Genomic DNA, 72,089 nt, shown 5'->3' with positions numbered 1-72,089 from the left:
ATCCAAAAAGGAGGGGATAGCTGGGACGAAGTGAGAGAGTGGCATGGACTTATATATACTACCAAATGTAAAATAGATAGCTAGTGGGAAGCAGCCGCATAGCACAGGGAGATCAGCTCGGTGCTTTGTGTCCACCTAGAGGGCTGGGATAGGGAGGGCTGGGATAGGGAGGGTGGGAGGGAGGGAGACGCAAGAGGGAGGGGATATGGGGATATGTGTATACGTATAGCTGGTTCACTTTGTTATAAAGCAGAAACTAACACACCATTGTAAAGCAATTATACTCCAATAAAGATGTTAAAAAAATACGGGATATATGTGTACGTATGGCTGATTCACCTTGCTGTACAGTAGAAACTAACACAACATTGTAAAGCAGCTATACTCCAATAAAAATTAATTTTTAAAAAGATTAATCTTAATATCGGTTTGGTTGATATTCACAGTTGAAAGAAAGCAAATTTTAATTTACTTGCAGAGCAAATTGGTGGCATTTTTAAAAATAGAAACTCTTTTTTTTTTTTCCCCAAGAAATGGCAACAGTGGGGAGGAAAAGTGTTAATTTTATCACCACAATGACTTCTGTAGTCTAGACACAGTTTCCTGGTATTTGCTGAGATAATGTCATACAGCACACTACATTTTTATTAGGAAACCCATTTGTATGTTTTTCCATTTAAGTATACATTACCTTCTCAAAATGTCTGTGGAATCATCTCTGACGCATGCAATTAAGTTGGGTTAAGATTGTGTTCAAATTACTGAATTTTTCACTGCAGGCTTACAAATTTTTTTATGAATCTTTCACCTGCACTGAGTTTTCCAACACATTCCCCTGAGTTAATTATTATTAATAATTCAATTACAATTATTCTTTTCAAAATAATAGCAATTATTCTGCCCTGGTCATGTTATATATAATTTTTTAAAGTCAAGTAGTCATCTTGAATGATTAATGGCCTTTTTCTAGAGTATGCAATTTAAAATTTTATAATTTCAGTTTAGCTCTCATTTGCCTATCTAGCCTTCAGACTCATGTAATTTGCCCACAGGATCTAGGCTCAAGGTAAGAGAATAAGTAGAATTTAAGATCTGTAAGACAATATGGATATCTGTCTAGGAGAGTATCTTTTTATAAAAGATTGACGTTATTTGTATCTAGAGGGCATTCACAACATGTCCAAGGTTACCCAGATAATTAGTTACAGAGCTAGGATTAGACCTTTTCTGCCCATTAAATTTTGTGTCCTTCCTTTCTGGGTCATTAATAGTTGGTCTTCTTGCAAAGTTGCATGCAGCTGTGCTATTTGAGGAATGCAGTTACCTAGATACACAGAATGAACAAAATATTTTCTGAGTGTTTCTTAGCTTCTCCCCGGATAATATAATTACAATAATCAAGTGCAATAAAAATATGAAATTAAGAGCAGGAAGGAGTTTGTACAGATGACTCTAAGGACAGCTCACAGTGGCAAGTGTCTGCTATATTTAAGAGAATTTCATTTCTCTGGCCATGATCTCTAGACTTATAAATTAAGGAACTTTTTTCCCAGCATTACTGAGATATAATTGACATGCAACACTGAGTATGTTTAAGGTTTACAGTGTGGTGATGTGATAAATTTATATCTTGCAAAATAATTGTTATAGTAAGATTAGTTTACACATCTATCACCTCACATAGTTACAATGTGTGTGTGTGCGTTGAAAACTTTTAACATTTACTCTTAGCAACTTTCAAATATACAATACAGTATTTTTAAAAAATTTTTTATTGAACTATATTTGATTTACAGTATTATGTTAGTTTCAGGTGTACAGCTTCAGATTATTTTCTATTATAAGTTATTGCAAAATATTGAATGTAGTTGTCTGTGCTATACAGTAAATCTTTGTTGTTTATTTTATATATAGTGGTGTATACCTGTTAATCCCAAACTCCTAATTTATGCCTCCCTCTCCTCTTCCCCCTTTGGTAACCATAAGTTTGTTTTCTATGTCTGTGAGTCTGTTTCTGTTTTGTAAATAAATTAATTTGTATTAGTTTTTTAGATTCTGCATGTAAGTGATACCATATTTGTCTTCCTCTGTCTGACTTCACTTAGTATGATAATCTCTAAATCCATCTATGTTGCTGCAAATGGCATTATTTCATTCTTTCTATGGCTGAGTAATATTCCATGGTATACCACACCTTCTTTATCCATTCATCTGTTGATGGATACTTAGGTTGCTGCTATGTCTTGACTATTGTGAATAGTGCTGTTATGAACATTGGCTGCATGTATCTTTTCAAGTTAGAGTTTTTGTTTTTTCCAGATACATGCCCAGGAGTGGGATTGTTGGCTCATATGGTAGCTCTATTGTTAGTTTTTTAAGGAACCTCCATACTGTTCTCCATAGTAGCTGTACCAATTTACCTTCACACCAACAGTGTAGGAGAGTTTCCTTTTCTCCACACCCTCTCCAGCATTTATTATTTGTAGACTTTTTGATGATGGCCATTCTGACTGGTGTGAGATGATATCTTGTAGTTTTGATTTTCATTCTTCTAATAATTAGCAGTGTTGAGCATCTTTTCATGTGCCTGTTGACCATCTGTATGTCTTCTTTGGAGAAATGTCTGTTTTGGTCTTCTGCCCATTTTTTGATACAATACAGTATTTTAAACTATATCCACCATACTGTACATTACATCCCCAGAACTTTTTTTCTAATACATTAATTAATTTATTTTATTTTTGGCTGCATTGGGTCTTTGCTGCTGCTCACAGGCTTTCTCTAGTTGAGGCGAGCGGGGGCTACTCTTCATTGCAATGCACAGGCTTCTCATTGCAGTGGCTTCTCTTGTTGCAGAGCACGGGCTCTAGGTGCACGGGCTTCAGTAGTTGTGGCACACAGGCTCAGTAGTTGTGGCTCGCGGGCTTAGTTGCTCGGCGGCATGTGGGATCTTCCCAGACCAGGGCTTGAACCCGTGTCCCCTGCGTTGGCAGGTGGATTCTTAACCATTGCACCACCAGGGAAGTCCTACATCCCCAGAACTTATTAATCTCATAACTTCCAACTGTCCTTTATTACATTTGCATTCCCTTCTTAGTCTGATCTTATTTCAAGAATAGTAGAGAAAAATAATTACGTCAGACTACAGATTAAAGTTGCCTGAATAACTTCTCTAACATAAGCAAAACAAGAATTATTTTCATTTATTTTAAGTCTTGTTATACAATAAGGAGAACATATTCAAGATGAACAAGTTAGGTAAAATAATTTTTAGAGAAATGGTAATATACCATCTGTGTAAGAAATGAAATTGAATGGAGACTAATTTATTGATATCTTCATAAAAATTGGCTAATCAATGGCTGGGAAGGAGTCTATCATTTGTATTAGATTTTGGAAATAACAGTTTACTCCTTTTATATAGACAGTCATGGTTTGATACTCATTTGCATGAGGTAGACAAACTTCAGGTTTCATTCAGCCACACACAAAAACACTGAAAATTAGGATAATATTTTAATCACTGAGTCTAAATGCTTATGAATAGTATATTTTGGAGAAAAACAACTGAACTTTAAATTAGAATAGGGATGCCATGACAATTCAAATAAAAGTAAAAGAACTATTTCTTGTTTTCTCAAGCCTCTGCTTTGTTGAGCTGATACTTCTCTATTCTAATTACTATTGAAACTTTTCCATCATTAGCATTGATCAGTCAGCTATATTTGTACTTTAAAAAAATGGTTTTTGTACCCTGCAAAATACATGGCTGCTTAGGAAATATTCTATATTCAAATTATATAAAAATACTATGTATTTCCTGGAGTAGCTGAACTGAAGACAAATTGTGTATCTTAATTAATGAAATTCTAGGAAACTTGATCCTATGTAAGTAGACCACTAAATAAATTATAATATCAACAAGTATCAGTTTGGGAAGAAGGTAAGGAAGCTAGGAATATGACCTTACAAACAAATTATTTATTTTCTACATTGTCTTCCTATTTAATTTTCAATTTCCTGTGTTTTACTTCTTATCTAATATATTTATACTATTTTGGAATATTTAAAAATAGATTGCAGGGCTTCCCTGGTGGCGCAGTGGTTGAGAGTCCGCCTGCCGATGCAGGGGACACGGGTTCGTGCCCCGGTCTGGGAAGATCCCACATGCCGCGGAGCGGCTGGGTCCGTGAGCCATGGCCGCTGGGCCTGCGCGTCCGGAGCCTGTGCTCCGCAATGGGAGAGGCCACAACAGTGAGAAGCCCGCGTACCACAAAAAAAAAAAAAAAAATGGATTGCATATTTAAAGATATCCATGGAATACTCTCTCAGGCATGCAGTTAATAGTGTTTTAAGATTGCCTCAGGGCACTTCAGATGAGTTAAAAGCCCTCCTCAGAGTTGGATTTGATACTCTGTTGGTTCCCTCCTATAATAGTTATTTGTATGCCCGTTACAGGCCCATGTAGTTGCAAGATTCTACACTGTAGGCCCAAACGTAAATTTTCCAGCCTTTATTTTCATTGATCCTTTCTAATCTTGGTCCTTCTAGACCTTGTGTGTCAGAATCTGCGTTTCACAAGATCCCCAAGTGATGTGTGTGCTCATGAAAGTTTATGAAGCCCTGCTCTCAAAGAATGGTTCCAGTCTATTTAAATGGATCCCTAAATACCTCATACGTGCCTGGAAAAGGGTTAGGTTTCTAATATGTGTTACTTCATGTAGTCCTTACCACATCCTTTCTATAATTCTATTATAGCTCTGTGGAGAGCTTCTGGGTTGTAGTCCTTACCACATCCTTACTATAATTCTATTTCTTAAGATTTAAGGATTTTTTAAGTTAATTATTGAAAATATAAAATATATATAATTGTAGAGATAAAATAACAAGAAACCTCTCTTGTATCCTCTACCCAGATTCCATTGCATGGCCACACATTTTTCATGATAATTTGAAGCAAATCCTAACCATCACACCATTTTATCCTTAAATAGTGCTGTGTTTCTAAAACAGTCTCTCTGTTTTTGACACAGCCATGATGCCATTACTACTAAAAATATTTAAGTTATTCCTTAGTATCCTCAAACATCCAGGCATTGTTCATACCTCCCTAATTGTCTCATAATTGTGTTTGTCTTGTTGCTGATGCTTCTTTTTAAGTAACTGTTTCAATTAGCATCTAAATAAAGTTCATCTATTGTGATTGTATGTTTTGTCTTTGTCTCTGTCTCTCTCTACAATATGGTGATTTATAAGAAATATACATTTTGTCATTCATGTTTAGCAGAAGAGAGTCTGGGGACCCCTCCTGCCAGGGCCTCTGTTCCTGGTAAGGTCTCAAAGAAGAATCTGAGGTCTTACCGGTTGGAAGAGAGTTTATTGAAGATAAGGAGAGAACGGAGAGAACACCTCAAGAGAGAGGTGGGCCAGGCCAAGGAAGGCAATGGCCCTGGAGGCTGGGATGTAGAGTTTTTTTGGGTTTTTTTGCGGTACGCGGGCCTCTCACTGTTGTGGCCTCTCCCGTTGCGGAGCACAGGCTCCGGACCCGCAGGCTCAGCGGCCATGGCTCACGGGCCCAGCCGCTCCGCGGCATGTGGGATCTTCCCGGACCGGGGCACGAACCCGTGTCCCCTGCATCGGCAGGCAGACTCTCAACCGGTGCGCTACCAGGGAAGCCCTGGGATGTAGAGTTTTTAAGGCAAGGTCTTTGATTGACAGTGACAGCTGCAGGTTATATAACAAGAGGCTCTGCTGTGCATGTCCTTCCCATAATTGTCTGTTATAATCAGATGTATGTATTCATAGAATATTTATGAACATTTAATGAGCCTAAAGGCCACCAAAGGTTATCTATGAACATGATAGCGTGAGGTGTGTGCATGTGCCAGAGTGGGGAAGTCCCTCCAGTCGGCCATTGGGAGATTTTTCTGGTCCCCTGACCATGTTGGTTACTGATGGGGGTGTGTTTGGGGCGGGGTTGGCAAATAGCTTGGCAGGATTTAGGCGGCTACTGGATGTTCAGCCGACGGGGCCGCCTCTTGTCGCTCATGGCTAACTTCCTGCCTAACGTTCAGATGATCAAAATCTATTTCTCGTATATATTTGGTCTTCATCCACAGTTCCTGGCTCAGAGCTCCCAAAACCCTTGGAATTTCCTGAATGATAAGACGAATTGGGAACATCTTTTGTTAAAATATTTGGTCTCTTGTCCTCAGTTCCTCAAAATGCTTCAGAGTCATAAGGATGAAATGACTATCTTATTATTCATTATGTAGGGGAGGAAAACTTTTCCTTTTTTCCCTTCTAGGTTCTTTGGCTGGTCTAATAATTAAATTGACATAAGACAGGTTAACAGGAAAAGCCAAGTTTAATTTTGTATGTACAGGAGCTCATAGAAATAGGAGCTCAAAGGAGTGACTAAAGCAGGCAGCTTTTATACCTTTTAATGAAAGAAACAATTTTTTTGTGAAGAATTGACAAAGGCATTTGGACTAGGGGTAGTAAATAGCGAAGAATTAACAAGGTTCATTTATACAGTCTTCTTGGCTCTAAATTCCCTGCCTGTGTTGATATGGATGTCTTCTACCCTCCTGGTACAGGGAGGGTACCTTTCACATTGGAGATTTATTTCCTGCTTTCAGGGAGACAAAGGAGGGTCAGAGTGCCCTTCTTGCACTGGCTGTTTCTTGAGTAACTTCAATTCAAAATAATCAATATGCCAAAGTGGTGTATTTGGGGATGGCCTGTCCTGAACCCGATCAATAACAAGCCCATTTCACCACAGCCAGGTTTATGTTAATGAGGTTTGGAAAGCACATAAGGATGGGGGCTGGTTCCCAGGAGAACTAGTCATGAATAGAGGGGTGAAACTTTCAGTCTCACCCCCTGACCTCCTGGGTGGGGAGAGAGGCTGCAGGCTGGATCAGTTGCTAATGGCCATGACTTTATTAGTCATGCCTATGTAATGAAGCCTCCATAAAACCCCCAAAGGACAGAGTTTGGAGAGCTTCTGGGTTGGTGAACACATGGAGATGTGGGGACAGGGGAGCACCTAGAGAGAGCATGGAAGCTCCAAGCAATTTCCCTATACTTTGCCCTAGGCATCTCTTTCATCTGGCTGTTCCTGAGTTGTATCTTTTTATAATAAACTGGTAATCTAGTAAGTAAAATGTTTCTCTGGGTTCTGTGAGCCACTCTAAATTAATCAAACCCTAGGAGGCGGTTTTTGGAACCCCCCCATCTTATGCTTACCCAGGACAAGTGACAAACTGGGCTTTCCACTGGTGTCTGCAGTATGGTTGTGTTTGGGGGTGGGGACAGTCTTGTAGGATTGAGCCCTTAACCTGTGGAATCTGATGCTATCTCCCAGTAGATAGTGTCAGAATTGAGTTAAATTTTAGAATGCCCAGCTGGTGTCCCAAGTATTTGCTTGGTGTTATGGGGGAAAACACCCCCTCCATACATTAGAATTGGGCATGTAGAATCTAAATACTCTCCCTAAATCTCATTTAATTTCTGGGTTACTACAAAGGAAGGCATTTTTTATTCCAATTTACAGAGGACAAAACTGGAACTCAAATTAACTACATTGCCTGAGATTAAGTAGCTTGTAAATGGCAGTGCCAGAATTGAAACCAGGCCTGTCCGCTTCCATTAATTCTTCTCTACATCATGTTACTGCCCTTACATTGTCCCAGTTTTATTTCTTCACTTTCATGTAGCTCATTGACTTCTTGCCTTTTCATTCTTAAAAATTGTTTTGTATCCACACATGTCCATTTAGGAAGTCCACAGGTTAAAGTCTAGTTTCCTGGGAAATCAGACACACGCTGAAATGATGTCACTACCCTCCAACAATAAGTTACAGAATGAGGAAAAAGGGCTGTGTGTGTGCGTGTGTGTGTGTGTGTGTGTGTGTGTATGTGTATGTTTTGGTTGCTTTCTGGATCATTAATTTTTTTTTTTACATCTTTATTAGAGTATAACCGCCTCGCAATGGTGCGCTAGCCCCTGCCCCACAACAAAGCGAATCAGCTACACGTACACATATGTTCCCACATCCCCTCCCTCTTATGTCTCCCTCCCTCCCACCCTCCCCATCCCACCCCTCCAGGCAGTCACAAAGCACCGAGCTGATCTCCCCGAGCTACACGACTGCTTCCCATTAGCTATCTACCTTACATTTGGTAGCATATATATGTCCATGCCTCTCTCTTGCTTTGTCACAGCTTACCCTTCCCCCTCCCCATATCCTCAGGTCCATTCTCTAGTAGGTCTGTATCTTTATTCCTGTCATTCCCCTAGGTTTTTCATGACATTTTTTTCCTTAAATTCCATATATATGTGTTAGCATACGGTATTTGTCTTTCTCTTTCTGACTCACTTCACTCTGTATGACAGACTCTAGGTCTATCCACCTCATTACAAACAGCTCAATTTCGTTTCTTTTTATGGCTGAGTAATATTCCATTGTATATATGTGCCACATCTTCTTTATCCATTCATCCGATGATGGACACTTAGGTTGTTTCCATCTCCGGGCTATTGTAAATAGAGCTGCAATGAACATTTTGGTACATGACTCTTTTTGAATTATGGTTTTCTCAGGGTATATGCCCAGTAGTGGGATTGCTGGGTCATATGGTAGTTTTATTTGTAGTTTTTTAAGGACCTCCATACTGTTCTCCATAGTGGCTGTACCAATTCACATTCCCATCAGCAGTGCAGGAGTGTTCCCGTTTCTCCACACCCTCTCCAGCATTTATTGTTTCTAGATTTTTTGATGATGGCCATTCTGACTGGTGTGAGGTGTTATCTCATTGTAGTTTTGATTTGCATTTCTCTGATGATTAATGATGTTGAGCATTATTTCATCTGTTTGTTGGCAGGCTGTATATCTTCTTTGGAGAAATGTCTATTTAGGTCTTCTGCCCATTTTTGGATTGGGTTGTTTGTTTTTTTGTTATTGAGCTGCATGAGCTGCTCGTAAATTTTGGAGATTAATCCTTTGTCAGTTGCTTCATTTGCAAATATTTTCTCCCATTCTGAGGGTTGTCTTTTCGTGTTGTTTATGGTTTCCTTTGCTGTGCAAAAGCTTTGAAGTTTCATTAGGTCCCATTTGTTTATTTTTGTTTTTATTTCCATTTCTCTAGGAGGTGGGTCAAAAAAGATCTTGCGTGATTTATGTCATAGAGTGTTCTGCCTATATTTTCCTCTAAGAGTTTTATAGTGTCTGGCCTAACATTTAGGTCTTGAATCCATGTTGAGCTTATTTTTGTGTATGGTGTTAGGAAGTATAGTAATTTCATTTTTTTACAAGTAGCTGTCCAGTTTTCCCAGCACCACTTACTGAAGAGGCTCCCTTTTCTCCACTGTATATTCTTGTGTCCTTTATCAAAGATAAGGTGACCATGTGTGCGTGGGTTTTTTCTCTGGGCTTTCTATCCTGTTCCATTGATCTGTCTTTCTGTTTCTGTGCCACTACCATAGTGTCTTGATTACTGTAGCTTTGTAGTATAGTCTGAAGTCAGGGAGCCTGATTCCTCCAGCTCCGATTTTGTTCTCAAGATTGCTTTGGCTATTTGGTGTCTTTTGTGTTTCCATACACATTGTGAATTTTTTTGTTCTAGTTCTGTGAAAAATGCCAGTGGTAGTTTGATAGGGATTGCATTGAATCTGTAGATTGCTTTGGATAGTATAGTCATTTTCACAGTGTTGATTCTTCCAATCCAAGAACATGGTATATCTCTCCATCTATTCGTATCATCTTTAATTTCTTTCATGAGTGTCTTATAATTTTCTGCATACAGGTCTTTTGTCTCCCTAGGTAGGTTTATTCCTAGATATTTTATTCTTTTTGTTGCAGTGGTAAACGGGAGTGTTTTCTTGATTTCACTTTCAGATTTTTCATCATTAGTGTATAGGAATGCCAGAGATTTCTGTGCATTAATTTTGTATCCTGCTACTTTACCAGATTCATTGATTAGCTCTAGTAGTTTTCTGGTAGCATCTTTAGGATTTTCTATGTATAGTATCATGTCATCTGCAAACAGTGACAGCTTTACTTCTTCTTTTCCAATTTGGATTCCTTTTATTTCCTTTTCTTCTCTGATTGCTGTGGTTAAAACTTCCAAAACTACGTTGAATAAGAGTGGTGAGAGTGGGTAACCTTGTCTTGTTCCTGATCTTAGTGGAAATGCTTTCAGTTTTTCACCATTGAGGACGATGTTGGCTGTGGGTTTGTCATATATAGCCTTTATTTTGTTGACGAAAGTTCCCTCTGTGCCTACTTTCTGGAGGGTTTTTATCATAAATGGGTGTTGAATTTTGTCAAAAGCTTTCTCTGCATCTATTGAGATGACCATATGGTTTTTCTCCTTCAATTTGTTAATATGGTGTATCACGTTGATTGATTTGCGTATATTGCAGAATCCTTGCATTCCTGGAATAAACCCCACTTGATCATGGTGTATGATCCTTTTAATGTGCTGTTGGATTCTGTTTGCTAGTATTTTGTTGAGGATTTTTGCATCTATGTTCATCAGTGATACTGGCCTGTAGTTTTCTTTCTTTGTGACATCCTTGTCTGGTTTTGATATCAAGGTGATGGTGGCCTCGTAGAATGAGTTTGGGAGTGTTCCTGCCTCTGCTATATTTTGGAAGAGTTTGAGAAGAGTAGGTGTTAGCTCTTCTCTAAATGTTTGATAGAATTCACCTGTGAAGCCATCTGGTCCTGGAATTTGTTTGTTGGGAGTTTTTAAATCACGTTTCAATTTCAGTACCAACTTACATTTCTTCAAAAATCCCTACTTCCACCAGCCACTCCCCAAAGCCTAAATTTCTTTCAGTTTTCTCTATAGTTAGCATTTACCATCTGAGAGTAGTATATTTATGTGTTTACTGTTTATCTCCAGCAAGGGAATTTGTGAGAAGATATTTGTTTAGTTAATTCTCATATCACTAGTGCCTAGAAAAGTGTGCACTGTGCCAAAGGTAGTCACTAAATCTTTGTTCACTTACGAAATAAATAGTAATTTTAAAACTCCTACTAGTTTTACGTTAGCCTTAATCTACATAGGTTACAACAGAACCTTTGGCATCGTAGGCATAGTTTCTTTTGTATTTGTGAGAATGCCAGAATCAGTACAGGGGGAAAACAAGTTTACCAACTATTAATGATGGCTTTTTAAGAGTGTCCCAAAGCATCAAGGCCTCAGGTTCTGATGCCCTCTTGATTGATCCATCCATTCTGTGCTTCTAAGAAGCTGATGGCTCTCTTCAGCTTATATGTAAAAGCCTACTTCTACTATAGAATAGTGCATTTGGGAAGGTTTATGTTCAACTTTCAGTGCACTATTACAGTAAAAATGTTCAATGAGTGGCCATTTTAAACTTTAAGCCTATCTTAGAGTGCTTTCTCACCTTTTAAATTCATTTTCTTCATTCTTATCTCTTTTCAAGAAATTTTATTGAAATGGAAAAGGGTTGATGGAGATAATTTTGTACAAGGACCAACTTTCTATGATGAATGTACTTACACTCTGAATTTTCTCACTCTGTCTTTGGCTCTCTCCCTGGAACCCCGTACACTTATTGTGTTAATTACTGTGTCATTGTATTGATCAAATTATGTTTTCTGTTGATTTGCTTTTACATTTACCTGTGCTGCCCACCAGGTTGTGAATTCCTAGAAATCTAAAGAGCTTTTCTTACGTATTTTTTTGTCTCTCTCTCAATGTTTTGTGCATGATATGTGCTCTGTCATTGTTTAATTGAATTGAACATATGCCTGAACAGAAAATGGCTCTTTTAACCTACTTGACTCATACTCTTTGGGCTGGATTTATCTGCAGTGTCGGAACGTTTTTGAACCAGATTATGTCTAAAGAAGGATTATGCATGGGGGCATTATGTGGATGGAAGTAAAAATGGTGGATGGAATGGTGGACAGAAGTTAAAATGTCTAACCTAGATAAGAATTTTGAACAGCTATGGAGGGGTGGGAACTAGTTGCTTTTACATATTTATAAAATTGTCATTAGTAAAAGAGGGGGACTCACTGTGTACTGCTAATAAGAATATGTCTGTTGGGTAGATATTAAGGAGCACAAGTTTTACCTCAAGCAAGAAAGCACTTTCACAGTACCATTCATCAGTAGAATGGTTTCCTCCCAAGTCAATGAATTCCTCAACACTGAAAACATTAGAGCAGGAACATTAAGCACCTCTTGATAAAGCGTGACTCCATTAGTTCTGTGAAATGTGTTGGTGTTATCTTCCAATAATTAAATAAAATTTTGGCTAAAGAAATTAACCAGTTTAACCTCTTGATGGACCTTTTCTCCAAATATGAAGTCTAAATACATAATGCTCTTTGTTTTGTAAGTAAAAGTTAAGAGAATTCCATTCTGATTTTACTCTGTTTATTTGCAGTCCTTTATCCTCTTTAATATCTCAAAGTTGAGGAAGCCTAAGCTCATTTTATACATGATAGAACTGAGCCTTCTAGGATATTTCAGTATCCCCAAGAAAATCTACATCCCTCAGATTCTGGAAATTCAAGCTGCCTTGTCTCAATACCAAGGAGTTAAACTTCAAAGAAAACAGGTTATTAGTAACATGCATAATGCAGTACCTAGTACTGTCCCTGGTACTGCAAAGTACTAAGAAAGGAGAGATTATCTTCACTAACAGGAGTTCGTAATATAATTGAGGAGAGATTCAGCTACCTGAATGCCAGTTATTTATTATTATTATTTTTTGCGGTACGCGGGCCTCTCACTGTTGTGGCCTCTCCTGTTGCGGAGCACAGGCTCCGGACGCGCAGGCTCAGCGGCCATGGCTCACGGGCCCAGCCGCTCCGCGGCATGTGCGATCTTCCCAGACCGGGGCACGAACCCATGTCCCCTGCGTCAGCAGGCGGACTCTCAACCACTGCGCCACCAGGGAAGCCCTGAATGCCAATTACTGAATGATATTTTACATTATAAATAAGCAGCACATTACATCACAATAACCTAAATTATATACTAAATTTGAGTGCTAAATACTGGTATTAAAATTTAAAGATTTGTCTTGCTTAGAGAATAGTTATCTGATAAAGACCATGAGTACATTTTTGAGAAGTGAGTTCTTGATCTGACAGGGAACTTGGTTACAGAAGTTGCGCTGGAGTTCAGGCTTAGGCTGGCTCTAAAGGATAGGAGGGATTTTGATGGCAAGAGTATATCAGAGGAGAATGATGGGTTATTTTTGAGTAATTTATCTTTGATCTGGACTAGAGCTTTTATTTATTGATTACTTACTTATGGTCTCCTGGGGCCCCTTTATTCTGTTTTTTGTAATCTAGAAGGAATAAGCCAGATTTAATATAAATGTTGATACATTATTAAATACAAGTGATAATACATAAACAATGTGGCCAAATATTTTTAACAATTCAAAATTCCTTTCTTTTTTCTTACACTTCCTTCCAGACTGCTGCATAATAACAGAAACATAATTTATTCTCTTGGGCTACTCGTAGACTGTACAGTATATATAATGTTATGGATTCTAAGCTATGTTTTCGCTACATTTGGTCTTGTTAAATTTTCATTTGTTATTCTAGGATGAGTTATGTTAAATATAGTATAGTTTCTAAGTCTGAAAGAGTGAAGGCTACAGATTATAAGTTACAGGGTATTCTGTTCACTTGAACTTCCCAGAGAAGTGAGATCCTAGATTCAAATGCTAAGTGGCCAGGTAGATAACAAAGATGTTAATATTAGGTCTAGTATAAGCAATAAGGGTGATGTAGCCTAGGGCAAATGGCAGATTGGAAAGTAGATGCCCTGACTGAATGTTCAAATTAAAAGAAAAACTAAAAGCTTGGGCCAGCCAAACAATGATGGGGTCATATTTAGCTCACCAGCTGCCAGTTTGGTATTCCTCATCAGTTGGTTTTTGTTTGTTTGGTTTGGTTTTATTTTTGTTTTTAAACTTGAAAAATGTAAAACTGCAGTTGTCCTACCAGACTTTGTCTGAGTTCTGCTACAGGCCTCAAATAGACTAGACTCAAGAATTAGGGAATGCATCCAGAAATATCTACTTGACTAGGATAACAGGGATTCCTAGATATAGAGATAAGATTTGTGGAAAGTGTCCTAGTAAATAATTTACTCTAATTGTAGATAACATTGGTGTGAACATGTTGAATGTCTCCAGGTGGCCTTCAGTGCCTCCTTAAAAATGAAGTCATCAATATAAAATAACTAGGGAAAAGGTATAGTTTGGGAAATTACATTATGTCTGTAATGACAGGTGCTTTGGATAAGTGATGAACATTTAAACTGGAGCTGAATAATAAGAATGTCCAGGTGTTCAATTCAGCACAGCCTAAAGTCAAGAGCAACTTTAAACATTGAATGCAAGTTTCCAATTCAGTCACCCAAATCTCTTTACTGTAACACTATTCTCAGTTATTAATCTGAAATTGTGGATAAATATTTGAGTCATTTATTCATTCAACAAATATTTATCGTGTATTGTGTGCCAGACTGTGTTTTAAGCACTCAGATTACATCAGAGACCAAAACAAAAATCCCTGCCCTGTAGAGCTTAGAGTCTAGCAAAGGGGTTACAGACAATAAACAGTACACATAATAAAAGATAAATTTTCTTGTATGTGGGAAGTGATAAACACCAGAAGAAAAAAGAAAAGGAGCAGTGTAAGGTAATGGGGAGTGCCAGGGAGTGGGTGTATTTGGCAGTATGATGTAGAGTGGTAAGGCAGGATCCCTTAAGAGGATGGGAACTGAGGGATGTGAAGAAAAGGAGTAAGTTAGTTAGATATCTGGTGGAAGTGTCTTCCAGAAAGAGGGAACAGTTGTTACGAGATCATCAAGGGGGATGTTATAAGGAGGCCGGTGTGGCATAAGTGGAATGAGCAAAGAGAGAGGAAAGTAGGAGAAAAGGTTAGAAAGATAACTGAGCATTGGACCCTGTAGGGACTTTGAGGCTGGCTCTCTTAAGGATTTTTTTACCATGAATGAAATGAGGAGCTATTGCATGGTTCTGAGCTTGAGAAAGAATGAGGCGGCCACCAATTTATATCTATATCATCTATATCTATATCTATATAAGTGATTACTTAAAAAAATTAACTGCTTTAACTTAAACTGTTGTCTGCTGATTTATTGAGGGGTAAGTTGTTTAAAAATGATTGCATGATTCAATAATTACAAAAACACAATTTACATTTAAAAAGTAAAAACTAGAATCCTAAACACATGCCAGATGCACAGAAGGTCCAGTAGATACGGGTAGGGCAGGCAGGTGCCAGGTGTGGAACACTCTCAGGCACAGAATTGATGGCACCCGCACACTCAGTGCCTAGTCATGGTAAGTGCACATGCTATACAGTGTTGCCAAGAATATGTCAACCAGTTGGAGAGCAGAAAAAATCTTAAGAAAATACAAATTTAAGAAAATGACACCCCACTGTCCTCACACTTGCTCAGAGGTCCTGAGGCCACAGATAACAAGCTGTGTCTGCTGGCCACAGTAAATTACCAACTTTTAATGAGATATGGTAAAAAATCTGATTACTAAACATGTAATACATGGAGGGATGATATTAATACATGTGCAGAATATCACTGCTGACCAAGGGCTGTGGGGCAATATAGAGGAGTATGTTAGATGATTCCACATGGTCAGTGCTGGGTTACCAATCATGGCATCTTCATTCACGGCCAGGGAGCAGTGTGGGTAGTGAAATGTCCCATCATCTGCTTCATGGCTCCCTTGGGCTCTGGCCACCTTCTAGCCCCAGGAGTCCTCTAAGACCCCTGGGATATTCATTGGCTAAGAATGGGTATTTTTATGACAGAAATCAGAAGCTGTGGGAGTGACTGAGAAGCAGAGAATGCAGCCAGACTTCCCAATAGCAAGGAGTAGTGAAACTTCCTGATTGTGATGAAGGATGGACAAATACACGCAAGGGACCCGGAAGAGTGGGCTAGGAGGTAGGGATGACTATAAAGCCCACTGTTGGTGGGCCTCTACCCATGACTAAAGAATTGTTAGAAAGACTTCTGCAGCTTAATGTGCAATAGCTAAGTGAATAAAAATACCACAGACTAACCTCTATTTTGCTCTGTCTTCAAAATTCTGGTGTTCATGAGAATAGTAAACACTTTCTTATTGTCCTAAGACTTCAGGAAAATAGCTTCAGAAAATAGGAAAAATTATATTGTCTGAGGCATTATCCAGAGAGGTCACATTGTATATAAAAAAGTTTCCTTCAAATGAGACGTGGAATCATCCACAGGCATAGTTGAGCACAAGCCCTAATAGGTATCTCAGTTTGTTCTGAATAGGAGGTAGACTGAATGGTGGCCTTTTAAGGGCAAACGTAACAGTGTTGCCTCGTAGCTGTGCAGAAGAATGGATCTTGTCTACCACTATTGAGCAGTATGACCTAAAACTGATCATTACAATAATATAATAAATATTTTCTTCCTTTTCATATTTACAAATCAATTCCACATTTCCTTAAACAATAATAAAGGTTCAGCATCAGCCTTGGCACTGACCTGGCCATGAGGGGCCATAGATCAAGAAGCTTCAGGTGTCACAGGACAACTGCTGCAGGCCTTCTAGTGGGAGCTGGCTCTTCTAGGGAAGGGTGGACCTCAGTGGGCTGCTGAGGTTGGAGTTGAGTGTTTGTTGGAATATGAATGAAGCTCTTCGTCAAATTCCTGGTCAGGATTAGACTGCTTCTCAGAGGTGTGGACACTCCCATCTCTGAACCATTCAATGAGAACCTTGAAATGTACATCTTGTTTTTTTCTGGACTGAGCCTACTGAGAAAGATTGGCTGGAGCAGGACCTAGCCTTTCCTCCAGTGAGGGAAGCAAAACATTCAGAATGAGAGGCATGAGGACTTGCATTCCATCTCTAGGCCGCATGTGAGTCATTTAATTGAAATTGGCTAGGTTGATATAGTTTTGGAGCTCATTTTGGGTCTCTAGGCATTGCTCACCCACATTGTAATCTCTCTTGCTCTGGAACTTTTGCAAGTATCTGACACCCTTAACATCTCCAGAGGACTTGTTGTTAAAGTAGATTAAGCATGGAAGCTCACAGTTGAGGAGGTTTGATGGTATATAAAGAGTTTAGTGGTCTTATCTTTCTCAGACCAGTTATTTGGACCCATTCCATAGTCTTAACATCATCATTAAGGTGTATTGATATCACACTCACTGTATACTGTGACATGGAGAGAGCAGTAACTATAAGTAACTATAGTTTGAGGGCCATATTAGCTCCTGCATGCTTGACCTTTGATGTGAGTCTACGTGCAATCCCATATGGCTAAAGCAAAACAGGTATTCCTCATTATTGAGCTCCACAGAACAAATGTCATCAAAAGATTACAGTGAGAGGAACATAACTGAGGGGCTGCTGGAATTTACCAGGCTTAGACATTGCCCATCTTCATGGATACTCAACAGAGAGAACCCAGAAGAGTAGCCAACACAGAGCTTTTCCTTGAACATTGTCATGCACTGTACAGTTCCTGGAGCCACAGTTTCATTGAACTGTCTGTGAGAAGGTTTAGTTCTATGGATTTCGTAGCAAAAGATCAGGCATTTCACTGCTACAAGCAGACAGGTTGAAGAACTCTTCCTATGTGTTGAACTTAGGATGTCTAGGCAGCCCTTTATTTCTGGAAGCTTGATGTCAGACTCCCTTCCACTGCCTCAAAGGAAGAGTATGGATAAAATGGAGCATGGTCCTGATAAATGGAATATTTATAAATGGAATATTTCCTGCCATATCAATAAACAAAGGATGTCACAGTCACCAATGATTGCAACCCTCCAACGTGAGCTGGTGAGCCCTGAGGAAACTGAGGGCTGAAAAGAATACCTGCCATCTAGCAACCATCAGACTGCAGCCACTCCCTGCGGTGAGCCCTGAGGAAACTCAGGGGGTGAAAATACAGGCCCTAGATAGCTAAGGTGCATATCAGAGAAATGATTTCAGTGAGTCCAGGCCCTTGCATCTTCCCATACATAGAAAAGCGCTAAATTCCTTAACTTGAGATATCTGGTTTTCTTTATTTAACAGTAATCGTTTGACCTTCCCAATTACGTGCTCTTTATTGCAAAACTCCTATATATCCTGGCCCCTCCCTTCGCCTCCTGGGCTGCAGCCCTCATTTTGCCCCAAATAAAACTTAACTCACAGCTCTCACGTTGTGCATTTTTTAAAAGTCAACAGTCCTAGCAACAAAGCTATTCCAATAACAGAAAAGCGTTGTAGTTTTCTTTTTGGGGAGAGAAAGTTCAGTATGGTACACTTTCTTACAAACAGTAGCTTGAATGATCACATCACAGGTAATCTCTATTATGTACACACTTAGCTTTAAACCGACTGCAATCTTAGATGATTTTCCATAACAGGTGTCAGAATTGCTTTAATAAGAGACAGTATCCTATCATAGGCTTCTAGTGGAATATGCACAACATGATTTTTCAGTCTGTTTCTATGTAGGATAGATTGGAGTCCTTCTAGAAACCTAGCCAATTTCCTCTTTTCTTTCTCATTTTCTGTTAGAATTAGTAAAGAACTAGTCTTTAAGTTGTACTTAAGAGAGAAGCTGTCACCCTGAATATACAAGGAATATCAGCTCGGATCACGTATAACAGCTAAAGCGAGGATAAAGCTCATCAAAAACTCCTCACCTCTAAGATGCAAGATTGGCTCACAATAACTCCAGGCTGGGTGGGTTTTCCTTCAGGCAAATCATACAAAGAGTAGACAGTTATATACCAATACATAAATCTTTGTCATCCTTTCTCCACACTGGTATGTTTTGCACCTTAAGGTAAACTTTGTAGGGTGTTCCTAGGCCTTTCTGCACATCTACTTTAAGAGGCCCCTGGGACTGCCTAGAGGTTGTACAGACCTTGGGAGCACTGTCTTTGTGGGATACACACCTCCAAGCGATAGCCTTGTTAAATTAGTCCAACCATGAGTGAGGTGCAATGGCTACAGCAAGTAGGACTGGAAAACAACTTGATGCTAAATCAATGACCTTTTGGCTTTGGTTCAACCAATAAGACGGCCTGTGTGGTGACAGTGGCACAGCAGCTGGCCTTTGCTGCAGCTGAGACATGTCTTCTTGCTGTTCTGGGCTTATGGGCATGAAAATTGATGGGGACACTTCCGGGTTTGGAGTTTGTGTTTCTTACTAGCTCAGCTAGTTCTAAGTTTCAAATCAGTGCAGGAGATGCAGTGTTGAAATAGTTAAAAATAGAATCACAAGAATCTAGAGTTTTGAGTTCTGTATTTATTCTAAATTTATCTCGTTTTATTCAAAATTTCCATATCATCTAATAATTCTCTCCTTGTTGCTTCAGAATCCTTTAGTTTGCTTCCAGAAGAGAGGTTTGTATTTAAAAGTTTCTCAGTTAATTTTGAACAAGTTCCTTGGCCTGGTTGCTTACCTCAAAAGCAGACTGAAAGCCCTGCAGACATGCTCAGCTTCTTACTATGATGGCCTTTCCAAAGTGGATCCAGCATTCATGATGCCAAACTAGACCTTTTCGGTTTCAAACTCTTTGGTCATTTTAGAAACAAGAGCTTCAAAATACTGCTGGACATCTTTCTCATTGCTGATCCAATTCATGGTTTCTGCAATCTAAGCTTCCCAGCAGGCCGCCTACTTGTAGCTGCCAAATCCATAACCTCAACTTCATATTGTGTATTTTGAGCTCTTAGGTTATCTGCAACAGGTCAAAGCCTTTCATTTTCACCAGTAATTTCTTGTTTTCTTCGCACCTCATTACACTTTCTTTTTCAAAAATACATCTTTCACCGTGTCTTCTGCCTCTTCCATTTCATTATGACATTCTTGTTTTTACTTTTGTTATTTCTCTTTTAATTTTTTTTTTTTTTTCTGCAGGATAAGCTGATGGCTCTCTGAATCACACACCTTGTTTTTTTGCATTTTTTGCTTGTTTGGTTTTTGTGGGTTTTTTGTTTTTTGTTTTTTTTGGCTTCTAAGACATAGAACATTTCATGTCCAACACATTCCTTTATATAAAACAAGACTTTCTCCTCAAGTTCAGATTTTATTTCAGAAATCTCTTGCTGGTATTCTGAAGTGGAACCTGGAATTTAACCTCCTTGGCTCGTTAGGGGGACCTCAAGCTCACTTTCTGTTTGTTTAGAGAGGTTCTCTCTGCTTTCATGAGGCTTGTGTTCCTGTGAAGCCTCAACAAAAGTATCCTCAAGCTGAGCTTCCAGGTCTTTCCTGAACATCTTGGTTTCAGAGATTTCCTGTTCCATGGAGTTACTTTTCGACATGGCCACTTCCATCTCTTCCTCTTTGTCATTAAGCTTTCAGGAAATCTTCTGCTTCTGCAAGCCATGCATGCTTCTATCTCTGAGAATTCCTGCAGGGTCAGCTTTTATTGCTGATGGGTATCTTTGTGGTTTTTTGGCTTGGGATTTTGGACTGTCTGAAGGTTCAACCAATTGCTTCTAAAAAATCTTATTTTTCCTGCCTCATGATGTGGTACTGGTTTTCTAGGCCTTTCAGTCTAGGTGTGGATCTTCATGTTCTTGGCAAAGTGTTACTATATTCTCAAGTTGTTGCTTGAGCCTAGTTGAATCAGCTATTTATCCTTTAAATATATACTTTATTCATTTAATTTTTTAATTTCCTTTTTCTTGGTTTGAATTTCTATGGCATGAAGTGAACAATGTAGAGTCTGTGCATTCTTGTAACTTCCTATTCAGTTCCAGTTTCTCTTGGTCTAGTTTTCATACTCGTCTTTCATCCTTCTATCTTTAATTCTTGACTGCTATAGACCTGGCTGGTTTTTTTGGCACTGAAGTCAGGGCAATAAACAAGAGAGAGGAGCCCCTGCCCTCATGGAGCTTCTGTTCCAGTGGCTATAACAGAGAAAACAACAACAAATAAATAGGTAAATAATATGATATAACAGTCTAAAAAGGAAAATAAGTGAGTTCAAGGAGAAAGAGAGTAAGGGATAGCTCTGTGTGGCAGACAGATAAGGCATCCTGCGGATATATTTAAGCAATTGGCTATTGTGAAATTTAATGAGAATTCCTTTAAAAGTGCTATTAACAGTCCCTGGCTAGTTGTAATAACTGAGTCAATGTTCTAATATTGTCATTAGTAATAGGATTTCAGCTTTCCAGAATGATCTCAATGGCTACTATAGAGATATGGGCTTTTTACTATTGAGAGTATTATTGGGTCCACCCTGGATTATAAGAGACACTGTCATAGGGACAGAGAGTTTGGGCAGGAAGGGAAGAAGGGCCAGAGGCAGGAATGCAATTCATGGGGAGTGAGGAGTGCTTTGGATAACCTCCAAATCATTTACATTGTGTTTCAGAATTTGTTTTTATGTTGGAAAAATGTATCTGATTTGGGAATGCACCAAGATCACATGGTTTAACAGATGCCAGAGTGTTGAAATCCCCGATTTTGCACTGTGGTTTCCACTAAAGACAAGGGAAGGAAACATTATATCCTGAAGGAGCATGTAATGATCAGAATGAAGTCTTTCTGCCTCCTCCTATTTTATAATAAGTTCACTGCCTGAGTGGTACTTTGGTTAGACCTTACAAAGGACTCAAGTAATATCTCTGGGTGATTATTTTTAGCAGAATTCTAAAAATTCCAAAGAAAGCATAATATTTTCTGATAATTAACCCCAAACCTAGGGTGTTTTCACAATTTTGAAAAGTCAAGAGTTGATTTCAGCTGTGTGTTTCAGGTACCATGAGGGTAACCTGAATTAGGAGTGCCTCCATGTTAAAATGCAAGCACAAGTCAAGTGTTCATAATTAGCAGAGGGGAGGTAAGAACACGAAGGTTTACAACTCATTATATTCTTCATCCCACAGACTTTTAAGATATATTCATTATATTGAAAACAGCTTATATAATCCCTACATTTTAGTACCCAGGTTTCGAGTGAGTAAATGTAGACCAAAAGAAAAATTTGAGGTGTTTTTTAAGAGAACTAAATAAGTTATTGGAAAATAAAATTTAAAGTAAATGATAGAATTCTGGATTATTTGACTAGATAATATAAAACATATATATGGGATGGTTGTTCAGATAATAACCGTTTTCCCATTCTAGAGAAATGGTCTCAACTTTGGCTTGGCTGGACATTGGAATCACCTGGGGAATTTTAAAACTACAAATGTCGGGCTTCCCTGGTGGCGCAGTGGTTAAGAGTCTGCCTGCCGATGCAGGGGACGTGGGTTCGTGCCCCAGTCTAGGAAGATCCCACATGCCGCGGAGAGGCTGGGCCCATGAGCCATGGCCGCTGAGCCTGCATGTCCGGAGCCTGTGCTCTGCAATGGGAGAGGCCGCAACAGTGAGAGGCCCACGTACTGCAAAAAAAAAAAAAAAAAAAAAAAACTACAAATGTCTTCTTGCTACCCCAAAATGCTGATATTAATGATCTGAAGGGTGACCGAGAGTGCTGAAAGTTTTAACTGCTTCCCAGATTTTTCTAATGGAAAGCCAAAGTTGAGAACCCTTGCTCTAGAACACTGGTTCTCAAACTTTATCATGCATATGACTTACCTGGAGGGCTTGTTAAAACAGCTTCTGAGTCCCACCTCCTGAACTCCTGGTTTAGCAAGTCTTTGGTGGGACCTGTAAATTTGCCTGCTGAGATCGCTAGTTTGAGGAGAGACTTTGAGCTTGTTTGAAAGAGAATTTCAGGTCCTACTCCAGATCTAAGGAATCAACAGCATCTGTATTTTAAAAATATCCCTGGGTGATTCAGGTTCTCAGTAAAGTTAGTGAAGCTTGAGGACCTAGAAAGACTGGATAAGGGAAAATGCCATCAGGAGGGATTAGATTAAACATTTTGGCAGAAAGTGACATTAGAAATGATGTTGCTCTGGGACTCTTTAGGCTTGATACATATCTTTATAACATTAGAGTAGATTTTGTTTCTGCTACTCATAATTCTGTCTTTGTATATAAACTAATGAAATACAAAAGCAAGTATTACTTAACTTTACCCTTCAAATAACTCCACGTTGTAAAGCATATAGTCCCCAAATTACAGAGAAAACAGAAACATTATTAGACTATTTACCTCTTATACTTTCAACCAGCTCTTAGATGAGCGAAGCTAGATTTGAAATCACGTTATTATATCTAGTACAACATTTTGCCTCCTTCTAACTTTTTTATCTTAATAAAATTTTATAATAGCTTTAGATGTGCAGAAAAGTTTTAGAAATAGTACAGAGAGTTCCTATACCCCTCACACCTAGTTTCCTCTATTGTTAGCATATTACATTAGTATGGTACATTTGTCATGACTAATAAATGTATATGGATACATTATTGCTAACTAAAGTTTCTACTTTTTCGAGATTTCCTCAGATTTTTCCCTAATGTTATTTTACTCTTTGAGGATCCTTACTGGGATCCCACATTACATTTAGTTATCATGTCTCTTTAGACTCCACTTGGTTATGACAGTTTCTCAGATTTACCTTGTTTTAGATGAGATGACCTTGACAGTTTTGAGGAGTACTTGTCAGCTCTTTTGTACAGTATTCCTCAATTTGGTTTTGTCTAATGCGTTTCTCATGATTAAACTTGAGTTATAGATTTTGGTGTAGAAGACCACTGAGGTAAAATACCATTATCATCCCATCATATCAAGGGAACATGCTATCAGCAGGACTCAGTGTTAACATTGATCACTTACCTGAGATGTTATCAGGTTTCTCCACCAGAGTTACTTTTCCTCACTTTCTATACTGTACTCTTTGGAATGAAGTCATTACACTCTGCCTCCAGTTAAGGAGTGGGCTTTAAGTGCTACCTCTTTGAGAGCCCTGAGTATTCACATAAATTATTTGAAATTGTTCTGCAAAGGAGATTTGTCTATTTTCTTTAGTTTACTTATTTATTTGACCATTGACTATGATCTTTCTTTATTTATCTGACCATAGTCCATTGACTGTGGACTCTTGGATATTTATTTTATACATTGGATTATAATTTTATACTGCTTTCTGTATTTTCTTGCTCAAATTGTTCCAGCTTTGTCTATTCAGAACTCTTTATTTTTTTGATTCCTTTGTCCCTTTGACACATCCTTATCTTCGTGTTTGTTTCTGAGAATTTCTATAATTTCTATCACTGCAATATGGTCCACAGTCACTGTGTACATTTCTTGTCCCAAGCCTAGAGTTGGCCATTTCTCCGAGGAGTCCTGGTTCCTTTCGTTTGAGAATGTTTTTATTTTTTGGAGAATGGGTGCCAGGTGTGCTTATTGCAACTGGTGTGTCAATGCTTCTAGGCCCTCTCAGCTGACGGAGCAAGGAAATATATGTGTATATACGAACCCCTACACATATACATCCCTATAAGTACTTGTGTATGTATCCATCCATATCTGTATTAAGCTAAAACATGAGTTCTTTCTGGTATCTTCAATTCTAATCCAGTACCACGAGTCATTCTAACCTTTCCCCATTGCTTTTCTGTAACCTCCCAGTCCAACAATGAGAGACCTGTATCCATCATTTTCCATCTGTTTATTTAATTGTTAAATTTGGTTTACATGTATAGTACTTTCAGTGTTGGTAACCTGCACCACTATGAGAACCAACTTTATCAACCAGATTTTTTACTGCTTTTACATGACCAGTTTACTAAGAAACTTGTATAAAATTATTTTTGAGTTGTGAAAATCCATTACTTATATAGTAAGACTTCAGTGTTTTAGTGGATTATGTTCCAAATGAGGGACCAATTAGAGATGCACAGTAAGAATCATATAGGCAATGTTTGGTAGATGACAGTGAACTAAACTCAGGGACGGTTTTCAGCTGACACAAAATGATATATATTTGCCAGTGGATAAAATCTTGACATACTTCTTTGTTAGTCGGTAACTAGCCTCTGTCCTTAGTGCCCACACCTTATGCCTGGGCTGTCTACCCACTCCCTCTGGACTTCATACCTACTCAAGACCTAGTAACCAAAGGCTTAATACCTGGCATAGTCAGGATTCTTCGGGGTCCTATGCTATTTATCTATTTTTCTATAGTTCCCTTTTACATTGGAGGATTTATTAGCATTGGAAGCTAACTATTCTGAATATGACCCTTTTCCATATGATACATGATCATGTTTCCAAAGACATAGTAGTTATATTTCTAATGCCATCAGGAGCAGTGGCCCTGCACATTCACAGTTGGCTGGTGTGCAGTAGCTTCAGTGTCATTGACAGCAAAGCTGTCACTAAAATGTCTCCTCTATGAATTTCTTGCCACACAACTCTTGGGTTGTGCCTAATTTAATTACCCACTCTAAACTAATGTCATTAGTGCTTTCCCTATTCATGGGTGAGATATATTTTAGCAGAATTCTTGGACTTTTTCTTAAAAAAATATATGACACAATCTTGTTCATTTTGGAGTTGCTGGTGTTAAGGTACTGGATTATATAAATTTTTTCTGACTTTAAAACACATGTAAATGGAACTTTGCACATATATTTTAATATGTTAATAGGGAGTTTAAATGATAAATAATTAAATTATAATTTAGACTTCATTTGTTGATATGATAATTAAGTATTCTGTTCTGGTTTTAAAGTTAAAGCAGTGCTTAAAAGTCTTTATCATAAAAGTGTAGAATATTATGTTTATGAGAAGTATATTTTAAAATATGTAAATCTGACGTTAAAACTGAGAATGTAAAGCTCTTAATTATATTTACTGTTTTCTTATATGGCAGACATTTTGTCATCCTTGTTGTAGAATCATAAAACTTCTGGATGCATAATAAACCTTCTTATGCTTGTCTCATTAATATGATAAGGCATTGCCACTCAAATGGAAATTATGCTATTAAAAAAAATGTCAGTGCATACCATGGTATTTCTGCAGGGTGCATATGGGTATATTGGATTGGATTCTAGTATTTATTAAAGTATTTTAAGCATTCCTCTTCTAGATACTTTACTGTTTTTGAAAGAGGAGGAGCCTGCATCACATAGAGCAGACCAGCAGAAAATGAATCAGACCCAGATTTAAACCACTTGGAATGCACTCAGGTGGGCAACAGCATAGTAACTGTAATGTAGGCAAAGTAATATCTAGTTCCTGGGGAGGAGGTCAAGATGGCAGAGTATAAGGAGGTGGAGCTCATCTCCCCCCACAAACATATCAAAAATACATCTACATGTGGAACAATTCTCACAGAATACCAACTGAAAGCTGGCAGAAGATCTCTTATACAACCAAAGCTACAAGAAAGATGCCCACATAACTGGGTAGGACAAAAGGAAAAAGAAGAAAAAAAAGGTATCATGATGGGACCTGTGCCCCTGGAGGGAGCTCCAAAAGAGGAAAGGTTCCATCACCCTGGGACCCCCTTTGCTGGCTAGGAGGTCTGCTGGAACAGATAGGGAAATGGAGTGGCCTGGGCTTTGCTCGAGAGGAATGTGCAGGTGCTAGCTTGCTGGCAGGTGGGATAGAGAGGGATCAGCACTGATGGCTGCCACATCGTTGTCACTCTTCCTAGGCCAAGACATGTGCCTGCTGGTGCACACAGCAGCTGGGTGCTGAACCTCAGGCTTCAAAGGACAGATCTGTGGAGAGGACTCGGTTTGGCTGCATGGAGACAACCTGAACGGCCTAGTGTGTGGTCTGGGCCACCATTGCTGGTGCACACCAGATAGAGTGCGGGTCTGCCACAGAAGTGCCATTCTCAGCATGCTCCCAATGAGGTGCAGCTGTGGCAGTGGTGGGCTTTGGGTGCCCATATACACTGGAAGTGGAACTGACAGCTAAGCCAATTATCAGGGCTCCCACAGTGTGGGCAGGTCCAGGGGCGGTGCCAGCAGCAGCAGACCTTGTGGACACACACACTGGGTGGTGGATGATATCACAGAATCACATGTCCCCAGTGGACAGCTCCTGGGAAGGAAAACACAGTGGCTCCTTTCCCAACAGGAGCACTGTGGTCCTGCCTACCTCACACCACAGCTTAGAAGTAGATCTGGGGGCTTCTACTTCAAAAACTGGGGAGCAGACCCTGCCCCCAATAAGACTCTGACAGCCACAGACCAAAGAGGATGCCCTGCCCAACATCCAGTGCAGATACCACAAAAGCCAAACACACCCCCTATCAAGGGGACAATGGCCAGCACACGCTGAGGAAAGACATGGCAGGCATCCATACCAAAAACAACCCTCTCACCAAAAATATTGGACTCACACAGTCTACACAGGGATGCTCCCACATAAAAACAGCCCTTCAAGACCATAGTAGGTAATTGTTTCTCCTCAATTCATAGAGTCAGAGAAAGTTCAATAAAATGAAAAAGCAGAGGAACTACTCCCAATTAAAAGAACAAGAGAAGTACCCTGAAAGAACAAACAATGAAACAGACCTCTCCAGTATACCATACTCTGAGTTCAAAAAGGAGGTAATAAAAATGCTAAAGGGATTAAGAAAAACTCTTGATAGCAATGCAGATCAGGGAATTCCCTGGCGGTCCAGTGGTTGGGACTTGTATTCAGTGCTCTCACTGCCGGGGCCCATGTTAAATCCTTGGGGAACTAAGATCCCACAAGCCATGCAGCATGGCAAAAAAAAAAAAGAAAGAAAGAAAAATGCAGATCACTGGAACAAGGAACTAGAAACCATAAAGAGGAACCAATCAAAATTAGTCAAGTCAATTGCAGAGATTAAAAACCAAGCTAAAGGCAATCAATAGGAAATTAAATAATGAAGAAGAATGAATAACTCGTCTGGAAGATAGAATAATGGAAATCACCCAATCAGAACAGACAGAAAGACAGATTTTTTAAAAATGAAAGCAACATATGAGAGCTATGGGATAGTATTAAGCATGCCAACCTATGCATAATAGGGATCCCAGAAGAACAAAAAAGAGAAAGGGGGATTGAAAATGTACTTGAAGAAATTATGTCAGAAACCTTCCTAAACCTAAGGAAGGAAACAGATATCCAGGTACAGAAAGCACAGAGGGTCCCAAACAAAATGAACTCAAACACACCCACACCAAGACATATCAAAATTAAAATGGCAAAAGTTAAAGATAAAGAGAGGATTCTGAAGATGGCAAGAGAAGAGTCAGTTACAAGGGAACCCCCATAAGGCTATCAGCTGGTTTCTCTACAGAAATTTTGTAGGCCAGAAAGGAGTGGCATGATATATTCAAAGTCCTGAAAGAGAAGAAACTGCCACGTAGGATACTCTACCAAGAAATATGATCATTAAGAGTAGTAAGAGAGAATACGAATTTCTCAGATAAGCAAAAACTAAAAGGATGCAGAAATACTAAACCTGTCCTAAAAGAAATATTGAAAGGTCTTCTCTAAATAGTAAGGAAGCAGAAATCTATAGGAAAGGGAAAAACACAATAGTAAAGGCAAATATATTAAAAAATGAAGATCACTTTAATAAGCCAGTGTGTGGATTTAAAAACAAAATAAAAAAATTTTTGTAAAAGGAATTATAACTACAATGAACAGCAAAAGGATAAACATAACGATGTGAAATAGGACAGCAAAATCACAAAATGTCAGGGGGGAGTGTAAAAAATGCAGATGTTTTAGAATGTGTTGGAACTTATATGATTACCAGTTTAAAGCAAGTAGATATAGTTATGGGTTAACATACTTGAAAATCAGGGTAATCACAAATCAAAAACATAAAATAGATTCACAAAAACCAAGAAGAAAGGAATGCAAGCATAATATTGATAGAAAAGAAAACCATCAAACCACAAAAGAAAAAACAAAAGAAGAAAGGAACAAACTACAAAATCACCTGGAAAACAAGATTTAAAGTGGCAGTAAATACATACTTATCAATAATTACTTTAAATGTCGATGGACTAAATGTTCTGATAAAAAGAGAGTGGCAGATTGGATAAAAAATAAGAACCTACAATATGCTGTCTACAAGAGACCCACTGTAGGGCAGAAGTGACACACAGATCGAAAGTGAGTGGATAGAAAAAGATATTTCATGCAAATGGAAATGACAAGACAGCAGGGGCAGCAATACTCATATCAGACAAAATAGACTTTAAAACAAAGTCCACAAAGGAAGAGATCCATAAAGAAAGACAAAGAAGGATAGTATATAATGATAAAGGGATCAATACAAGAAGATAATATTATACTTGTTAACATATATGCACCCAATATAGGAGCAACTAAATACATAAAGCAAATGCTAACAGACACAAAGAGAGAAATTGGCAGGAAGAAAATAATAGTAGGAGACTTTAACACCCCACTGACATCAATGGACAGATTTTGCAGACAGATCAATAAAGCAACAGAGATCCTAAATGACATAATACACAGTTGATCTTAATTGATATCTACAGGACACTATATTCCAAAAACCCCAGAATACACCTTCTTTTCAAACATGCATGGAATATTCTTTAGGATAGACCACATAGTAGGACATAAAACAAGCCTTAACAAATTTAAGAGCATAGAAATTATTTCAAGCATCTTTTCTGACCACAATGGTATGAAACTAGAAATCAACCACAGAAAGAAAAATGAGAAAAAGATTATGGGAGACTAAACAACATGCTACTATAAAATAAATGGGTCAATGAGGAAATCAGAAAATATCTGGAGACAAATGACATTGAAAACACAACCTCACAAAATCTATGGAACACAGCAAAACCAGTTCTAAGAGGGAAGTCCATAGCAATACAGGCCTTCTTCAAAAAACAAGAAAAATTTCAAATAAATAACCTAACCTGCCACCTAAAATAATTAGAAAAATAAGAACAAACAAAACCCAAATTCAGCAGAAGGAAGGAAATAACAAAGATCAGAGAAGAAATAAATAAGAGATAAAAACAATAGAAAAATCAATAAATCCAAGAGTTGGTTTTTTTAAGGGATAAATAAAATTGACAGACCTCTACCCAAGCTCACCAAGAAGGAAAGAGGAACCAAATAAAATAAGAAATTAAAAAGGAGAAATAATAACTGATACCACAGAAATCCAATAACTGGACAAAATGAACAACCTAGAAGAAATGTACAAGTTTCTAGAAACATAAAGTCTGCCAAAACTGAGTCAAGAAGAAACAAATAATTTGAACAGACTGATCACTAGAAGTGAAATAGAATCTGTAATTTAAAAAAACTCCCTACGAACAAAAGTCCAGGAGTCTATGGCTGCACTGGGGAATTCTATCAAACATACAAAGAAAAACTTATACCTGTCCTTCTCAAACTATTTCAAAAGATTGAAGAGGAGGGAACATTCCCATAATCATTCTATAAAGCCACCATCGCCCTAATACCAAACCAGACAAAGACATTACAAAAAAAGGAAATTACAGGCCAATATCTTTGATAAATATAGATGCAGAAATCCTCAACAAAATATTAGCAAACCAAATCCAATAACACATAAAAAGGATCATAAAGCATGATCAAGTTGGCTTCATCCCAGAGTCACAAGGATGGTTCAACATATGCAAATCAATTAATGTGATACACCACATCAACAGAAGAAAAGACAGAAACCACATGATCATCTCACTAGATGTAGACAAACTATTTGATAAAAATCAACATCAATTCATGATAAAAACTTACCAAAGTGGGTATATAAGGAGTATATCTCAACAGAATATAAGCCATTTATGACAAACTCACAGCTAATATAATACTCAAAGTTGAAAAGCTGAAAGTCTTCTGACCAAATTCTGGAACAGACAAGGATGCTCACTTTCAACACTTCTATTCAACATAGTATTACATGTCCTAGCCACAGAAGTCAGACAAGAAAAAGAAATAAAAGACATCCAAATTGGAAGGGAAGAGGTAAAATTGTCATTACATGCAGATGACAGGGTACTTTATGTAGAAAACCCTAAAGACTCCACACAAAAACTATTAGAACTAATAAATGAATTCAGCAACATAGCAGAATACAAGATTAATATACAGAAATCTGTAGCATTTCTTTACACTAACAGTGAAATATCAAAAAGAGAAAGTAAAATAATCTGTTTAAGATTGACCAAAAAAACAACTTAGGATAGGAATAAACCTAACCAAGGAGGTGAAAGACTTATACACTGAGAACTATAAAACATTGATAAAGGAAATTGATTCAAAGAAATGGAAAGATATCCCATGCTCTTGGATTGGAAGAATTAATATTGTTACAATGGCCATAATACCAAAAGCAATCTACAGATTTAATGTGATTTTATCAAATTACCCATGACATTTTTCATAGAACTAGAACAAATAATCCTAAAATTCATATGGAACCATAAAAGACCCAGAATTGCCAAAACAATCCTAAGGAAAAAGAACTAAGCTGGAGGCATAACCTCCCAAGACTTCAGAGGATACTACACAGTAATCAAAACAATGTGGTATTCGCACAAAAACAGACATATAGATCAATGGAACAGAATGGAGAGCCCAGAAATAAACCTACACGCCTATAGTCAGTTTATCTTCAACAGAGGTGGCAAGAATATACAATGGAGAAAAAGTCTCTTCAGCAAGTGATATTGGGAAAGCTGGACAGCCTCATGTAAATCAATGAAGTTAGAACACTCCCTCACATCATTTACAGAAATAAACTTAAAATGGTTTAAAAACTTAAGTATAAGACACTATGCCATAAAACTCCTAGAAGAGAACATAGGTAAAACATTCTAGGACATAAGTCACAGCATTATTTTCTTAGGTCAGTCTCCCAAGGCAAAGAAATAAAAGCAAAAATAAACAAATGGGACCTAATCAAACTTACAAGCTTTTGCACAGCAAAGGAAACCATCAACCAAATGAAAAAACAACCTACAGACTGGGAGAAAATATTTGTAAACGATGTGACCAGCAAAGGGTTTATTTCCAAAATATACAAACAGCTCATACAGCTCAATAACAAAAAATAACGCAATCAAAAATGGGCAGAAGACCTAAAAAGACATTTCTCCAAAGAAGGCATACAAATGGCCAACAGGCACATGAAAAGATGCTCAACATTGCTAATTATTAGAGAAATGCAAATCAAAACTATAGTGAGGTGTCACCTCACACGGGTCAGAATGGCTATCATCAAAAAGTCTACAAATAATAAATGCTGGGGAAAGTGTGGAGAAAAGGGAACCCTCCTACACTGTTGGTGGGAATGTAAATTGGTACAGCCATTATGGAAACCAGTATGAATGTTCCTTAAAAAGCTAAAAGTAGAGTTACCATATGATCCAGCAATCCCACTCCTGGGCATATATCCAGAAAAGATGAAAACTCTAATTCAAAAAAATATATGCACCCCAATGTTCATAGCAGCACTGTTTACAATAGCCAAGATATGGAAGCAACCTAAGTATCTATCAACAGATGAATGGGTAAAGAAAATGTGGCATATACGTGTGTGTGTGTGTGTGTCTGTCTGTCTGTGTGTCTGTGTCTGTGTTTGTAGTGGAATATTACTCAGCCATAAAAAAGAATGAAATATTGCCATTTGCAGCAATATGGATGAACCTAGAGGTTATCATAAAGAGAGAAATAATTCAGACAGAGGAAGACAAATATATCACTTACATGTGGAATCTAAAAAATAAATACAAATGAACTTGTTTACAAATCATAAACAGACTCACAGACATAGGAAACAATCTTATGGTTACCAAAGGGGAATGGGGAGGGGGATATATAAATTAGGAGTTCAGGATCAACAGATACATACTACTATATCTAAAATAGATAAGCAAAAGGATTTACTGTATAGCACAGGGAACTATATTCAATATCTTGTAATAACCTATAATGGAAAAGAATCTGAAAAAAATGTATATATGTATAACTGAATCACTTTGTTGTACACCTAAAACTAACACAGTATTGGAAATCAACTATATTTCAATGCTTAAAATATTAGAAGACAAAAAGTAAACAAAGCCATACCTGGTTCTTATGTGCCATTCTACGATATGTGGATTAAAAATACATTTTTAAAATATGTAAAGTGAGCTAAGTACATCTAAGGAACACTACCCCATAGCTATAAGCAACTTTTGAGTTATTCAGAGCTGGCTTAAGGATTAAGAAGAGCAATACTCTGGGATGTTTTCATCTTTTGGAAACTCCATTCATTCATAGTGCAAACCCAGAATGTATTGAATATTTATATTTGCTTTTAAACATATCCTGGCTTCTAGGTTTGTTCATTCTGCATTTCAAATTCCTCCAGATGTGTTACTTGGTTTTGTTGATCCATTATTAGTAAAAAAAAGAGTCAGCTTTGTTCGGATACATCAGGTAGGGCCTATTGGGGTCTTCCTCCATTGACCACTGAGATTAGCTATAAACCTAATGTCTATGTGTTTTGTCTATGGCTTTTGATTATAATCTTGGTTTAGGAATAATGTAGGGATATATTTATGCTAAAATCCCAATTCTAAACTCCCAGAAATAATTTCACATTGGCAAAGAAATTTCCAATCACTTACAAATTTATACTTAGTGGAAACCATACTAATTTTAATTTTCTACTACAGAGGAGTATGAATTAAGGACATCTTGGTTTACTGTCCGTCTGTTGAATTTTTTTTTGCTTATTTTTAAAAGTTTTTTTCCTTGAAACAACATAGAGAAAATGACTCAAAACATTTTAACAAATCATATTGTCAAATAAACCCTCCCGTATCCACAACTCTTGTCAGGAAATAGAACATTACTGGCACCCCATATCTCTACTGTATATCGCTTCCCCATCAAACATGCTTTAAATTCTATAGTCATTGATTATAATTATTTTTTCTATAATTTGGGGCATTTCACATTAGAGAGGTAATGTATTAGTCAGGATTTGATGGATACGTGTCATATATTTGTCCAAGCTCACAGAATGTATAACACCAAGTAAATAAGATAAACTGGACTTTGGGTGATTATGGTGTATCATCATAGGTCTATCAATTATAATAAATGTATCCTTTGGTAAGAGATTTTGATAACAGGGGAGGGTATACATGTTTGGAAGCAGGGGATATATGGGAAACCTCTGTATCATCCTCTTAATTTTGCTATGAAGCTAAAACTGCTCTAAAAAAAATGTCAATAAAAACAAGAGTTCATTGGCATTTTGTGCAGAAATAGAAAAAAAAATCCTAAAATTTATATGAAATCTCAAAGGATCCCAAATAGCCAAAAGAATCTTGAGAAAGAACAAAGCTGGAGGCCTCCTACTTCCTGATTCCAAAACATATTGTACAAAGCTACAGTAATCAAACCAGTATAATACTGGCATATAGACAGATAAATAGACCAAAGGAACAGAAAAGACAGCTCAGAAAGCAACCCTTATATCAAGCGAGCTTTGAAAATGCTGCCATTGACTAAACAATTGGGAAAGGATAGTCTTTTCAACAAATGGTGTTGGGAAAACTGGGTAAACATGCAAAAAAAATGAAGGGCTTTTATCTTACACTGTATAAAAAAATGAACCCTAAATCAACTGAAGACCGTAAGAATTGAATGTAAGATTTGAAACTATAAAACTCCTTGAAGAAAAATAGGAGAAAACCTTCATGACATTGGAGTGTGCAATGGTTTCTGAGCTATTACTCCAAAAAGTACAGACAACAAAAGCAAAAATAGACAAATGGGACTACATCAAAATTCATAATTTTTGCACAGCAAATGAAGTAATCAACAGAGTGAAAAGTCAGCCTAAAAAATGGGAGAAAGTATTCACAGACCATCTACCAGATAAGGTGTTAATATCCAGAATATATTTTCAAAACTTCTGCAAATCAACAACAGAAAACCAAATAATCTGATTTAAAAATTGCCAAAAAATTTTAATAGATGTTTCTCCAAAAAGGATAAACGGCCAAAAAAATATGAAAAAATGTTGAACATCACTAATCACTAGGGAAATGCAAATCAAAACCACAATGAGATATCACCTTACACCCATCAGTATTGCCACTGGTTTAAAAAAAGAAGTTTCATTGAGGACGTGGAGAAATTGGAATTGTGCACTGTTGGAGGGATTGTAAAATGGTGTAGCCACTATGGAAAAGAGTATGGAGTTTCCTCAAAAAATAAAACTACCATATGATCCCACTTCTTGGTATATATCCAAAAGGATTAAAAACAGAATTCTGAAGGGATATTTGTTCACCCATATTCATGCAGCATTATCCATAACAGATAAGATGTGGAAGCAACCCAAAAGTGCATTGATGGATGAATGTATAAAGAAAATGTGGTATATAAATAGAGTAGAATGTTATTCAGCCTGAAAAAAATAATTCCTGGCATATGCTACATGATGGACGAAACCTGCAAACATTATACTAAGTAAAAAACTCAATCACAGAAAGACAAATAATGCATGATTGCACTTCTTTAAGATATCTAAAATAAACTCATTGAAACAAAGTAGAATGTTGATTGCTAGGGTATGCGGGAAAGGGAAACAGTTGTTCAATGGGTATAGAGTTTGGGTCATGCAAGATGAAAAAGTTCTAGAGATCTGTTGTACAATACTGTGCACAGAGTTAACAGTACTGTACTGTATGCTTGAAAATTGTTGAGGGTAAATCAGTGTTATGTGTTTTCTTTCACAATTAAAAAAAAGTTGATTAGTGTGGAAGACATGAGCTGCACCTCCCAGTGCGTCTTCAAGGTAGGACATGTTGTCCAACTATGTGGAGTGTTGTCAGCTGACTGCCTCTATTTTTCACCTCCTACAAAGTCTGTCTCAGCCACCTAGCCTGAAGTTACGTCCTACTCATGCAGCCTCCTGTGAGGCTGAAGGTTACACTTTGGGGGGGTCCTTGCTGATGACTACAAACAATCTTTTCTGGTATTTCAAATTTTTCTTAAATGAGGGTGTCAACGCTCTCTTCATCTGTCTGTCCATCCTTCATGCATCCTTCCATCCATCCATCCATCCATATATCTAATTCCATATTGCATTCAAAATTTCCAAGTAACTTTTATGTGCTGTGTGCTGGTCTCTGCCTTCAAGGAATTTCTAACCAGATGGAAATGATAAGATTTTGAAGAACAAAGTGACTATGAAGGGAGAAAATGCAGAAGTCAGAGCAGTAAATAAACTCTACCAGATTGATGCTGTGAAGAGGTACAGGATCTACAGGAGTGGGAGTTAGAATGAATAAAAATGGGATGGATGGAAAAAAAGAGTCTTTTTAAAATTTATTTATTTATTTTTGGCTGTGTTGGGTCTTCGTTTCTGTGCGAGGGCTCTCTCTAGTTGCGGTGAGCGGGGCCACTCTTCGTCGCCATGCGCGGGCCTCTCACTGTCGCGGCCTCTCATTGTGGAGCACAAGCTCCAGACGCGCAGGCTCAGTAGCTGTGGCACACGGGCCCAGCCGCTCCGTGCCATGTGGGATCTTCCCAGAGCAGGGCTCGAACCCGTGTCCCCTGCACTGGCAGGCAGACTCTCAACCACTGTGCCACCAGGGAAGCCCAAGAGTCATTTTTGATAGAATAAATAATAGGATTGATGACAATGTAGGACATCTAAAATCCTCTGAAAGAACTAAAAAAGCATCATATATGCATGTGAGTAGGACCCTATGCATTCATAGACCAATCTCTGTAGCTGGCTTTAAACCTCTGAAAAATTTAGTATTTAAAAAAAAGACCTTCAAGTCTTGATAACGCAAGTCACGTTCTGTTTCTAATCAGTACATGGTTTCAAAAATGGTAGGACTTTTTTCTTGTTTGTTGTGATTAATGAGTATTTCTTATATTTTTTTTGTTAATAACATACCATATATCTTACTAAATTCCTAAATAAAACCGTTGTAGTGAGTAGTAAAACTTCAAACCTTATCTTTCAATTGTTTGAAATGGGTGTACAAATTGATTTTTTGTTGTTGTTTTGCGGTACGCGGGCCTCTCACTGTTGTGGCCTCTCCCGTTGCGCAGCACAGGCTCCGAACGCGCAGGCCCATGGCTTACGGGCCCAGCCACTCCGCAGCATGTGGGATCTTCCCGGACCAGGGCACGAACCCGTGTTCCCTGCATCGGCAGGCGGACTCTCAACCACTGCGCCACCAGGGAAGCTCTGATTTGGTTTTATATTCTTTTTGATGCCTCTCTTTCTCCCACCTGTACTCTCTGTTATTCTCTTGATAACTGTTAACTTCAGTGTTTAAGTGATTATTTTCCAATTTCTCAGTTCAGCAGTAAATCTTAGCTCCATGATTTTAATAACCTATTCCCTGTAGCCATGAGAGTCAGTCTCCAACTGGATTTTGTAACCATTGATCACTTGGGTGTTTGTAAACTTTCACATCTGACCTTTTTCAGTGACTTGCTAGACTTAGTGCTTTCTTATAATTATCAGAAAGGTCTACCAAAAAAAAGCATCAATTGCCGGAAGTTAAATTCATTTCACCCCTGTTGAGATGCAAAATGTAGTTAAGAATTCTAATTTTGGGCTTGAAGGTACAGTGATCTTCCATGCACTTTAAATGATCTTTATCTCAGTCTTACATAAACTAATGGGATCCTCCTGTGCTCTATCCTAGCCTTCATTCCAACTGAAGAGCAGTGGTTTCATACTTTTCAAGTACTGCAGACTCTTTTAACCTCAAACCATTTACCAGATCCTCTACATGAGAAAACATATGACCAAAAGTTACTTTAAATTCAGCATCTCTTTAAAGTAAAAATTTCATTTTATTAACTATTAGAGCATACATTGACATCTGTAAGATTATGTTTAAAAACATGTGTTAGGGGAACTTCCCTGGTGGTGCAGTGGTTAAAAATCCGCCTGCCAAGGCAAGGGACACGGGTTTGAGCCCTGGTCGGGGAAGATCCCACATGCTGCGAAGCAGCTAAGCCCGTGCACCACAACTACTGAGCCTGTGCTCTAGAGCCCACGAGCCACAACTACTGAGCCCATGTGCCACAGCTACTGAAGCCCACATGCTTAGAGCCTGTGCTCCACACAAGAGAAGCCACTGCAATGAGAAGCCTGTGCACTGCAACGAAGTGTAGCCTCCACTCGCCGCGACTAGAGAAAAGTCCGTGTGCAGCAACGAAGACCCAACACAGCCAAAAATAAATAAATAAATTTATTTAAAAAAAAAAAGTTTTAAGCAAATTGTTTGTCAGACTGTTTGATGTTCATAAGGCAATACAGAACCAAAACTGTTTGCTGTGTTTCCACTGCCCCTCAGGTATCCACAGCCCAGGGATCAGGAACTGTTTTCAAAGATGATGGAAATCTGCTGATAATTTTACCATTGCAAGTCTATAATTGACATTGAGCAGAGATATTTTGGATACATGTCACTGACCTCTTATTGGAAAGCAACAAAACAATGCAATACAAACATAGTTTGTCTATTTTCCTATCATTGGCCTTACATCCAACGGGAATAGTCTGGAAAAGATCATTTATCTTTTAAAAATTAAGTGAGATAAGGCTGCCTTATGCTATACTTGGCACATCGTAGTTCCCAGTTAATTTTATTTTTTAATCTCCCTTCTAAGCCACTTCTATATGGTCAGGAGTCCCTGGGTAATCCCACCATCTGCAATTGTAGTCCCTCTGAAACTGATGCCAGACCATCTTCTGGCTTCTCAAGCTGACCAAGCTGCTGGAGTCATTTGTTACAGCCTAACTGATCTCATTCCCTTGCTTAGGCATCAACATTTAACCTTCAAGCTACAAATTTATAATCAATACATCTTTAGCATTGCTCTAATCAATGAGAACACACACATGGTGGGATTTCAGAGACATTTGACTGAATGGTTGGGAAATGTATTTTAATAGGGGTTTCTATCAGGGGGAGCTCTATTATGACACAGAAGTCAGTGACGACTTGCTTTAATAACTTGTTAAGCCTGCTCTGACCTTAGCCTGTGCTACTGTTTGTTCCTAAAAGCTTCTTCAACAAAATAGCTTGATTCCAGGTATTTCAGGTGTAACTATGACTTCTTTTTGTTATGTTCATTAAAAAATCCAAAAATCTTCTAAGAGATAAAAGGGGGATATTCTATAAGTATTACCTAGCCTGTGTTTTAGCTAGATCATGCCTGCCTTAAAATAAAATGCATTATGCATATGAAGGAATAGTTTAATGAAAATGAGCTTACTGTGTTCATATGAGTTTATGTCAGCACAGAGGGAGCCTTAGTTTTAGGTTACCAGCAGGATACTGATATTGATTCACATAATATATTTACTGGCTTTTGCCTGTGCTCAGAATTCTTTGGGATTAACCATTAAAGATGTAAGGATGCAAACAGAAGAAAAGCTATTGGATCATACAGTTTACAAATAATTTTCAGACTCAGCTTTATTAGGTGTCATAAGGCTGATCATGTTACCAGAGCAGTCTACCATAGATCACATTTCTACTCTTTGGGCATGAAGGCAGTACTATTTAGTACTGTCTTAAAGTATTCTATATAGCTTTCCAAATACTTAAAGTTTAGATTTTGCCTTTGTATCTCTCTGTAATGATAGTTATTTACAGACAAAGAAAAAATTTGTAAATTTAGAGTGTACACATACACCTACATAAAATACATACACATACATATGGGGTTTCGCCCAAACATAAATATGTTTAGGGATTGGCAATTTCTCCTTTTTGTCACGTTTCATTCCTAGAAACTACATTTTGAACTTTGTTAACAATAGATTATAGTATTTTTCTCCAGGAACGCTTTCTTGAAAAGAAAATATATATTGGTAGATATTAATCAAAGGTAATGTTTGAAAATACTTAAAATAGGCTCTATGATATCCAGGTTTCTCAAATGTTTTATAGAAATTGCAGTTTATGCTTATTTTACCAGATTATTGGGTATCCAGCAACTGAGATGATTCATGTGAAAATAACATATAAATTTAAGTTATTGCTAAATGGATATATATTTCTATACTTGATGAATATCTACAGATCTCTTATGTGATCTAAAAAAATAATTCTCTGCCCTTATTTTGCTGTGATACAAATCAATGGAAGACTTTCACTTATGCAACATACTTCAGTGGATTTAGGAAGTTTTAGATTAAACCAAAAATCTATATTGAGGCACTAAATTAGTTAATGTATATTAGCTAGAATTAGTAATTTTCATAAATAACAGTGACTTTACGGCCTGCAGATAACATATATTCTGAGTTATTGCAGTACCTAGAAGAGTAGCTATAGCTCTACTCTGTTTTTTCCTCCCACTAAAGAAGGGATATAGAAAGATAAATGAGTGAGGGTCACATTATCATCAGGAATATTTGAGCCTGCTTTGATTCTTGAAAATAAATGAAAGAAATTAAAACTCTGGGACTTCATTCCTCATTAACAAAATGAATTGTGATAGAGACATTCTAATGTTTTACATCATGGATGAATTCTATCATTATAAATATACATTACTGCACCCAAATTAAAATTTACTTGTCTCATCAATTGACCTAACTTAAATATACTATCTATAGTAAGCATTACATATTTAAATAAACATTAATTAACACTTGTGTGTGAAAGTAATTTTGCATGTGCATATTTGCTGCTAGTTATTAAACTGAGAAATATCTTAAATAAATGTGAGTAGTACAGTCTGCTTTAGAAAGCTTCCTGAACAAAATTTGTTTTCTGTAATAACTTTCTCTGAAGCAAAGACAGTCATTCAAAATCATTCCATTAATTTTACATTTTTACTTAAATAGTAGATGGATAGTAATAAGCATTTGTTTTGGATGGTGATGTTGGTGGTAGTAAATTTCATAATATAAAGCATTTTCAAAGGGTTGACCCAGAATTTTTTCTTTTCCTTCTCCTATTTATGAGTTTATTTAGCCCTATAGAAAAACTTGTGGTGTATCAATGAAGCAGTGTTAGCAGTGAACTCTCCATTAACCATTCATTGCCACTGCTGGTTTTGTCACCCTTAATTTTTGGTTGAGTTGCCTTGTGGAGAAAGTTTAGACACACAATCATATTAAGACTAGAGGTTTGCTCCTAGAAACCACATCCTGGAGCCTTGCCCCTTCCTCTTGCTCTGACCCTATTTCTATGAATTAAAGCCACGTTCAGTTGAACTTCTTTTTGAACACAAGATCTGTCTTTCATTAATTTGTATAGGAACAGAACTGTAGTTAATAGCAGAAAGATATAAAGAATATCACAATGTTATGATACATATTTTCAGTAGGCCATCACAGTACTTTATATGCTATTGGAAAGCAATAAAATACTGCAGTTACTAAGCCCTTTATCACAAATATTTACTATAAAGCTTCAAAATTTCAACCCTAATCCTAACATAATTTGGAAAGACAAGGATAAGGGTCATTATCTTCACTAATGATGGGGAAAGACAGATATAAAATTTGAGTGTTATTGTTACCCAGTTAATGACTGAATGATAAATGGTGAGACTTTACATACCTTCTCTAATGTGTTACATATACTCATCATGTCATTAAACTTCAAAATCATGGTGCTTAAAATCATCATTGGCATTGTATCGGTTATTCTCTACTGTAAATTAAAATTTTTTGAGTGATTGATGTTTGTTTTTACCTTTAAATGATGTTTTTGTTTGTTTACTTTCCCCTCATAGGAAAGATAGTGACTTCTTTCCTACAATCTGGCAATGAGGAGAAATGGAAAATAGAATTAAGACAGTATTGTGTGCCGGGGCCTGGGGAGAGGGATGTGGTATTTATGTGTGCATCAAGTCTGTGTGTGTGTGCAGTATATTGGGGAGACAATTGTATTAGATGAATCAAATTAAATTGCCATTTACACAGTTGGCAATTTCATATGGTTCAACCCAATATTTAAACATTCATTTGATGCAAACAGCCTTAGCACTGATGTAATAAGTACCACTGCAGCTTCAGGGATAGTTCATAATTGTAGTATCCAGAAGTATCATTTTTTAATAAGAGGAAATAGAAGCCGAAAATAATATCATGAGGGTATTAAAATACAAGTGAATGAGAGTTGCACTATTATCAGGAAACTTTTGAGTCTGCTTCAATTCAATAAAAATAAATACTTCAAAAACTCATACTTTATTACTGACTAAAAAAATGAATTGTGGTACCATCAAGATTTTGAGATGTGTTTGAATATTGCAACAATCAAAAACTATTAATACTTACCTAGGATTAAACTGATAAACTGATTGAAAGTAAATATTAGTATCTCTATATATCAGTTTTGGTTAAAAATTACACAGACCTTAGAACAATATATTAAATAACTGAAATCTTTACAAATAAAATTGAAGTAAATACATTTTCACTTTCATAGTAGTATTTTTAAATGATTTACTAATTTATATAGCTCTTAAATTTCATTCAGAAACTGTGCTAATAAAGTATTCTAATCTGAAACAGATCTGAATGATCATTCTTTAATTACTTTATTTATATAAAAGAAACAACAAAACACTCTAAGGCATGGGAATTATAAAGGCAGTGTCTCATAACCCTGATTTTCTGTGTTTAATAGGAGATTGAAAGCATCCATGCTATGCAAATGTAGTCATTAGAAGTGTATATTTTTAGAATCATGATATTAGAACTATCATCCCAACTGTAAATCAATGACATCTATTGAGTACTGATTTATACTGTGATTTTTGTCATAGAATCTTTAGCAGAAGTAGCCACATGATTTTGTTGGATAACTTAAATCCTATAAAATGGGAACTGACAAAAGATTAATACAATGTTTTTAGAAATGAAGTTATATAAAAAGGATGCATATTAAAATTATTAACATAAGAATAATTGATTTGTAGTGAATAAGATGAATTATCTTCATAATTCTTAGTTTCATGTGGTTCTGAAAGACTGCTATTCTTAATCCCTTGGAGGAGTGTAAAGGAGGTGATTTCCTATAGTTCTCCACCAGAGGACTATGTGCATGGCCTGAAGTATGTAGAAAAAGGCAATAATTTCTGACTGTGTTACTTGAAAGCAGATATACTGGTTCTATAAATTTGTATTTATAGGACATAGAGCCAGTTTACACACTCACTTCCTCATACTGCTATAAAAAGCACCTGTTTTCTTTTCCGTCTTCTGATGCTGCTGTCCTGCACTGCACTTTTCAGTTTGGGGATCTGGCTCAGTAGTGTTTAGCCCTGAGAACCACTGACCTAGCTGCTTGGAGGAGCCCTTCCAAAGGGTTTTATACAACCCAAACACAGAGTGTATACTTTATATGCAGACTACTAAGGAAAAGGCTGATAAGGAAATGAATGTTCACACAGTCTCAAAGTTTCACGTAGAGGTTAGTTATTAACTACTGAGGGAGAAAGCTAGCTTTAACATGAAGACATCTGGTGGACACCACCATAACCAGATGACCAAACTTAGCATCCCAAATAACTTGGCACTCTGACCTGCTGTGCTTCTGGGACACACTGAGAACTATACCACAGTACATATACAGTTTTCTTGCAGAAAAGTTTAAACTCCTCTTGTCATGAAGGGACAACCAGAGATTTCAGATAACTGGCCTCAACTCTTAAAAAATGTCAGTGCCGTGAAGGACCCAAACAAGGTTGGGGGACTATCCTGGATTAAAGGAGCCTAAATTCAGTGGGTAATCCTGACATTATTGGGACTCTTGAACATGGACTGTAATTTAGATGATGTTGTTATGTAATTGTTAAATGTGTCGGTTGTAATGATGGAATTACTGTTATATAGGAGACTTTTTTTTCTTAGAAGATGCATGCTGAATATTTAGGGGTGTATGTGCCTGTGTGTGTGTGCACGTGTGCACATGCACACATGAAAATACCTTAAGAAAATAAATCACAAATGAAAGAAGACGAGAGAGTAAGGGAGAAAGTAGATATGGCAAAATGTCAACTGGTGAACTAATGGAGGAATATGTGTTTCCTGTTCTAGTCTTCAACTCTTATGTAAATTTGGAATATTTTAAAGTACAGAGTTGGGGTGGGAAGAAGAAATCGTTAATAAGTATTGGATGGGTCTGAACATGAAAAGCATAAAAACTAAATAGTGCATTCTGGATATGTCTTCCTATGTATTATGGTATTTATCATTTCATTTATTACACTGAACTATCAAGAGTTTGTACGTGAGAATCATATGTGAATCAGCATTAGACAGAAATTGGCCAGAATATCTTCTCATAGTCACATTTTATAGCATTTCTTAGTACTTCGAGAACTAGAGTACCTTTTGTTCTTCGAACTTTGTAAGAATTTTGTAAGAATTTATCATGTGCTCCATAGAAGTATTTGGTCAAGTCAGTTTTGTAAGTATTGGTTATTCTTTCCTCTGGGGAGCATTTAAATCAAATGTGTTTTCTTCCTGGGAACCAGGAGAATATTTATAGCTTCCAAAAAATGCTACTGTTCAAACTACTTTTTACTATGAACATATACAGTTGCATATTTTTAGAACAGCTAGAAATTATTAAAATGCATGTTAGTTAATGATAAAGTTGAGAAAATAAGTTAGTGCAAAAAGGTTATAAGTGTTGACATTCATCATTGTCTATATGGTTTTATTCAGACCTCCTAAATTTAAGCATCTGTGCAGCCACAGGTCTGGAAACTAACCATTTTCATGCAGTGACTAAGAACATAGCTTTGTTTCAGGCAGGTTGAACTTGAACCTAGCCCCACAGTTTTCTACTTGTGGGACTTTAAACAATTAATGACTTTTCAGGGCCTTGTTATCATAAAGTCCGAGGAAGATATTACCGTCTGCTCTCTGAGACTGTTAAGAGGATTTATAGAAATGAGATAGTGCACATTATGTATTCAAAACAGTATCTGACACAAATAGTACAAGCACATTACCACCACTTTTATCTACATCCACGCCAGATCATCCTCCTTGTTGTCATCAGGAATGTCCATCCTGATTTATGCCGAGTAGAAACAATCTAAATCATTTATGCCAGAAGTGTTATTTAAATCCCAGAATGGAGTTGAAAACCATGGTGTCATGTGCCTTTTAATTTTACTGTCACTCTAATATTGAGTATTTTTGGAATAAATTCCTTACCACTAATTGTTCCTTTCTGTACAGATTGGCATAGGAAATCCATAAATGTTACCATTGTTTCCTGATGAGGTACCATAAATTATCCTATATTCCAGGAAATACTTTTACTAAAATAAAATATTTTACTTAACTTTAAGTTTTTTAAATTTAACAATATTTATTATAATTTATAATGATATATTATGGCATAATATGTAAAATAAATATAAATTTATTTTTATTTACTAGAAATTAAATTATAATTCATTTAAAATTAAAATATAATATTAAAACATACAGTATTAGTATTACCATCTGCATGTCCCTTTTCTTTTTTAACATATTTTTAATAATGATACCAATGTATAAAGTGCCCATGTAGCCATGCAGTATAACTTGTTAAATTTCTGTATCATGTGCTTCATGGAAGAATGTGGTCAAGTCAATTATGTATGTGTTGGTTATGAAACTGAGCAGGACCCTGTGGAGCTCCTGGGCACGGAAGCCTTTCCGTGTCCCCCATTTCCAGCCAGCCTCCATGACCTTCCCTGAATTCCAAAAGGCAGATTCGAACAATTGCTAATCAGGGAAGGGAGGGATGCAGAGACAGGGAGGAGACCACCTGAGGCCAGATTAAAGGCGTGCAGGTTCTGCACACACCCTGATCCTTACCAGCAGCCCCGCCCTTGAACCATTACTATTAAACTCCTCACCAAATCCCTCCAGGTTGGGACACACAGTTTTTCAGGGCACAAGCCCTCTGTGTCACCCTTTGCCTGGCAAAGCAATAAAACTATTCTTTTTTACTTCACCCAAAACTCTGTCTCCAAGATTCAATTTGGCACCAGTGCACAGAGGCTGAGTTTTTGGCATCAGTTTTTCTTACTCTGAGGAGCATCTGAAATCAAATGCTATCTTAATTAATAAACCGATTTTGTGAAATTTTATTCTCACAATAAAATTTTCAACTTTTTTCCTTTAGTCCTTTACCATTTTGCATCCATTCAATAGTGCTTCTTCCATTCATTCATTTGATAATTGTCATGGGTAGCTGCTTGTGAATTGTTGCTAAGTGTTGGAGGATTCATGGGTATGTGGTTTGTTAAGGAAATGATCCCAGGGGAAAAAAGAAGTAATGGAGTAGGAGAAACAGAACAGAGAATCAGTCACCCTAAATAAAAGTGACATTTCAGTCAAAGCTCAAGCCTCACCCTCATACTTGTGGTTCTCAAGAACTGAAATTGCACCACTGAGTTTTTAGACTATTTGAGGCAATGGAGCTAGACTTTTAAACTCCCATACTACATGGGCATTGGCTTGGACTTGCTACAGGGCACATAAACTTTCAGGCACTTCAGGCTTTGAACAGCTACAGTAGCCCAAGGGAAGTTCTCTGAAGAAGGTTAGAGGTACCCACTTAGGACTGTCGACAAAAAATTAATCAGTCAATCTAAGAAAGAAATGAAAATTTTATTCAAGCCATATTAGGATTATAACCCAAGAACAGCCTCTCAGAAAGCTCTGAGAACTGTTCCACCATTTAAAAGTCAAAGCACATTTATATAAGTTTTTGAGACAGAGGGCTGTACATTAAATGACTTACTATTGACAGTTTACACAATCTAGGGAGTGGTGGGTCATGCGTCATCATGGCCCCTTTCAAGATTCAGAAGGAATGTTGTTTGTTTATGGTTGAGCAGGTATTCCTGCCGATGGGGGAGGTTTGGTCGATGCAGATACACAGTGCACAGTAGAGGGGAAAGAGGAGGCCAAAGAGCAGAGAAAATTTTTTATGTTTAAATTTTATTTCTTCTTCTGCCATAAAATATTTTATTTTATAGGGCTAAGCTTGTGGAAGCTGGAGGATAGGAGCATATCACAGGTGATCTGGGCTGAATATTGATAGCATTTACTAGAGTGCTCTTTTTTTTCCTGAAATTGGTAAAACAAAATTTTTTGATTCTATGATAGCAATGATGATGATGCCATGAATAAAATATTTTATTTGATCTAGATAATTATGGTTAAAAACATGCTCAGGTAGTAGAATGTTTAATCATTATGTTTAGCATAAATATACAGTAAGCAAAAGTAATTCCTGATGTCAAGGAACTTTAAGCTTTATTTGTAAAGAGGACAACACATGAAATGATTACATATATTTGTTAGTTTCCTATTGCTACCATACCAAATAAGCATAAACTCAATGGCTTAAAACAATGCCCACTTACTATCTCACAGTGCAATATGTCAAAAGTCCAATAGAGCATGGCTGTGTTCTCTGCTCAGGTCCCACAAGCTGAAATCAAGGGATTAGCTAAAACTACAATGGTTATCTGAGGCTTGGGTAGGTCCTTTACTAAACACAGTGGCTGTTGCTAGAATTTGTTTTCTTGTGTTTGTAGGACTGAGGCCCCATTTTCTTGCTGGCTTTCAGGTAGAGGTGGCTCTCATCTCTTAAAGGTCTCATACTCGTAAGTCATCCCACAACATGGTACTTTATTTCTTCTTCCTTTAAGCCAGCAGGAGCACATCTCTCTCTGACTTCTGCACATGCAGAGAAAGTCTTCTGTTTAGCTTCTCACCTGATTGAGTTGGGCCCACCCAGATAATCTCCATATCTTAAGATAAACTGACTTGAGACTTTAATTACTTCTGTAAAATCTTCACCAGGAGGACATAAATTAGTGTTTGACTGAACAACCAGTGGACTGGAATCTTGGGGGACCATCTTTAGAATTCTCCCTGTCACAGTATACAAATGCAAATTAACACAACAAGGAAGTTTGATGTGTGCTTAGGATGCAGAGAATAGAATGAATGGTTTGGCTAAAGGGTTTTAAAAAAAAATTGAGTTTGTGGATTTTGCACAAAATTTTGAAGAATTTTAAATGTTAAAGATAAATGGATAGGGACTTCCCTGGTGGCGCAGTGGATAAGAATCCGCTTGCCAATGCAGGGGACACAGGTTCGATCCCTGGTCCGGGAAGATCCCACATGCTGCGGGGAAACTAAGACCGTGCACCACAACTACCAAGCCTGCGCTCTAGAGCCTGCATGCCACAACTACTGAGCCCACACACCTAGAGCCCATGCTCCGCAACAAGAGAAGCCCCCGCTTGACTAGAGAAAGCCCGTGCACAGCAACAAAGGCCCAACGCAGCCAAAAATAAATAAAATTAAATCTTTAAAAAAATATAAAATAGAGTACATCCTTTAAAAAAAAAAGGATAAATGGATAATGCACTTTGTAAGGAAGAAATAGCATATGTAGGACCATGAAAGAAATAACAATTTAGTTATATGAAGCAGATGTATAGGTTGAATATCCCTGAGAACTTATATTTGAGCTAAGATTTTTTATTTTTGGTTCTGTGATGGGTGACTTTACGTAATGGTAGGAAGTTGGTGAGATTAATTTAGTTTTAAAATTGATAAAATAAGTTTACATCACTTTCCTTCTGCAGTATGTGTACTGACTTCCTCTTTTCTTTCCCACATATGCCAATCATATGTGCATGTGCACGCAAATGTGGATAGTTGCATACATCTGTACACACATACACATTCACTAATTGTAACACAAAAGAAGTTTCTTAGTCCATTGATTACACATCTACCACAAGGCATCCAGTTGGAAAGTCATTCAGTGAAATATTTCAATAAATACATCATTTATTTGCTCAGTTACAAAATTTGTCAACCAGTGGATGGCATAATCCACAACTGAAAAAAGATTGTTCTTATGTAAGGAAAAAGAGGAATGATAGGAATCAAAGGAAAGTTCTAGAGGAGCAACGTAAACAGAATTTGAAATTTTTCATCATGGCAGCAACAACATTGTAAATATTTGAAAGTTGAATGATGTTTCTGAAGGGTATCAGAATATGCCACCACAAAATATGCCTCTTTGGCATAAGGATTATTTTGAGCTGATTGTTTTGAGAAATTGCAGACACAGGAGAAGCTCTGAAAACAGGGTAGAATTTACTCTTTTGTAAGGGGAATCTACATTTATAAAGGAAATTTGCATTAAAAGGGGGGAATTACTGGAAAGAGTTATTATCAGAGATAAATTTTTCACCTGAGAGACTTACCTGCAGGGCAGAGCAACCTTTGTTTACCACACATTTTCTCCTTTTATGTTTCCATGAATTGCCTCTCCCCAACCCCCAACAACATATGTCTTTTGTCTTTAGCTGAAGATGGAATTTAAGGTGGTGACTTGGGCAATTTGAGGTAGTTACTCTGTTTTCCTGGGTATCTCCTATGTATGCAGGAGGTATACATGTTAATAAACTGTTTTTCTCTTGTTAATCCATCTTTATTACAGGGAATCTTAGCCAAGAATTCAGAAGGGTAGGGGGAAAATTATTCAGCAAATACTTCATTCAGCAAAGAATTTTTTATCATCCAATGAGTATGAGGACTGGAATAAAATCTGGCTTAAAATTAAGGACAAGATAATGGCAGGGGAAGCAACCATCAGTTAATTGGAGGAGGGCAATGAAATTACTAAAATGTCAGTGAATTGTTTCAATCTGGCTAATGTATCTTATGTCTTAATGTAAATTAGTTTATAGACCAATTACTGTAAAATTCAATGGACTGATTGGAAGATACTGGAGGACAATGGTGAATCAATAATTGTTTTCGAGTCCAGGTCCCTGTGCCAGACACACAGTGAGGTCAAATAGACCTAAATGCTGATGCCAAAAGCTCAGCTTCTCTGTACACCAGTGCCAAATCAAATCTCAGAGACAGAGTTCTGAGTGAAGTAAAAAGGATAGCTTTATTACTTTGCCAAGCAAAGGGGGACACAGTGGGCTCCTGCCTCGAAAAACTATGTGTCCCAACTTGGAGAGGATAGTCAGTTTTGTAGTAGTGGTTCAAAGGGGCGTAATTAGTTCATGGACATTCTTCTGATGGGTTGGTGGTGAAGTAAGTAGGAGTCAGCATCATCAACCTTCTGGTTCCAACTGGTCTGGTGTCAATGTGCTTCTGGGCAGCACGTTAATTTCTCACCCCTGGAGGGGTTTCATTATCTGCAAAACAGCTCAAAGATATTGTTGTGTGTATCCTTTGATGGGGAACCAGAATTTTGCCCCAAGGCTGCACTATTGTTTCTCTTGACTGTTTGTTTCTCCCTTGTCTTGCATCCCCCTCCCTTCCCTAATTAACATCTGCTTGAACCTGCCTGTTGGAACTCAGGGAAGGTCATGGAGACTGCATGAAGCCTATTTCCTGCAAAGGAATGGGGAATACAGAAAGGCTTTGTGCCCAGGAGCCCCACAGGGCCCTGCTCAGTATCAATGTCTGAGTTTGGAGCAGGAAAAGGTTTATTGCATGGGCCAAGTAAGGAGAATGGGCAGATTGTTCTCAAAAGACCCAAATTCCCTGATGGTTTTCAGGGAAGAGTTTTTAAAGTCAACATTTAGAGTTGTTACCAAATGCAAGTTTGTGTGCCTGATGCACAGTGAAGCCAAACAAACCAAAACCTCAGAATTTGGAGCAGAGAAAGGTTCATTGCAGGGCCATGCAAGGAGAACGGGTGGCTCATGCCCCCCCGCAAGCCCCAAACACCCCCAAGGGTTTCAGCAAAGCTTTTTTTTTTTTTTTTTTTTTTTTTTGCGGTACGCGGGCCTCTCACTGTCGTGGCCTCTCCCGTTGCGGAGCACAGGCTCCGGACGCGCAGGCTCAGCGGCCGTGGCTCACGGGCCTAGCCGTTCGGTGGCATGTGGGATCTTCCCGGACCGGAGCACAAACCCATGTCCCCTGCATTGGCAGGTGGACTCTCAACCACTGCGCCACCAGGGAAGCCCTCAGCAAAGCATTTTTAAAGGCAAGATGAGAGAGGGGCGTCCCAGGGTATGTGATCAGTTCATGCACAATTCTCTGATTGGTTGATGGTGAGGTAACAGGGCTGTGTCACAAGGGTTAACATTATCAATCCTTAGGTATCAGAAGGTCTGGGGGCTATGTGCTCATGATCATCAAGTAGTTAATTTCTTCCATTTGATGGTGATTTTTAGCATCTGAAAAACTCAGGAAATATGCAGAAGATACTATCATCTGGGTACTTCAGAGAGGAGCTTACGGCCGAAGATATGGGGAGAGGTCTGTCCAGGGAAGGCCTTATAGGGTCCTGCTCAGTTACAGGGTGACTGCTGCAGGGTGTTATGACTTTCTTCTGATTGGTTGATGGTGAGGTAACAGGGTGGGTTCCAGGAATCTCAATCTTCTGGTTCTGGGGTCTCAGCATGTAGTTAACATTCTCCACCTGGGTGGGGGCCTTAGTTCCTGCAGAACTCAAAGATATACGTCAGATTGTTATGTATATCCTTTGAGAAGGAACTAAGACTGTTTTTATCACTGAACTATTGTTTATCGATTGCTTTTCCTTTGTTTCTGCATTCCCTCACTTCCCTAATTAGTAACTGCTTGAATCTGCTGTTTGGAACTCAGGGAAAGTCTAGGAGACTAAAGTCTGTTTCTACAAACAACAAATGGGGGACACAGAAAGGCTTTTGTACCCAGAAGAGCCTCACAGGGTCCTACTGTTAGAAGTCAATAAAGCCATAGAATAGACTTAGAATTGGGTTGTTAAAAGAGGAGGCCCTAGAAAAGAAATGACTGATTTTATCTGTTGTGATAAGTCTCTGTTTCCGTGATCCATCATATCAATTACATTTTTCTAACCAAATCATTTTATTTCATGAAGTATAAAGTTCTCATACATTATAGCTTCCTTAAGAAATCTGAAGTAAAGATAAAGCAAGGGCAAATAAATTTAGTTGGCTGAAAACAAAAAAAATAGATGTCAAACATAAAAAAGCAAATAGACACTGTGTGATGCAATTGCATCCAGAGGTTATGACAGCAAAGGTCAGGAATAACATGTTTTGAATATCCGGGCTAATTCTGTAATAAGTAATGTTGACAAGCACTCAATATCCTGAAGATTATTAAAATACCAAGATTGAGTTTAAATGAGTAGCTTTCAATGATTAGACTGTCCCCATATCCATCCCAATGATCATTAAGAAAGAAAAATGTTTTTATAAAGTACCTGAGTTGACTGGTCATGTTTATTAGCTGATGGACGACTTGGAATATTTAAATCATCAGGGTCTTTGGAAACTGGAAGTATGCAAAAAAAATCAATTAGGTTAACCAAAAGATGCAGATAATTTATGATTTTTTTTGTAATTATAAATACAAAATATAATCCATTCCTTGTATAATGTAAAAGTTCATATTAGATGTTTTCCACTTGGATGGCATTTATCATATATCGCTACATGGCTAATGTTTGTTATGTCCATGGCTTCCCTTTATTACGAGCCCCCATTGCATGTCCCCAGCTCATGGCTTCATTCTCAGCTCTGAATAACTTTCCCTCTACATCCATGACACATTTGGTGGGATTCAGTCTGTTAGGTTCACGTAAGCGATCTATTCTCAGAAAACAGCTCTGCAAAGAATATGAGTAAGTTTTGTTTCCATAAATTACTTGTCAGGGACCACGGACCTTTAGGACTTCCTACAGATAGTCAAATCAACAGTTTGTTAATTAATGCCAAGGCTTTTGTGATATATTCGCGTGTGTGTCTGTAAATGTGTGTATTTATATTGTAGTTATATGTCTGCTGTATGGCAAGTAGGCTAATAAGAGTGCCAGTCGGAACCTCTACTCCAGCACTTAGTAACTTAAGAGCTATGTGATACCAGGCAATTCTTTAAATGTTTCTGTGCTTCAGTTTTCTTTTAAACATGTGGATGCAAATATGCTTATAATGAGGGTTAAATATGCAAATGTACATAAAGTGCATATTCTTCATGTTCAGTATGCAGTAAATGTTAAATAATAGATATTAATGTGTATATATAACATGTTGTCATGTGTATATATGCATATACGTATGTGTAATAAACACAAATGTACATATAAAAGGACCAGAAAGAAATTAACCAACGTTAGTACTACTATGTTTATCTGATGGGAGTTTTCATTCTTTTTTATACTTTGCTGCAAATTTCAAATTTTCAACAGTGTGCATTTATCACATTTATAATCAGAGAAAAATGATCAATATTTATTCACTTGGAAAAGAATGGTCTGACACATCAGAGAGCTGGTGTGGTTATCAAGAATAATTTCTTCATAACGAGATCTTTTAAATACTGGAATAGACTACTAGGTTTATGGAGTTTTGCTTTTTGGAAACCTTAACACTCTTCTCCTTTTTAATCCTAATTGAAGGAGGAAGAGTACATCTCAGGTTTTCAAAGCCTTGACAGCATGACAAATAGTTCTGTGGTTACAAACAAGTTAACTTCTATTACAAAAGGTATGTTTTGGGACTTCCCTGGCGGTCCAGTGGTTAAGACTCCCCTCTTCTACTGCAGGGGGCATGGGTTTGATCCCTGGTCGGGGAACCAAGATCCAGCATGCCACATGGTGTGGCCAAAAAAAAAAAAAGTTATGTTTTATCAATCAACACATAAGGAAGCAGAACTACTAAAGTACCTGGGAAATTGATGTTCTTTTTCTTTTTTCCAAGGAGTTTTCTTCAGAATTGATTGATAATAAGGAAGCAGGTGAACATTTTTTTCCCCTCATATTTAACTCAGAGTGGATATACTTCCAACCATGAATTTTCAGATTTGATCATATATATACCCTTTAGCAGGGAGCATTTACTGAAGAAAACAACCACGGTTTAAAGACACAAACCAAGAAGATCATTTCAATTGGATCCTGGGTATTTCAAATATAATTTAAATAAGCTTGACCCAATCCAATAATTTCTGCATTTGATCTACTATAAGTAATAAAGATTACAGTTTAGAAATAAATAGAGCCTAATATATAAAGACCAAAGAGACAACTAGGAAAAGTACTTTTTTTTCCCCATTCTGTCTTTTTGAACTGGTAAAAATAATTGAATGCAAAAAATTCTAAAAGTTACAACTGGTTAAAGATCATAAGTGCTTATGAAATTTGTCAACTCTTCTGGTACTGACACTGCTTGTATTATTTAAGAAGAGTATTTGTCATGTTTAACATCCATTGGTACATCATTTGGGATTTATTGATCCTGGAAGGAATATGTATTTTGCTCATATTTATGTAAATATGACTATTGTCTGGGATTCTTATGCATACTTTATTTTTTAATTTATTTGATTTTTATTAGTTTAATTGTATACATTTTGCATTTTTATGAATTTGCTCTTTTGTTGCAACGTATGAAATATTTAAGACACAAATACATATACAGAATAATTTAATAAGCACCTGTATAACCAACACTAAAATTAAGAAAACATTGCCAATATTATTTAAGCATCCACTGTACCTCTCCCCAATAATACCCTGTCCCCTGGCCACCTTGTCAAAGGAAAGTATTTTCTTGGATTTTGTGTTAAATATTCCCATTGTATTTTTATACTTTTACTATATGTGAAAATGTCCATAAAATTATACATAGTATTTGAACGTTTCTATACTCTATTTTTCTGGGGTTTGACTTCTCCATTGATATTATGTTACAGCCATCATCCATGTTGACTGCGGGTGCTCCAATTAATTAATTTTCTCTGTATTTAATATCCCATTATATAATTGTAGCACATTCTCCATATAAAGGATACTTACTTTGTTTCCACGTTTTTTAGTATCACAAAGAGTGCTGCTAGGAACATTCTGATACATTCTCTATGTGCACATATGCCATAATTGGTATACATACCCAAAAGCGAATTTAATATGTCATAGGAATTTGCATATTCAAATGAACATGTTATTGGCAAATGTTTGTATCAGTTTACTCACCATCAACAATATTCTTTACCAATACCTATTATTATCAGACTTGCCATTGGGGTTTCTTCTTTGGTAACTGACTGTTCATGTCTTTAGCCTATTTTTTGCTATGGGATTGTTTGTCTTTTTCTGAATTGATTTTTAGATCTTTGTATACTTTGGCCATCAAGCCATTTTTAGTTATATTCATTAAAAATAGTTTTTCTTGGACTATGACTTATCTTTTCACATTATTCATAGCTTTTTTAAAAAATTCATTAAAAAATAGACTCAAGAGATGTTGCAAAAACAGTACAGAGTATTACAATCACTAAGCTTAATCCATCTCTCAGCTTCTCTCAGTAGTATACAATCACCCAGTTTCCCTAGTAGTGACATCTTATGTAACTATAGTACATTTATCCAAACCAGGAAATTGATATTAGTATAATGAAATTAACTACACTAGAAATGATACACACAGTTTGTCAGTTTTTGCTTGCAACTCTTGTTTTGGGGATGTGTTTTTGTATAATTCTACAATGTATGTCTAGGTTCGTATGTATATCTATATATGTGCTAATTCATATAACTCCCACCACATTCGAAATACAGAGCTGATCCACTGGTACAAAGAAGCTCCCTCATATTATCACTTTATAGTCACACACTCCTTCCTACTTTACTAACTCATGGCAACAACTGATCTGTTACCCATCTCTGTATTTTGTCATCTCAAGCATGTTATATAAATAGAATCATACTGAATGTAACCATTTATTTTGAAATAATTACATATTATTGCAAAAGAAATTGCAAAGATTGTAGAGTTCTCAGGTAAATTTTACCCAGTTTCCCCCAATGGTGTTATCTTACATAACTATAGTACTTCAGTATAATGTATTGGTTTAGACCTATGTCCTTTTATCACGCATGTACATTTATGTGACTATCACTGCAGTCAAAATTCAGTACGGTTACCTAGTGTTACCCCTTAATAGTGGTGCCAACCCCTTTCACCCAACCATGCCTAATACATAGCAGCAACTAATTTGTTCTCCATTGCTATCATTTTATCATTTGGGGAATGCTATGAAAATGGATCATATAGTATGTGACCTTTTGAGACTGATTTTTTTCTTTCACTCAGCAAGTATGGCCTTTAGATCCATCCAAATTGTTGCATGTTTCAATAGGGTTTTTTTCCCCTTTTCATTCCATTGCATAAATGTCCCAGTTTTTTTTAAACGTTTACCTACTACAGGACATTTTGGTTGTTTCGCGTTTTCAGCTATTACAAACAAAGCTGCTATGAACAATTGTGTGCAGGTTTCTTTGTGGACATAAGATTTCATTTTCTAGGATAAACATCCAGTTGTGCAATTTCTAGTTCATATGGTGAGTGTATGTTTAGTTTTTTTTTAACTTTCCAACTGTTTTTTAGAGTCACTGTGCCGTTTTACATTGTGTTGACAGAAATAATCAATAAACCAATATATAGTAGGAATAGAAAAGAGTTTTATTTGAGCCAAACTGAGGCCTATAGCCCAGGAGACATGATTCAAGAAGCACTTAAATTGTGTTCCACTGGACTACAAATGGGGGAGGCTTATAAAGGCAAAAACTCACAAAATTACATAAGTTGTTTGTCATGAATTATAATTGGAGCTGGCAAGAAGTAACGGTGCTTGTTAAGCAAGGATTGGGGTCTGAAATGGTTGCATAGTTACACGGGGAGGCCCTGAGACCACAAAGTTGCAGCTGGAAGCTGCCAGCAGATATAGTTTTGAGAATGGCTGGTGGTGTCCTTGAGTCTGATACAGTCCAGAAAATTCAGGTTCTCAGTGATGCAGGAACGTGTCTGAAACCACATCCACAGTGGCCACTCAGCTCCATTTTGGATATCCGAACCACAGTTGCTCCATTTTGATTTTTAAATGCATTCTTTTCTTTAGTGGTTAAAAAGGATGTACATTGTATGTTTGATAGGCCACAAAGCAGGCTGTTCTAATTATCATAAGTTTAAGTTAAATCATGTATAAACCTGAACAACTTCATACCTCAACATGTGAAAATTTCTTCCATCTATTTCCACCAGCAATGTATGAATGATCCAGTTTCTCTGCATCATTGCCAACATTTGATGCTTTACTTTTTTTTTTAAGCTGTTCTGATAAGTATGTAGTGATATCTCATCGTCATCCTTAATTCACATTTCTCTGAAATCTAGTGAAGTTGAACTTCTTTTAATGTGCTTATTTGCTATCTCTATGTCCTTTTCAGTGAAATCTTTCTTCATGTCTCTATAAGAAAAAACTCAGTTTTCCATCTCCTTGTGTGAGGAAAAACCCTGTTTGTTCCTACTGTGTGTTTCTTTCCTATGTGTCTCCTTTACTACTCACATAGAACACTCATACTTCTGACATTTCTGGTCCCCAAATGTTTGGAAGTTTTTTCCCCCTCAAAAAGCAATTCTCTGTGATGACACCAGCTAGGTATCCTACAGTTTAACTAGGACACTATCTACCTGGAGAGAACATCAGAGCCCACAGGTTAAGGGCTCAGTCCCACAAGAGTGCCCATCCCCGCAACTCCAGATGCCAGTTGCAAGCCCAGGCTATCACTTGTGCTTCTGACTAACCGGCTATAGATCAGAGGTTCCAAAGACCCCTTCCTTGGATTTGATTAATTTGCTAGAATGACTCACAGAACTCAAGCAACCACTTACTTACACTTACTGGTGTATTAAAGGATTTGATAAAAGATCTAGATGAACAGCCAGATGAAAAAATATCAGTACATAGGGCAAGGCCTGGGAGGGTCCTGAGCATAGGCACTTCTGTCCCCATGGAGTTGGGGTGCATCACCCTCCCAGTGCAGATGTGTTCTCCAGCCTGGAAGCTCCCCAAACCCTGTACTACTAGGATTTTATGAAGTCTTCGTCATGTAAGCAGGATCAATTATTAACTACATTTACAGTCCCTCTCCCCTCTCTGGAGGATGAGGGATGGGGCTGAAACTTCTAAGCTTCTAATCATGGCTTGGTCTTTCTGGTGACCAGCCTCCATCCAGGAGCCCCCTAGACTCACCTCAGTAGCACAAACGATGCTTCTAGTGCTCTTATTACTTAGGAATTCACAAGAGTTTTAGGAGTCCTGGGTCAGGGATGGAGTCAAAGACAAATATTAGAACAGGAGATGTTCCTGGTGTTCTTACCACTTAGGAAATTATAAGGGTTTTAGGAACTCTGTGCCAGGAACTGGGGGCAGAGACAATATATACATATATATATATACATATATATATATATATACACACATATATATATGTGTGTATATATATATAATTTATTTATTACTTCATAATGTCTTTTGTCCATTTTCTAATTGTTTCCTTTTTTAAATTTTTTCAGATGGCTTTAGATATTCTACATATGAATGCTTTGTACATATTTGGTTTGGCAAATATTTTCTTTGGCTTGTATTTTCATACTCTTGAAAAGATTTTTCATGAATAATTTCTTTTTATTTTGATGAAGTCTAATTTATCAATCTTTTCTTTTATGGATGGTGTTCTTGGTATAATGTCTGAAATCTTCAGTAGATCCCCAAAGCTTGCTCCTACATTTTCTTCTAAAAGTTTTATAGCTTTACATTTTATATTTAACTCTTCTGTAACATTGAATTTATTTTTATATAAGATCTGAGATTTAGGTCAAAATGCATTTTTTCCCAGTGGATGTTCAATTGCTCCAGCACCAGTTTTTGTAAAGTCTTTCCTTCCTCCATTTAATTGCTTTTGCAACTTTGTTGAAAATAATTTCCATACTTATATGGGGGTATTTCTGTGGTCTCTTTTCTGATCTATTTGTCTGTATGTCCACCCAACCACCAATATCACAGTCTCGATTACTACAGCTAATCAATGTCTTGAAATCTGATAAAGAGATTCCTCCCATTTTTACTCTTCTTTTTAAAACATTGTTTTAGCCATTCTAGTTCCTTTGCTTTCCATATAAATTTTTAGATGAGATTAACTAGACATGGAAAAAAATCTTGCTGAAATTTTTATAGGTATTATGTTAAACCTGTTTTATCAATTTGACAAAAATTGAGATTATTACTATATTCAGTCTTTTAATCCATGAGCATATTATATGTCTCCATTTATTTAGATATTCTTTTATATCATTCATTAGTGTTTTGTACTTTTCTGCATACAATGCCTGTACATATTTTTTTAGATTTATACTTAGGTATTTCAGAGTTGTGTTGTTTTTTGAGTGTCAGTGATATTGCATTTATAGTTTCCATGTGTTCATTACTACTATATAGAAATACAACTGATTTTTGCATATTGATCTTAAAGTCTGCAACCTTGCTGTGTTCACTTACTAGATCTAGGAGTTGTTTTGTAGATTTCTTGGGTTTTTAAATATACACAGTCATGACTTCTTCAAAGAGGGAGAGTATTATCTATTTATATATGATTCTTAAGACTTTTATTTCTTTTATTACCTTATTGTGCTGGCTGGACATTCCAGTACTATGTTAAATAGCAGTGGTGAGAGTGAACATTCTTGCCTTGTTCCTGATCTTATGGAAAAGTCAGTCAGTCTTTCACCATTAAGTATAATGTCAAATTCAGGTATTTTTAGATGTTCATTATCAAGTTGAGGGAATTCGCCTCTATTATATCCTAAGAGTTATTTTGTTATACATAGGTGTTGAATTTTGTCAGTAATAATAATTATCATCATCATTATTTTCTGTCTGTATGACATTCTGCTATTCATTTAGGACTTTGGTAACTTCTGTCTTCTCTCTTTTTTTCTCTGTCAGTCTTACTAGAGGTGTGTCAATTTTATTGGTCCTTCCAAAAAAAAAAAAAACACACACAAAAAAAACACAAGCTTTTAGTTTCATTGTCTCCATCTTTTTTTGTTTTTTTGTTTACAGTTTCATTAAGTTCTGCTCTTTATCATTTTTTTTCTTCTCTTGCTTTTGGTTTAGTTTGCTCTTCTTTATCTAGGTTCTTGTGGTGTGAGTTTAAATTACTAAACTGAGACTTTTCTGCTTATTTAATTTACTATGTTAGTGCTATAAAGTTCAGTCTCAGCACTGCTTTAGCTGTGCCCCACAAATTTTGAAATATTGTATTTTCATTTTAATTCAGTTCAGCATATTTTTACATTTCTTTTGAGACTTCTCTGACCCACGGATGATTTAAAAGTGTTTTTTAGTTTCCAGATATTTAGAGTTTTCCTGTTGTCCTTCTGTTATTGATTTCAATATTGGCTCCATGATCATTAGAGAGTGCACTCTATATGATTGTAATTATTTTCAATTTGTTACGGTTTGTTTCATTAACTAGGATATGGTCTGTCTTGGTGTATGTTGCATGATGTCTTGAAAAGAATATGCATTCTCCTTTTTTTGTGTAGAATGTTCTATAAATGTTTATTAGATTCTATTGGTTGTTGGTTCTTCTATATCCTTGCTGATTTTGTACTTGGTTGTTTTATCATTTGTTGAGAGAGAAGAGTGTTCAACACTCCTGGTATGTCTTTGTTAAATTAACATATGTTAAAAGGAACACAAGTTAAGGGTGCTGAATGGTGAGCGGTGGTCCAACAACAGACCACAGGAGAAATTGAAATAGAGAAGTTCGTTACTCACAGGTCCTGGGGGAAGTACATCCAAGCCTTCAGGGGCCACATGGGGGAGATCAAGGCAGAGTGCAGACAGAGGCAGAACCTGGGACACATGCCTTTATTAGGGTCTGTGGGTGGAATGCTTTGGGATTCCCAGACTAAGGCTGGATTGGTCAATTCAAAACAGAGGAGTAGAGTTTTGGTAAGTTACATGGGATCTCATCTAAGGGACATATAAAGGGGTGGCCCTGGGAGGCAGAGGAGACTGTTGATCACAAGGTCTATTGCAGAAGTCATATCAGGAACTTAATTTGCTTGTGACTCTGTGGGATGCTATCTAGAGCATGCACGTGCATGAGGGGCTAGTGTCAGTTTAAGGTCTCTGCAGGCTGCTTGGCCAAACAAAATGGATGCCAAGGCAGTAATACCATGGAATAGCTTAGCTAATCTTTAATAACTCTAAACATAATTATAGATTTATCTGTTTTTCTTTTCAGTTGTATCCGGTTTTGTTTCACATATTTTTCAGCTCTATAGTTTAGTGAATCTACAATGAACACTGCAGTATCCTTTTGGTAGATTGACCCTAAAACTTGCAGAAAGTAATGTAGTCCTGTCAACACATTGATTTTTGCCTCACAATACTTATGTCAGACTTTGGAACTACAGAACCATAAAATAATAATTTGTGTTGTTTTAAACTGCTAAATCAGTGGTATTTGATAAAGCAGGAAAGGAAAACTAATATGCTAGTATAAGCAATTAGTGCTATAAATTCTTCTAATCACTGCCTTACTTGCATCCCATAGATTTTGATATATTGCATTTTAATTTTCATTGATTCATTTGAACATATTTTTTAAATTTACCTTGAGAAATCCTCTTTGACCCATATATTCTTTAGGGTTATGTTAGTTAATTTTCGATAATTTGAAGAGTTCCCTGTTGAGTTTCTGTTACTGATTTCTAGTTTCAGTCCATTACATTCAGAGTCCAATCACACTCTGTGTGATTTCATTCTTTTACCTTTGTTAAGGTTTTTTTATTACACAGGGTCTAGCTTGTGAATATTCTATGTGTGCTTGAAAACAATGTGTGTTCTGTTGTGTTGGGTTGTGTTCTATAAACACTAATTGTATCCTGTTAGATTATGATGCTGTTCAGTTCTATATCCTTTATACTATATTTATATCCTCTAAACCCTTAATGAGTTCTTTTCTACTGTTACTGTTGATCCCTTAGGAAAAGGTGTTTAAATCCCTGACTCTAAGTGTGGATTTGTCTACAAGTCCGTCCGTTCAGTTCCCTCAGATTTTTTTTGTTTTTTTTTGCAGTACGCGGGCCTCTCACTGTCGCGGCCTCTCCTGTTGCGGAGCACAGGCTCTGGGCGCGCAGGCCCAGTGGCCATGGCTCACGGGCCCAGCCGGGATCTTCCCGGACCAGGGCACGAACCCGCGTCCCCTGCATCAGCAGGCGGACTCTCAACCACTGCGCCACCAGGGAAGCCCCCTCAGTTTTTGTTGTAGTTTTTTAAGCTCTTCTTTGAGGGCCTACATATTAGGATTGTTGTGCCTTTATAATTTCTGTGGTCAGCCCTTGAAGACCCTGGGCCAGACTGTCAGGCTAAGCGTCCTATTCACTTCTTTATATCCGGTCTAAGGGGATGATGGTGTAGCCATTGGTTACCAAATGGAGTAGTCCCAGGAGCCAAGGTGAGGATGCTTCTTCAATAATTAGGAACCAAGTATCCCAGGACAAGGACAGAGAGGGAACAACAGAATAGTCAGTACTAGGTATCCCACGGTAGGGGTGGTGGCTGACACACCCCTCACTTTCTTTTCCTGGGGCCCCATGGAAGTTAACTGCTTTGGTTTGAAGTGTCAACTTCACAGCAGCAGAGAGGAGGGGACACAAGCCTAGTTAATAGTTAATATGATGATCTTGAATGTGAACTAAGAGTGACTCACTCTAGAACAGACGGGCCCTGAATGCCAGCCCCTGCTCTCACCCCAGTGTACCTCAGGCAGGGCTGGAAGGCCTCATCCTAAGACTCCGTGTAACTTCCTCCCTAGGTATATTAGCTTCTAGGACTGCCAAGACAAGTACCACACATTTGGTGGCTAAAATAACCAGAAATTTATGCAAGAGTGAGTAGATATGGGGATATATGTATATGTATGGCTGATTCACTTTGTTATAAAGTAGAAACTAACAGCAACAACAAAAAAACAAAGGCCCCTTACTCACATTAGCAGTGGTCTCTTTATTAAATAGAACGTATGTTTTGACTTTTGCCGCAGTTAAAACAAATCACATGTTATGAATTTTGAAACATAGACTAGGTTTTTAGTGTTTTTTTTCCTTATTTATTTGTTTCTTAACATGGTTCCCAGCAACCATCTGTAGTTAGGAAAGGAAATTTATCCAAAATGGATTTGACTGCCTGGTACCTTGTGCTCTTGGGCAAGTCCACGGAAGGCTCAGGACTAAGATATTTCAATTGGTTCTCAGTTCAGCTGCCAGCTGGAACACTGGTTCTATCACAGTCTCCAGCTCATTCATCTCCCATGACTTTTCAATGCTGATATTTTAACAGTTGGTTTTCTTTATTTAGAAGTAAACAGTTTGCTTAAAATAACTGTAGGTCTATGAGTTATTCTTTGACATTCCAAACTATCTTTTATTTTTTTTAGATCTACTTCACAACCCTTCTCTTCAAGAGACATCCTCTCAACTTTCTTATCCATACTGATCATCTCCAATCTTTAGATTTCTTCAGTGTTTATCATTTCTACCACTTGCTTTAGAGACTTAACAAATAAACAGCCGTGAGCGACCACTTATCTGTTTCCTGTGTACAGTTAAGTCCCTGATTGAATTGCAAAGTGGAGACCATATATTATTATTTTTTTAATCTATCTCTACAATTTGAAGTGTTATTCAAAATAAATCTAAGATCAGGATTTTTGATGCAGCTGTTTTTGTTTTTAATAGTCACCTTCCTCAGCCTGTACTCTTTTTTGACACATTATCTCTTGTGTCCTATGAGACTACTCTTCCCTTCCCTTCCTCCTTCTACCACTCTGTCTTTTCTTTCTTGCTCCTTCATGGAATTATCCTCTCCAGCTTTTCCATTCTCACTCTATATTCATCCTAGAATCTTTCCTTGGCGTTTATCAAATGACTCCCAAACCCATCCCAATAACTTCAACCTCAGTCCCACCTTTCAAACTGTTGCTGCATGGCTCTAGCTCCAATTCAACATAGTCCAAATGGAGCTCATCATCTTCAGCCCCAAGTCAGTTCCTTCCTTTCACTCCTTCCAGTGACTTACTCCAGATAGCTCAAGCAAATCTTTGACTCTCCTTCATATTCTGCCTCCCAACAGTGGTGATGTTCCATAGATCTGGACTTAACAACCAGGTCCATATTTGTTTTCTCTTTCCTGTCTCTAGTTCCACCATGAGCCCTCTATCAATATGCTCACTTATGTAATAGTTGTTGAGCTGATTGCTACAAGCCCCATCCAAATGCTCCTTCTTACTGCCAGTGGAGTAGTTAACCTATAATATGACTCTGCTCCTGTACCTTCCTAATGAGTTAGTGAAAAAAATCTCTTTAGCAGTCTCCATAATGTAGTCTTAACTGATCTTTAAAATCTCTCTCACTACTTCCCATATTTGTGAAATGATTGAATCAATCTGTATTCTAAGCTGCCAGTTAAATGTGATGCAACTTCATTTACCACCTGCTCTTTGCTTATACTTATTTTTCTACCTCAAGTGATTTCCATGTAATCCCCGCATGTCAAGATGCCATTGAGGCTCCTTCCAGATATTTCCACATCCAGACATCTCTCCTTTAATCCTATAGTTCCTTGTTTCTACACTTTCAGCAGTCATTGTGTTTTCTGTATATTTCCCAGGTAAATACTTTATCCTGGGTTTTTATTTTTCTGATAGGGGTGTTTGGGGACAGAGACAAACTTACTCATTTTTCTAGACTCTGGAGGACCTTGCATATAGTTCCTCACATATGGAAGATTTTATTATATTGAAATTGAAGATACTAAAAGTATACTAGGAGAACAGATGATGAATACCCTGTACCTCAAAAGGAAAATGAAAGGCTTTTTGTCAGAAGGAAGAGTTAGAGGCAAAAATTAGAAGGCATAGGGCCATAAAGTGTGTCACTTGCCCTGCCAAACCAAAAGCTCATCTAAAGCAATTATACCATTGCATGTTTAAGGCAAGTGAGAGATGGTGAGAGAATCATGTAGCAAAAGTAGGTTTGTTAAATGTAGATCGTGCTTTGTTCTTTAGAATGCACTTGTGATCAAGAGTTCCTGAGTTTTCAATCATTAAAATCTGTCCTTCTAAGCAATCATATCTTGGCACACAGGTTTTTTGTTTGTTTGTTTTGTTTTGTTTTTGCCGTACATGGACCGCTCACTGTTGTGGCCTCTCCTGTTGTGGAGCATAGGCTCCGGATGCGCAGGCTCAGAAGCCATGGCTCATGGGCCCAGCCACTCCGCAGCATGTGGGATCTTCCCGGACCGGGGCACGAACCCGTGTCCCCTGCATCGGCAGGCGGACTCTCAACCACTGCACCACCAGGGAAGCCCTGGCACACAGTTTTAATCCTGGCTGTTTCTAAGCAAAAATATATTCTAGTCCTAAAAAAAAAAAATCACAGTGATTTATTCCTTCTCTTCACCAGTCAGAGTTAGCCTGTTCATAAATTCTTTTCTAAAAATTAATTTTCTACAGTGAGAGACTGAGATGAAAGATTTTGAAAACCCCTGATGTTTTGAGGTTATTTGAAATTGAATATGCACCCACTTTTCTTCTCCAGTACTATGTGGTCTCAGTTCATTTAATAAGAGTACCACTGTACACCTTATTTTAAAAAACATCAAAACCCTTTCTCCTACAATTATTGTAAAAGAAAAGATAATAATTTCCTGTTCTGCCATGAAATCTGGAACATGACCACAGGTTAAGGGAGATTATCAGCAGTGAAACCAGTGGTTAACATTAGTGACTGACTAAAGATAAGGAAGGGGTGCTGAGAGAGAGAGAGGGAGAGAGAGAGAGAATGGGGGAGGGGTAGAGAGAGAGCACATGAGAGAGAGAAAGAAAGAATGAGAATGAATGAGAATACTGTCACATCTGGGGGGAAAATGGTTCTCAGGGTTTAATGTACATTAGTAACACAATGGTAAATTTGTTAAAAAGGAGATTACCAGGTGATAAACCCAGAATGTCTAATTTAGACCGTCCTGGGTAAAGCCTCAGAATTGCATTTTAACAAGCATTCTCAAGTGATTCTGTGCCTGAAGTCTGTGGTGCATATTTTGAGTTAAAATTATTTTAGGTTCTGGCCTTGCACTAATTCCCACATCACCTCCTAAGTCCTAGAGGCATAGTTCAATAACAGAAACCATTCCATTTACATGAAGATATATCATAGGTTTAATTTTTTAACCTGGACACTGAATATTCTGATGAATTTATTAAAAATCTCTCCATTTGTGTGCTCTAAATCACCTTCAGTAATTTTGCTCTAAAATGAGCAAGAGGTACAGCTAGTGTTGGCCACAGACCTGATTTGGGGCTTTTTACTTTATGTCATTGGAACTATATTTGGTTTTTGGCCATGGAAAAATGTTCAGAAAGAACCAATTTTAATATAATTCCATAACATTTTAAAATGTCCACTGAACAAGAATTCTGAGCTACCTAATCATTTTATATTGTAATGCAGTCCATGGTACCTCCACTGGCATCTAGCCAACACACCCAGGCTCTTTAATCAGTACATAGTTAAATATATTTTAATGACATGTCTATTGAAACTGTTATTATAAAATATAACTGCAACAGTTCTGGCTGTGAACAAATTTTACCTAATATATACTACATGGCCTATGTCAAAATAAAGTATTTGACAAGGGAGAGGAAAAAAGAGAGAAGAAAGAGAGAGATTGACTGAGATTTATTCTGACTTTAAAGAAAAGGTCAGAGTTATTTGATCTTGATCTCCAGATGGGAAACTACAGATTTATCTCTTATTACATGTACTTATTTTTCTGCAAAATCTGTGACGAATGAATTTTTGTGAGGACAGTCACATTTTAAGTTCACAAGAATGCTATCAATGGCTTCAGTAAAGATAATAATTATCCTAATTTTATATCTGTTAACCTCTTTATATATAAATCCACGCTTTAACTGTCAACTTTTTTTTTTTTACAGCTAAACTTGTTTGTAATATTATTCTTTATTTCCTGCCATTTGTAGATATTCTCAACAAAGATAAACCATAATTTCACCATGGCAATGCCAACTTCCAAATTTGCCTGTCTGCCCATAACACGTCAAATTTTACTCCATTACTTTCTCATCAAAGATACTGTGCTGGTGCAATACCTTGCCAAATAATATTGACTTGTTTAATGTTTGTTATCCTCATAGTATTTTTTTTAAAGGAGGGACACCCAGGAGATGTAAAATTGTTCTTTGAAATTTTTGATAATTTATTTTAACTGAGCTAAAACTTACCTACAATTCACTATTTTAACAATTTTAAAGTACACAATTCAGTGGCTTTTAATACATTCAAAATGTTGTGTAACCATCATCACCATCCAATTCAAGAATATTTTCATCACCCCAGAAAGACAACCCATACTCATTAAACAGTCACTCACTATTCCTCCCCTCCCCTCAGCTACTTGTGACCACTAATCTGTATTCTACATCTGTGAATTTGCCCCTTATGGACATTTCATATAAACAGAATCATAAGTTATGTGTCCTTTGGTCTTCTGGATTCTTTCACTTAGCACAGTATTTCTAAGACTGATCCATGTTGTAGCATGTATCAGTACTTCATTCCTTGTTATGGTTGGATAATATTCCACTGTGGGAATGTATCACATTTTGTTTATTCATTTATCAGTTGAGTTGTTTCTACTTTTTGGTTATTATTCATAATGCTGCTATGAACATTTTTGTTTGAGCTCCTGTTTTGGGGTATATACCTAGAAGTAGAGTTTCTGAGTCATATGGTAATTCTCTGGTTAACCTTTTGAGGGAATTCCAAAATTTGCAGAGCACTTCACCATTTTACATTCCCACCAGCAGCAATGCATTAGTGTTCCAATTTCTCTACATCCTCACCAGCACCTGTTATTTTCATTTTATGTTTTTAATTATTGTAGCCACCCTAATGGGTGTGGAATAGGATCTCATTGTGGTTTTGATTACTTGCTTTTCCTCAATGGCAAATATTGTTGAGCATCTTTTTATGTGTTTTTGGGCAATTTGTGTATCTTCTTTGGAGAAATGTTTATTTAAGTCCTTTGCCCATGTTTAATTAGCATTTTTCTCTTTTTTTTTTTGAAATTTTTATTGGAATATAGTTGATTTACAATGTTGTATTAGTTTCTGCTGTACAGCAAAGTGAATCAGTTATACATATACACATATCCACTCCTTTTTAGATTCTTTTCCCATATAGGTCATTACAGAGTATTGAGAAAAGTTCTCTGTGCTATACAGTAGGTCCTTATTAGTTATCTCTTTTATATATAGTAGTGTGTATGTGTCAATTCCAGTCTCCCAATTTGTCCTTCCCCCCACCCCCTGCTTTCTCCCTGGTAACCATAAGTTTGTTTTCTACATCTGTGACTCTATTTGTTTGTCTTGTTTTTTAAATAAAATTTAATTGGCATTTTTGTCATTTTAAAAATTGAGGTATAACTAATATACAAAAAACTGCACATATTTAATGTATACAATTTTATGAGTTTGGATGTATGCATACACCTGTGAAACTATCACCACAATCAAGGTAATAGACATATATATCACCTCCAAAAGTTTCCTTGTGTCCCTTCGAATTTTTTTATCATAAGAATAGTTAACTTGAAATCTACCCTCTTAACAAATTTTTAAGTGCACAGTACAGTACTGTTGACTACTGCACTATGCCATAGAGCAGATTTCGAGAAAAATTTATCTTGCATAACTGAAATTTCATACAAATTGAAAAAACAACTCCCCATTTCCCCCCATCCCCCCGTTCCTGGTAATCATGGTTCTAATCTCTGCTTTTATGAATTTGACAATTTTATGTACCTCATATAAGTGGAACCAAGCAATATTTGTCTTTCTGTGACTGGCTTTTGTTGTTGAATTGGAAGAATATTTAATATATTCTGGATACTAGATCATTATCAAATATATGATTTGCAAATATTTTCTCACATTCCATGGGTTGTTTTTTCACTCTCTTGATAGTAGTATCCCTTAATGTACAAAAATGTATGATTTTGATTAAATCAGCAGATCCATTTTTACCTAGTTTTCTTTAGTCACTTGTGCTTTTAGTGTCATATCTAAGAATCCATTGTCACATCCATTGTCTTGAATATTAACTCCTATTTTTTCTAAGAGTTTTATAGTTTTAGCTATTACCTTTATCTATCTTGAGTTAATTTTTGTATACGGTTTGAGGTAAGGGTCCAACTTCATTCTTTTCCATGTGAATATTGGTTGTCTCAACAACATTTCATTAAAAAGACTATTCTTTCCCCATTAAATTGTCTTGTCACTCTTGTGGAAAATCAGTCAACCATAGATGTATGGCTTTATTTGTGGGCTCCCAATTCTTTTGATCTATGTGTTTACCTTATGCCAATACCATACTGTTTTGATTATTGTAGCTTTGTAGTAAGTTTTAAAATTGAGAAGTATATGTCATCTAACAGCATTCTTCTTTTAAAGATTATTTTAGTTATTTGGGGTCCCTGGTAATTCCACATAAATTTTAAGATCAGCTTGTCCATTTCTGACAAAAAGGCAGTGGGATTTTTGGTACAGATTGCATAGAAGCTACAGATCAGTTTTGGAGTGTATTACCATTTTAACAATATTAATCGATGAATGTGGAATGTCTTTCTTTTCATTTAGTTCTTTCATTTATTTCAACAGTGTTTGGTAGTTTTCAGTGTACCAGTCGTGCACATTCATTGTAAATGTATTCCTAAGTATTCCGTGGTGTTATTGTAAATGAAATAGTTTTCTTCATTTCATTTCAGATTGTTAACTACTGTAGAAATAAAACTTATTTTTGTATGTTGATCTTATGTACTGCAACTATGCTGAATTTATCTATTATCTCTGACAGTTTCTTAATAAACTTTAGGATTTCCTCTATATGATATCATGTCACTTGCATATAGAAATTTTTTTACTTTCCAATTTGCTAATGACTTTCTTTTGATTACTTCATTTACCTGCCTAAAACTTCCAGTGCAATGTTGAATAGAAATAACAAAGTGGACATCCTTATTTTGATCCTGATACTAGGGAGGGAACTTTCCATCTTTCTCAATTTAATATGTTGTTAGCTGTGGGTTTTTCAGAGATACCTTTTACTGATTAAGGATGTTGCCTTCTATTCCTATGTTATTGTGTGTTTTCTTATCAATAAAGGGTGTTGCACTTTGTCAAATGTTTCTTCTGCAGCAATTGAAATGATCTTTTTTCTTTCATTTTATTAATATGGTGTATTAAATTTATTTTCATATGTTAACTCACCCTTGTATTCCAGGGATAAATCCTGCTTGGTCATGGTGTATAATCCTTTCAGTATGCTGCTGGATTCAGTTTGCCAGTATTATGTTGAGGATTTTTGCATCATATTCTTAGGGGACATTGGTTTGTAGTTTTTTGTTTGTTTTTAATGATGTCTTTGTCTAGCTTTTGTACCAGGGTAGTACTAGTCTCATAAAATGAGTTAGAAGTAATCACTCCGCTATTTTTAGGGAGAATTTGAGAAGGATTGATGTTAGTTCTTCTTTAAATGTTTGACTAGAAAAGCCATCTATCTGGTCCTGGGTTTTTCTTCGTTTGAAATTATTTGAATGCTGAGTTAATCTCTTTGCTTATTATAGGTTTGTTTATGTTCAGTTAATTCAGATCTGTTTTGTGAACAGGCAACTGATGGGGTTCAGGGCAGGCTGCCCTAGAATGTGCCACTTTGGCATGTGGATTATTTTGAGCTGAAGGCAATCAAGGCCCAACAGACTTAAGAAGAGCTTTTTACCTCTCCCTTAACTGCCTAAGTAGACTTTAGAAAAGGAGCTTATACCAGAAAGAGAGCTATTACCAGATGAAACTTTTTACTTTAGAAAGACTTAACCTCATGACAGGGCAAACATTTGCTGTTCTCATCTTCCTGTGGATTGCTTTCCTCCCTTTGAAGTTCCAGATCCTTGCCTGCCCTCTTCTCCTTAGCTCAGGGTGGCATATAAACCTCAAGTGCCTGACAGGGAACTTTATATTTTGGGTGCTCCCATACATACGAAATTTAATTTGTTTTTCTCCTTTTAATGTGTTTTATGTCAATTCAACTATCAGGCCAGCCAAAGAGCCTAGAAGGAAAGAAGGGGAAAAGTTTTCCTCCCCTACACAAAGAAAAAAGATGATAATTTGAATCTTTGCATTGTCAAAAAAATCTCTACTTGTACTTAGACTATTTAAGTAGCTGGTTTGATTTTACAGTATTATCTTGAATAGTCTCATTCTGGCCAGAGGAAATGATTAATTGCCAGTTTGTGACCTTTCTTTTAGACTTGGGAATGCCTGAGGGCTTGGCATTTAGTTGGAATCTCTTTACACCTTTAACTCCAGGAACTTACAGGAGTATGCCAGATCTAAGTTGAGAACCCAGTTGAAGATTGTGTACTGGGCCCAGCAACCATACCTCATTTTCAAGATTGTTTATTGAGTAATGGATAATTACTCATTACCCCAAGGGTGTTGCTTGACTATGTAAAAATAAAAACTGAAAGGATGTCAGACTTGAAGGCATTCCTGAGTTGAAATGATCCATGCCCCCATCTCTTATGATCATTTGTGACTTGAGAATGGAGTGAATAAGACCCTGAAAGCTATGCCTTGAGTGAAGCACACTCCACTTTTCAATTGTTGTGCATTCTGTGTGGTTACCAAATTGTATAACCATAGGTCACTTAATATGCATTCAACAACCACAGAGATTGTCAATTTTGGTAATTAAAACAAGATTCAATATAATTTTAAATATTAGGGAAAAGCATTATTATAAAAATAGTGATAATAATAATAATGGCTTCATATCAGTGGGAGGAATGATATTGTTAGAGTCTCAGAACATATTTATTTACCTAGGTGGTGGATACATTGAGCTTGTAGATCACTCTACATATTCAATGTTTATGTTTCCATACTCTATTTCTACTAAGCATGAGAAAATACTCTCTCACAATTATGGGTTAACAAAATTGGTGGTTCTGGAAGATAGTTCTGGATATTCAAATGAAACATGAAGTGAAGAATTCTGTGGAGGCTTCTCATGGAAATCTACTATCCAGATTCCATCAGATGCTAAGCTGTGATGACAAGCTCAATAGCAGAAGGTAAAATAGAGCGGGATAGATAAAATAGGGATAGAGTG

At 37.1% G+C, this 72,089-nt stretch overlaps 1 pseudogene; it reads right to left on the bottom strand.

The window, feature by feature from the left end:
• Positions 1–16,608: 16,608 nt before the first annotated feature.
• On the bottom strand, positions 16,609–41,599 carry LOC115848367 (serine/threonine-protein kinase MRCK beta-like; annotated as a pseudogene).
• Between the last annotated feature and the right edge of the window lie 30,490 nt (positions 41,600–72,089).

This window comes from Globicephala melas, chromosome X, assembly GCF_963455315.2.
Source record: "Globicephala melas chromosome X, mGloMel1.2, whole genome shotgun sequence".
NCBI classification, from domain to species: Eukaryota; Metazoa; Chordata; class Mammalia; order Artiodactyla; family Delphinidae; genus Globicephala; species Globicephala melas.
The sequence above is the reverse complement of the archived record's forward strand: the minus strand, read 5'-3'. Positions and strand labels throughout refer to the sequence as shown.